General features: G+C 43.1%; 3 protein-coding genes across 5 annotated transcripts; 2 read left to right on the top strand and 1 right to left on the bottom strand.

Moving 5' to 3' along the window:
* Positions 1-13379: 13379 nt before the first annotated feature.
* Positions 13380-21950, top strand: LOC310783005 (nucleoporin Nup43-like). 2 transcript variants are annotated; one of them, XM_083643780.1, is made up of 9 exons: positions 13380-13485; positions 13527-13672; positions 15851-15973; positions 16597-16674; positions 18513-18675; positions 18799-18934; positions 20120-20271; positions 20845-20961; positions 21452-21950. In XM_083643780.1, exons 2-9 carry the CDS (start codon positions 13553-13555, stop codon positions 21676-21678), a joined length of 1116 nt encoding a protein of 371 aa, XP_083499906.1. In that variant the 5' UTR covers positions 13380-13485; positions 13527-13552; the 3' UTR covers positions 21679-21950. The 2 variants fall into 2 exon arrangements, with proteins under 2 accessions (XP_083499906.1, XP_083499905.1); XM_083643779.1 differs by having other exon boundaries at positions 13417-13672.
* A 1744-nt stretch (positions 21951-23694) lies between these two features.
* pcmt (protein-L-isoaspartate (D-aspartate) O-methyltransferase) lies at positions 23695-38227 on the top strand. 2 transcript variants are annotated; one of them, XM_083643603.1, is made up of 8 exons: positions 23695-23839; positions 26993-27097; positions 27199-27230; positions 28304-28408; positions 28526-28646; positions 30113-30198; positions 36141-36266; positions 37025-38227. In XM_083643603.1, exons 1-8 carry the CDS (start codon positions 23785-23787, stop codon positions 37028-37030), a joined length of 636 nt encoding a protein of 211 aa, XP_083499729.1. In that variant the 5' UTR covers positions 23695-23784; the 3' UTR covers positions 37031-38227. The 2 variants fall into 2 exon arrangements, with proteins under 2 accessions (XP_083499729.1, XP_083499728.1); XM_083643602.1 differs by having other exon boundaries at positions 36141-36310.
* A 5050-nt stretch (positions 38228-43277) lies between these two features.
* lrp11 (low density lipoprotein receptor-related protein 11) lies at positions 43278-70824 on the bottom strand (the record flags this gene model as incomplete). The annotated part of the gene is made up of 9 exons (XM_083642880.1): positions 43278-43432; positions 45081-45179; positions 46985-47041; positions 47152-47319; positions 50426-50656; positions 51445-51570; positions 61440-61581; positions 67216-67373; positions 70254-70824. The coding sequence occupies 9 exons, from the start codon at positions 70822-70824 to the stop codon at positions 43278-43280; spliced, it is 1707 nt and encodes a 568-aa protein (XP_083499006.1).
* Between the last annotated feature and the right edge of the window lie 1265 nt (positions 70825-72089).

The following is a 72089-nucleotide window of genomic DNA, read 5'->3' as shown; positions in this document are numbered from 1 at the left end:
GTACAGCATTTGAAACCTAGCACATAGGAGAGCACGTCTTGAGGAGGCATCACTACATCTTAGGCTTTGAGAACACTGCAGCAGATGGTCACATCAACAGAGCGTTCTGTAGAGACCAGTGTGATCTCAGAGAAGACGGAGACTATCAGGGTGCTCTCTTTGACAACTTATGGCAAAGCCCCCTTAAGCCTTTATTTATTGAAGAAAGTGTAACTGGTGATGCTAGTTTAGAGATGCTGTTTGAGTCTGGGGGGTTTTGTTGTTGGAATGTTGCTTTTATCTGAAATGGTTTTAATTTATATTTGAATACGTCTGTTGCAATGGGGATTTAGTGAGGCGACTTGTAGACTATTGCAGGGATAAATGACTCTTAATTATTCGTTGCTGTGCCTTTTGATCTTTTGCTGTCTTTCACCAAATATAAGAGGTTTAATAATAATCAGACTGGCATTACACAATGAGAATAGATGTAGTTGATTGGACTAGGTTTGTATTGTTTATTTTTCTAATTTATACCTAAAAATGTATTTATAAATCAAGTTGTACACAGCTGATGTAAATAGTTCTCTTCCCTGTCACTCAGCAGATGTCTCTCTCTCTCTTAGGGCAGGCTCTGTCCTCTCTCTGCTGCTTCTGCCATTCCTTCTCTGTAGATATTTCCATGGGTGATTTGTTGTGTGCTTTCTCTGACATCTAGCCAAGCCAGAAACCTACATCACGTCTTCACAGGGACTCTACAGATGGAGCTGGTGGCTTCTTCACAACTCTCCTTGTTTCATTGTCATCCCAACGTCATGCTCGCCTCTCAACCAAAGCACTATATAGTTGTGTTCCCACATGTGGCAGCCCTACAGCTCTACATGACACAAACACCCTGCGTTTAGGCTTCTAGTCCTGACCAGCCACGCTTACATTGCAATGACCCGCGGAGGCTTTAGCATGCTAGTGATTAGCTCAAACTCCTTTTCCTTCCCTTATTTTTGGACCCGTTCTTCTCTTCCTGCGGCTTCCATCTTTGAGAAACTGTGTTGTGTTGTGCCTCTGCACTGAGAAAAGAAAGACCGGAGTGATGCTCTGTCACATACATGATCATATCGCGTCTGCTTGTACCTTGTGTTTAGAAAGCTCTCTGAATGTAGTTGCGTAATACAGTGACCACTGGTGTGCACTGCTTTTGTGTCATGTAAAGGTGAGATCATTTGATTGTTGTGTACATGTTGTGCTCTGGGAGGATGGGTACAGGGAAGAGGGGGATCAATAAAGAATGTAAAGAACAACACCTGTTTTACATGCACACTAAGCGTGTTCTGAGTAGGTCTACCAGCTATGCATCACACCACTACATACAAGTCTTTGCTTATGGTTAGAGGAGCTGCAACGATTAATCAGTTGGCAACTATTAATTTGATTAATTAAAAAAGGGCAAAATTCTCTGACTCCAGATTCTTAAATGTGAATATTTTCCTTGTTTCTTTACTCCTCTGTGACAGTAAACTGAATATATTTGGTTTGTGGACAAAACAAGACTTGTGAGGCCGTCATCTTGGCCTTTGGGAAACACTGATCGACATTTGTCACAATTGCTTTGTTCAGCATGTGGTTATTATCTGACTGGAACGTGAGGAAAGAGTCACAGGGAGAGTGGCTGTTATACATTGTAGTACTCACTATGCCTAGTGTTTATAAATGACTAACATTTATATATAATGATTCCTATCAAAATATCAATCAGTATAAAACAGGCAAATCTTTTGACATGCAGCAAGTGTCGATCCATACATGTAGCTAACTGTCCTTAGATTTAGATTTGGGGTGTCAGATTTATTAAGTAGTGGGTCGGCTTTGTTCAACTGAGACCTCATGGGGGCTGGATTATTTTGTGCTAAAATCAATGTGACTATGTGGATATTTAGGCTACACCTGGATGTATTATTTGGAATCCTTCAAGAATGCCTGCTCTATAGATAGCCTACCAATCAATGAGAAATTGCATAAAGCAGAGAACTGCAACAAATGAAAGTCAAACAGCATTTTTCCTATCAATGCAACATTGACAATAATACATTTCAAGTATGAGATAATAGACAATAAGTGCCATAGAAATGTTTCCTCTTCATACACACATCCAATAATAATTGTGTTAAGTAGCCTGTTATTCAGAATCATTCATTATAGCTACATTTGAAAGAATGCAGGCTAATAGCTGTAGCCTACTCCAGTAATTGAGAAATTGCATACTAGGCTACATTGAAAACAAAAATTAGGCTACAAAACGTAGAAAATGACTCATATTATGCATCTGTATCTTGGTTGCAGTACATTTATTTATCCAGCAGATGTCATACACCCGAGGCTTCGAGTAGTGAAGCCATTTCCAACCAAATTAAATTAAACACATATTGACATCTTTCCAATCAAAACAAATCACCGATCAACAGTTTTAATGAATGCTACATATTATTATTATAATTATCATTATTTTTCGAAATGATATTGCCATTCGAGGCTCCTCGATTCGTCCAATCACAGTGGATCTGGTGGATGCGCGTCCAATCACATTGGCCGGATGATGCCGCAGCGGGTCATTTGAGTTTTGGACTCCTTCAGGTACAGTAGCTTACAGCAGCAGACAGCAGAAGCAAGACTCACTCAAAACGCCAAAAGCTAACGAACTACTCAACTATGGGGAAAGGAAAAGTAAGACATGTTTATTTACATTGCTTAACCCGTTAACCGTTATATTGTGCATCCCTTGCCATTGCCTGCCTGCCCTGCAGCCACCTGTTTTACCTCACTGCGGCCTGCGGGTGAAAAATTGACGTTAAGAGCAGAGCTGGAGCAGCACAGATGCATCGTTAACTTGTGAATTTGAGGGGGAAATCGAACGTTTTTCCAAACATGGGTCATTGAAAGTGCTGGAATGTAGGCTAGTTTACGGTTTGGCAAAGTCTTGAACGTGATTTTAACCGTCGTGTTTTCACGTTAGGATGGCTGCATTTGATATGCTCCGCCTCCTCGAAAAGTGCGTTGATTTTCAGCATAATCTGTTGTTTCCGGTTAAACAGTCAGCCACTCATGTCAACCAAACAACTTTTAATAACTGAATTGAGACGATGCCGTGGTCATTTCGGTTAAACAGTCAGCCACTCGTGTCAACCAAACAACTTTTAATAACTGAATTGAGATGATGCCGTCGTCATTTATATCGTTTCCTAGTGGCTCACGTAAAAACGCAGAGCCGTCAGCTCTGCGTAGGAGGCGGACCGGTGACTTCCATGCTAGTTGGGGCTCTCTTCTGGCTCATGGAAGCCGACTTTGGTGCTTAAAATCCGGGTACAGAGGACCTCGAGAGGGATCTCTCCTGGCTTTATGGAGGGGGGTGCACATCTCGGCGGTTTGTACCTGCCGAGATTTGCATCCCTGTTTTTAAGTTAAAACAGCCCCAAAATATGGTGGGGGTGCAATTCTCGGCGGGGGTGCAAAACTCGGCATGACACCGGGTCGGACTCGGAACGGAGCTGGCTTTAGTGACATCATCATCATGTCAATCATCCGGAGCCCATGATGTCAGTGTGTGACATGTAGCCTAGCTGCTAACCAGCCCCATTGAAGGCTTCACATGGAGTGCATGCAGGCGAAGTCAGTCAGTAGTTCTCAAAGTGGGGTCTGGGATCCTTGAGGCGGTTCCAGGGGGTCCCCAGCAAAAAGGGGGGCCATTTATTTTCACTAATTCCATCCATAAAAGCTGTAAGAACCCTGAATGTAGGCTATATTTGTGCAAGAATCAATTCATTTTTTATGAGGTGTAACAACACAGTTGAGAAGTCTGCACCCCTCTCTTTTTTATAGCCTATAGTCGTTGTCTGTGCTTCTGTAAAGCTGTTCTCATTTGTAACAGTAGGCTATAATGAACCTTGGTCCATGTCTCAAACTATGTCATGTCAGGTCCTTGAATTTGAGGGAATTGGGCCTGGAAAGTCCTTGAGAAGTCATTGAAGGTGTGGGAAGCCTGTATCAAGCAGTGACTGCTCAATGCATGACTTTAAGTGACTGCACTATATTTATGGATCTTATGTGCAGCAATGTCAGGAGGCGGCTTTTAGAATTGAATAGACATTTTCCAGCTGTATGAAGGAAATGAACCAGGGGATAATTCTCTAACCGTTGTTTTCCAGAAACCTCTCATCTTTGCATTGGGGGCCAGGTTGAAAGCCCATCGGCTGGCTGGAGGAGAAGACCTGCGCCCACGGTCCTGCCTTCTGGAAGACGATGTGGTGGTGATCCTAACAAAGGTAGGCACTGTTGTTGGATCTCAATATGAGCCTAGTAGGCCTATTAAAATGACTCATCACTTGCTGCTAGCTACTTTGAACTTTATCTCAGGTTTATATGATGTCTTATTTATCATCATATTTATTCATCTTATACTGTGCAATCTTTCATTTCATAATGTGAAACTTTAGTGGCCACAAGTTTAGTGTTCATATAGTATATAGTCTATATCTTGTTTATTTTTTCAACTTTAATTTTGTTGTCACTCTTTCACTCCTGTCTTGTAGGCCAATAATGTGTAATAACTAATTTTTAAATTGTATTTCACATATTCTGTAGTTCACACATTCTATAGGCTAATTTCACACAATCGGTGTCCCGACCCCCACTTTGGGAACCACTGTTGTAGGCTATACCTGTATATTGAGCTGCTGTAACAAGTGTGTGGGATTAATCAAGTCAATCTTATCTTATCTGATCATATCTTATCTTATCTGCTCGTATCTTATCTGATCGTATCTTATCTTATCTGATCATACCTTACCTTATCTGGTCATATGTTACCTTATCTGATCATATCTTATCTTATCTGATTATACCTTACCTTATCTGGTCATATGTTACCTGATCTGATCTGATCTTATCTGATCTTATCTTATCTTATCTTATCTGATCATACCTTACCTTATCTGGTCATATGTTACCTTATCTGATCTGATCTGATCTTATCTTATCTTATCTTATCTGATCATACCTTACCTTATCTGATCTAATCTGATCTTATCTTAGGTTCATTGGCCAACAGAGGCAGCTGCGTCCTGGCCCGGTGACAGAGCCAGTCAAGTGACAGGTGGGTAATACACATCAGTGGAGGATACCCCCCCCCCCCCTCTCTCTCTCTCTCTCTCACACACACACACACACACCTCAATTACACACTCCTTTTTCTTTTCTTTTTTTATTATGCTATTACAGATACAGGCTTCATGAACAACATTGAGAGAGTCTAGCATTGATCTGCAGCTACTCATAAATATATGTGAGGCTGATTTAAGTATGATTGAACAAACACCTCCTCAGCACCGGACCCTAAAACTCAAGGACTTCTATCCGTCTCTTCTTGAAGGCATGAACACTGCTTGATGTAATGTCTCCAACAGCCGCGGGGGGAAGAAGGCTGTTCCATGTTGCTCTGGCAGAGTGGAGAAAGCTCCTTGTAGGACAATTGTAAAGTCATGTCATGTTTAACCCCTAAGTGTTTTCTCTCTCTCTCTCTCTCCACATTCTCTGCTCAACAACCAGCAGGCTCCGCCCCCCAACGCACCCATGGCTCCTCCCCCTGGCACCCTCCTCCCGAGCAGCCCCGTCACCACCCGCTCCTCCAGATCCAACGGGCCAAACCAACCCTGGGTATGATGATTTAGATATTTCCAACATTTCCCATTCCCTCCCCACCTCATCACTTTCCTGCTCTCCCCTCTCTCACGTTCCCCCTGCTCTCCCTCCCTTCTCCTGCTCTCTCCGCCGCTCTCTCCTATATTTCTATATTTTCTATATTTCTCTATCAATTGTTCAATGTGTTATGGTTACTACTGTAATTTGCTACTGTTGTGTCAGCTAGAATTAGCTAGACATATTTTCTGTGAAGCCCTCTGGGACATGCTTGTGAATTAGGGCTCTACAAATAAACTTGACTTGACCTTTTAACTAGCTATGTATTAAACCAACCCTGGGTATGATGATAATAGATATTTGACATTTGACCTTTTAACTAGCTATGTATTAGAGCAGGGCTTCCCAAACTTTTCACACTAAGTAGCCACTATATGTACCAAACCACGTTTGCTGACGTTTCCCGTTTTCTCCCCGCCTCCTCCCTCCCTCACACTCCCCCTGCTTCTCTACCCTGGCTCTCCCTCCCCTGCACCCTCATCTCTCCTTCTCTGTTCTCTCCTCCTCCACATTTCCTATTTTCTCCCCACCTCCCCCCTCTCCTCCCTCGCATCCCCCCGCTCTCCCTCCCTCCTCCACTCTCCTGCTTTCTCCTCTTCCCGGTGTTTCTTCCTCTTTCCCCCTTCCCCCACTACTCTAAAGCATAGTACACATTCTACTCCAAAGCATGGCACCCACTCTATCCCCTCCAATATTTCGCCACTACTTAAAGCATGGCACCTCACATTCCCCCTGCTCTTCTCCCTTCTCCTGCTCTCTCCTCTGCTCTCCCTTCATTTCTATATTTTCTATATTATCAATTGTTCAAATGTTATCTTTATTCTGTATATTCTTGTTACTGTTGTGTCAGCTAGAATTAGCTAGACATACTTTCTGTGAAGCCCTCTGAGACATGCCTGTGAATTAGGGCTATATAAATAAACTTGACTTGACTTGACTTAACCAGGCAATAGCATCAGAAAGGCTAAATAACAACATACACACACAAACACACACACACACACACACACACACACACACACACACACACACACACACACACACACACACACAGACACACACACACCATGATATGTAAAGCAATTTGGGTGCCTTGAAAAGCGCTCTATTAATAATCCAATCAATTATTTTATTCTTATTACAGTGAATAAGCCCAAGAGGACGAAAATGACAAGCAGGCCGACATGGATGCGCAAGGCCTACAACGACGCCAAGAAGATTGGAGAGATGCGGGGAGTCTGGCAGAAGAAGCGATGAGAAGATATATTATATTGTATTGTATTTAGATGTTGTTGTGTTTTTATATTTTATAAAATAAATGTTTGCATGAATTTAAAGCATTGTGTCGGTGACTCAACCTTTAACTTCATTGGGTTCTATGGCAAAGCGGTGTTTATGATTCAAAGCCAGTAATATCCGGCGGTTCTGCAGTAAATGAAATGCCATTCTGTTACAATAAGTAACTAGAATTGATAAAGGAGTCATATTCATACAGAAATATTTATTTTACCTTTTCTTTTCTTCCTGGAACAGACTAAGCTAAAGTTAATTTGACATTTTCTGATAACAATCAAAAGCTGGCATTGAGTAACTTGTGAACAAACACACTTGCAAGCGCCCACAACATTATAGAGAACTTCAGTTTGAAATGTTTAACAACTTCCCAACAAATGCATAACCTCATTGGCATCCATACAATTAGGAAATTGATGAGGGATGTATTTTTCCTGGCAGTTCATTTGGGGACATAGAAGTTCCCTACTTTCTTTCTAATGAGAGATTACTGTCTCCTTTTTGTGTTCCTATGAGACGGTTCATTCTTATTGAAAGTGATCCCTACAGATCATAAAGGATCAGTTTAGGTCTACACCAGGGGTGGGCCACTTTTTCCCCCTGATGGCCAGACTGACTTACATCAAGTAAGCGAAGGGCCACACATTGGAGATTATACCTGCCAACACTCCTGATTTTCGCGGGAGTCTCCCTATTTTTAACCTTCTCTCCCGTTGTGATTGGTAATTTCTCGTTAAACTCTCGATATAATAGTGATGCAAATCCAATGGCTGTAGCAGATGAGACTTATTAACATAATTCTGCCTTTTATTGAGTTTTTCTTTGAGGACCTCGGGGGCTGGATTGAGATGGTCGGGGGGCCAGGTCCGGCCCTGGGGCTGCATTTTGCCCATGTGTGATCTACAGTGTTAACATCACTACTTCCTCTTCAAATGCACTTACCTTTCATGGATAAAGTTCAGAATGAGCTCCTGCAGCAACGGGCCAAATGTGACTTGGGTTTTAAATCCAAGCTATTGAAAAGCTGTCCTCATATTCCAGACTTTGAATGGTTTCTGTTAGAAATAGGAAGTAAATACCAGCCAAATAACCCGACTACATTACATTAGTGTCCAGAATCGTTCATTTCCATCCCTGTGTGTGCTGGGGTGTGTAACTCATTTTTGCATAATAACCTATCAATAACAACACCTACACATTTAGCTGTTTCTTTTAGTGTAAAGAATTACAGGTACATTATAAGAACATGTTTTCACACAGGGTTATCTCAGTTACCACAGGCCTATCAAACAAATGGTCAAATCTACTGTCTGTAACTGCATTAAATTGACTTCTGTGAAATCCTCTATAGTCAAGGGTAATGAAAATATTTGACCATTTAGTGATGAATACAGAAAACATGAATAGGCTACTTAATATTTAAGTTGCTCCTGAAACCTGCTACCTCTTAGCCTTCACAAGTGCATCAAATTGGAGAAGTAGAAGAATCATAAGAAGAAGAAGAAGAATTGCAAGATTATATGCTGTTCAACATGAACAAAGTGGACATTGTAAAGAAGTTTAAATAGAGATGTTTCAGAAAAAAAACATTATATGTCGTTCAATGTGAAGGAGGCTTTGAGTCAGGTATTGCAGTTATTTCCCAGAAAAGCATACATCAAATAGAGAGCCAAAGTGAACGTCACTTCCTGCTTCAGCATGCGTACCAAGGGATTTCCTCCGCCGTTTTATTTTCCATAGACATTTCATAAAATGCTTATAAAAATAGTTTTACTTGGTAAAACCAAACGGTTCAGCTATATTTAGAATCCGGAGAGACCATAGAACATTTCACTCGGATTAAAACAAACATTGAAAAGATATTTCCTTTAAATCTGCTATTTGTTTACGTTTTGGTCTTAGTGAAATATTCTGTGGTCTCTCCTGTTTCTAAATATAGCTGAACCGTTTGGTTTGAACAAGTAAAACTATTTTTATAAGCATTTTACGTAATGTCTATGGGAAAATAAATGTCGGATGAAAGTCTCTGGTACGCATGCTGAAGCAGCAAGTGACGTTCGCTTTGGCTCTCCACAGTGAGTGTGTGCACAGTAATTTAACACAGTAACAGTTAGTTATTCCACACTAAGCGTAAGCTAGGTGATCAAGTTGCTGGTTTAAGTGTTCATCAGAGTGATGGTTTGTGGGTAGAAGCTGTTTTTGTGTCTGGTGGTTTTGGCGTACACAGTGCTCTCTAGCGCCTGCCGGAGGAGAGGAGTTCAAACAGATCATGTCCATGGTGAGATGGGTCAGTGATGATCTTTCCTGCGCTTTTCTTGACTCTGGAGGAGTACAAGTCTGGGATGGAGGGCAGGTTGGCACCAATGATCTTCTCTGTGGTCCTGACTGTCCGTTGAAGTCTGCGCTTGTCCTGTTTGGTGGCAGAGCCAAACCAGACAGACTGGATGATGGCAGTGTAGAACTGTATCAGCAGCTCCTGAGCCAGTTTGTACTTCCTGAGCTGGCGTCGGAAGTGAGCCTTCCTGATGACGGTGTCTATGGTTGGCCTCCCACTTGAGGTCCTGGGAGATAGTGGTACCCATGAACTTATAGGATTCCACCATAGACAGTAGACATGGTGCTGTTGGATATGGTGAGGGGGGGGGGTGGGGGGGGGGGCAGTGCTGGAGAGCTCTTTCTGAAGTCCACTATCATCTCTACAGTTTTGAGCTTGTTCAGCTCCAGGTTGTTCTGACCGCACCAAAGGGCCAGCTGTTTAACCTCCCGAGATCTGTATGCAGACTTGTCGCCGTCTCAGATGAGGCTGATGACCGTTGTATCATCTGCAAACTTCAGGAGTTTGACAGACGGGTCCCCTGAGGTAAAGTCATTTGTGTTGAGGAGGAAGAACCAGGGTGAGAGCAGAGCATGCACCCCTGGGGAAGGACTTCTCAGTGCAATTTTTACACTTTGCAAAGTCATCCTGTGGGCCGGATTGGACCCTCTGGCGGGCCGGTTCTGTTCCCCGGCCGTATGTTTGACAGCCCTGACTGTATGGTAATAAACAGCTCAGTGTCTCTTCCTGCTGTTCTTCTCCCTGCTCTGTGTGACTGTCATCAGTAGGGGGCGCTCTGGGCGACTGGCCCTCTCCCCTCGGCTTGAAAAAGGACTCGTTCAGTCTCGTCTGGACCTGAAGTCAAAGAGAAATGCCAGATAAATACACTGCTGTAGTTCAGATAAATAGACTGCTGTAGTTCAGATAAATACACTGCTGTAGTTCAGATAAATACACTGCTGTAGTTCCTCAACAGGTACAATAGAATATAAGTGCAGTCAGATGTTTTGGAGCTTACGGTCGTTTATAGAGGGAACGGAAATTGACACTCCTTGCTTTCTCCTTGCGAGCTCTGAAGTTGTAAATGCTACCTTCAAGTGCTCCTCGCAGCACTTGAATTTTTCCCCAAGTGAGAAATGGTATGCACTGAAGAGCTTACCCAAACTAAAGATGTTCTCATGTGACCTATCTGTAATTAGAGGTCATGTGACCTGTGACTAGAGGTTACCAGTGACCCAGGACTTTATCATGTGACCTGTGACTAGAGGTTACCAGTGACCCAGGACTTTATCATGTGACCTGTGACTAGAGGTTACCAGTGACCCAGGACTTTATCATGTGGCCTGTGACTAGAGGTTACCAGTGACCCAGAACTTTATCATGTGACCTGTGACTAGAGGTTACCAGTGACCCAGGACTTTATCATGTGACCTGTGACTAGAGGTTACCAGTGACTCGGAACTTTATCCAGTGATATCTCTGTCAGTTGTACTGCTAATGAAAATGGAAAGCCATCTTGCTGTTCTATAGGACGAATCAGCGTGATGTCACTGCCACCCAAAAATACAAAGCCCTGCGGCAGTTAACTGGTGTGAGTTGTGCCAAACAAACGTTAATATCTCAAAAAAGTATACATCACATCGCTTATATTTTGACATTCTGAGTGAGAGCAGAATTAGCTCAAGAGTTTGATGTATAATGTTGTGTTAAAGTTGTGTGAACTGTCGCAGTTTTTAAATTGTAAACAACTCGTATACATGTGTAGAGCACGGCAGTAATGAGTCAGGAAGTAGCACTTGGGTTCGTCAGGGGAAAAGTCTATGGGGATTTAACATGGGGATTTCACTTAAATGCATCAAATAAGGTCTGTGGTTAACAAAAGTTTATGGGCGTGGTCATTTGTGTTCAGCAAGATCAACTTCACACACGTGGGCCACTTTTATGACTTGAAACTTTTACTGAAAAACACGTAAAAAAAACACATTTACGTTTCAAAACAAAAGTCATAGAGACAGTCTGCATGTCTGGGAACGCCCATACAGGCTCTAGGAACGCCCACGATAGACGCTGGGTTAGCTGGTTCAGCCTGGCTGGGGGCGTGGTCAGGGTGGGGTAAATCCCCCGTTCTATCCATTCAGCAAAGTTAGAATTTAGCTGATAGCCCAGTCCAGGCAGACATGATCGGGGATTTAACCACCGCACTAAACGCACATCTGAGCAGACGTCTTGTGTTCTGCTCTAGAACCCCCAAACCTGTAGTTTAGAGCCGCAGCACCGTCCTTTGGTGAGTCAGCCTATTGATATATGGGTGGTTTTACCCCACTCGCGCGCCAGCCATATAACATTTTGTGGGCGTTCCCAGACATGCCGACTGTCTCTATAAGTGGCCCACGCGTCATGTGAAGATTATCTTGCTGAACACAAATGACCACACCCATAAACTTTTGTTAACCACAGACGATGCATTTAAGCGACATCCCCATTCTAAAACCGCATAGCCTTTTCCCCCTTAGAAGCAACATGGCGGTGATTTCTGGTTAAGCCTACAAAAACACATCATCCCTGTGGGACTCTATTGCTTGTAATTCTAGCATGTGAAGTTTGACGCTAATGCCCGCTCCTTTTATTTGTGTTTTTGTCAGGTTAAAAGCTTTTAAAAAACACAACTTAGACCAAATAAAGACAGTGGGGAAACATGTCTGTGGTCTTCTGACATCTGATTTAATCAGCTTGAACACCACTTTGCAACCATCAAGAGTCATAAAGTCAGTTTTCTACAACATACAAGATGTATCTATCTGGTCAGCTCTTCTGGTATGATGAAGTCTTCCTTTTATCTAGAGAAAGCGTGCCCTCTGCTGGTCAAGTCTGAGAACAGATACTCTTGCTTCCCCCATCACTTACCTTGTAGCTGATCAGCATCAGTTAACTGGTGAAGTGGGAGTTTGACATATTGCTTTGTTGAGCAGTGGTTATCTGACTGGAAAGTGAGGAGACAGTCACAGGGAAAGTGGGTGATATACACTGTAGTAGGCTACTCACTACCACTGTTGGGCAAGTTACTTTCAAAATGTAATATCCTACATATTACTAGTTACTTTCATTTGAAAGTAATAAGTTACTTTACAATATTATTGTCTGTGTGTAGAGTAACTCGTTACTTATTACACTACTTTTGCATTACTTTCACCAAAACAACAGCAGCAACAGAATGACAATCGACGCCCCGGAACCATCCCGAAAAATAATTTCAACCATCTTGAAGTCAGTGTAAAGTTTAAACAATCCACAATTCTAAATGTTATTCTTTTTCTTTGTTATTGTCATCTATAGTGGTTATTTGCCTAAAAACACAGTTTGATTAGGAAATGATTGTATCTTTTTTTTATATATGCTTTGATAAAAAAATTGTAACTCAAAGTAACTGGTATATTACTGAAATCCTATAAGTAATAAGTTATATTACTGAGTTACTGCTAAAAGTAATATATTACATGTAATATGTTACTTTTGTAATGAGTTACCCCCAACACTGCTCACTATGCCTAGTGTTATATAAACTGAGGAGACAGTGTTAATACTGGATAAATATTATAAGTAGTAACTAATCTTTTACCAGAATCAACTTAGCCTCCTGAGGTTAGTTGCAGAGTAGAATGACTGATGAGTCTCGCGTTGAGGGGATGCAGAGTTGCCGACACACATTCTTGATACAACTTCCGGTCTGAACAAAATCAGTGCTGTCCGTTTAATATTATGCTCCCCCTTCGCCCGCCTGCCCAAAGGTTCCTACTTGAATATTTCTCGCTTCTTTGACCTTTCGAGCGCAAATTGCTGCCAATAATAACGTGGAAACACTTAGTAAGAAACATATCCACGCCGCCACTGGACAGGTTGTAACGTTAAATGTCATCAAAACAATTTGCTTCGAGAAGAAATGAAGTGATTTGCAAGGGTCAGTAAAACGTGTGTTTAGAAAAAGGTGGTGGTGGCCGCTAGGCGGAGTGGAGAGCTAATTTTCGCTGTGGGAAAAGTCCAGTGGTGTGGTGGTGATTTGACTTCACTGGGCTGCCGTACTTGTGTAGTGGCGGCGGGTTTAGTGCTACTAGTGATGCTCATGTATGCTAAGCTAATGCTAAAAACGCCTTCTTGAAGTGAGAGAAAGTGTGAAAAAACCAAACAGAAGAAGAAGAAGAAGAGAGAAAGTGTGTGTGTGTTTCCATGGAGGGCACAAATGCCAAATACGTGTCCCAGAAAATCAGCAAGACGAGATGGAGGCCAGTGTCGTCTGCCGCTCTGCAGCAAGCAGATGTCTTTGCTGCTGGTTCATGGGACAACGAGGTGAGCGAGTCAGGCTTGAGCCCAAAGAATCTGTCCAATTCTGACTCAATCTGCTGTTTGGCAAATGTAGCTACATGCTGTGTCAAAGTCTGAGACTGTGGGCCTCCCCCCCCCCCAGACAACGCTTGTAAAAAGGTGCCTCCCTCGCTCAATTCCTGGATGCCTATGGCATTACGATTGTGTTTATTTTGATCCCATTTAGCATGCAGGAAGTAACACAGGTGCAAGCAAAACAGTAACGAGGGCCCGCGACTGGGTCACCAAATGGATTGGAAGTTGGAAACCCTCATTCTGCTGCCTTGCACCTGTGTTACTTCCTGCCGTTCAGCTAATAAGCTAATTCAGACAGATAATAAGTTCTGTCTGAAGGCATGTATCCGACTCTGGGAAAAACTGTCAAATTCCCTAAAACTATCTATGGTCTCTTTTACCAAATGACACACAGTTAGGCTATGCTATGTGTTCTTCCTTTGATGACTACTTTTCACTTTCATTCACTGAGCCTCCCCTGAAACTGCTTGGAGGCTCGCCTCCCACTTTGAAACCCCTGGTGTAGAACATGTTGGATTGAGTAAAAGTTACACTTTTAAAATAGGCTCGCCTGTCATTCCAGAAGTGTTGCTTTGTGATTCGTGAATGCTGAATAAATATTATGTTAATGTTACCAGAAGATTCTAAATGTTTCATGAAATATCATAAACAGAGTCTTCTTATGAGGTGTATACACGTTACGTTTGCTGATACACAGTTAAGTTAGTTTTCATTGTCAGTTTGATGCAACCTCATGTAACAGTATAATGTTAGTGGAGTAGCACTGCTGGCTAAGTAAAATAGTCATCATCAACCACTTGACGTTTTCACTCAACGATAAGTCCCTGCATCTAATATTGTTTTACCATCAAAATCCCAAATCTGGTATAGCCACTACATTCCTGGTGACAAATTAGAGACTGACACAATAATATTTGGTCAATGTCATAAATCATTAGACCGAAGTAGGGCTGCACGATATAAGGAAAAGCTGCGATGTGCGATAACACTGTTCAATATTGCGATGACGATATGACCTGCGATAAATAAATAAAAGCTATAAACAAAAATATTAATGGGTAGGGGTGCTCCAGACCCGGCTAAGCCACGATCCGATCCGATTCCGATTCCTGGGGTCACGATCCGATTCCAGAATCGATTCTCGATTCCAACGATTCTAGAATTCCAGAATCTAGAATCGATTCTCAATTATGTAATTTTATATTGCAATAACACACAAAGGTAAATCTAAAACAAAAAATGACAAATGTATTAATGCTGAACTTCAAATTCAACTTCTGAAGTATTACAGTGAGGGCCTAAATTCATTTTGCAATATGAGTGTGTTAATTTAAGCATACGTATCAGTAAGTGGCACAGGATTCTCAAAGCCTGTGTTGAGCGTCATACGAACAAAAATGCACTCTTGAAACTAAAAAAAATCCAAAACCAACAAGTTAATTATTTACATTTTTACTTCAATGTAGAACAGTCATTTCTTACACATGAGATTACTTTTAGCCTTTTAGTCATAACGATTATTGAAAGATATTCCATATTCCAGACTGAAATGTTATAACAGAAGTGGAGTATTGGCCAGAATGACATGAACATTTGGACACTTATTCAGCCGGTATCTTGCATGTTGCGTTCAGGTGCACTGTAAAAAAAAAATATATATATTATTATTATTTTTTTGCGATAACACCTGACTTTTGCGATGTGTTCATCGCGCATTTTCATATCGCGATGACGATGAAAATACGATAAATCGTGCAGCCCTAGACCGAAGTCACCAAAAATATACATTTCTCCAATACCAATAGAATAACAAAGTCAGATTTGAGCTGACTTAAGTTCAGCTAAGGTTCACCCTCCATACCCAGCTAGCTGACGGACGCTGTTAATATCAAAGACGATGGGATTCAAGCAAGACGGCCCAACTTCAACTCACTTCCTGTCATTTTGTCAGGTGGGTTTTGCCAATGGTTTCCCACGGACACGCCCACTTAGGACCCTTTCGGCAGGTCTGAGTCAATGGTTGACCACGCCCATTCAGGAGACTTGCTGCTACCATTTGTTAGAATTGGCGGCGCTTGCGGTGACCCATCTATAGTAATATAATATCTATGTTAATATCTCTTGCAGGACAACAAGATTTCCATTTGGTCTATCGGGGATCATGGGCTCTCTGGCATGGACGATGAATTTGAAGGCGATCTTCAGCTATTATGTGAGCACAAGCACGACGGAGATGTGCTCGATCTTCAAGTAAGACACTTATTGGAGTTGATGAAGTAAGATACTTATTGGAGTTGATGGAGTCAGATACTTCTTGGAGTTGACGACATTATACTAAGTTTCTTTAACTGTGCTTGGTGGCATGAAATTAGCACCTACTGCATTTATTGGTGACCTTATTTTTATTTGGTGACAGAAAAAGAAGACTTTCTTTGATTTCTGAATTTGTCATGGTTGCATTGTTGCAGAGAAATAGTACGTGTTGTATATCGGTATCGGCCTTGTTGACTGTAGTCGGCTATCGGCAAAAAAAACGACTGTTCACCGATTGATATTTAGCCTATGAGTTGGGTCACACAATTTGTTGTTTGTTTCATAATTATATGACAGTATGACTGAATTTGTGCTCATTCAAAGATAGTGTGATGAAGGGATCACAAGACTTTAAAGCATGTCAGTTTATAATGAAGATTTCTTTGTTTCCCTGTCAAAAAAGGCGTAAAAAAACGTATCGGTATCGGCTATCGTTCAAATTGTTATTTTAAACATCGTTATGGGTATCAGCCCAGAATTTTGCATCACTAATAAGCGTCACTCACACATGTGTTCGGGTGAGGCTTGTGGCAAATTAAATGTCCTTCAATCTTTCCTAGTTTCTGGACCGAGACAGAATCGTCACCGCATCGTCAACTGGAGCAGTCACCATCTTCCACCATCACCAAAACAGTCAGGTACACTCATCTGCTTGCCTATAACCCTGCTCTCTCTCTCACACACACACTCTGTCTCTCTCACACACACGACACACACATTCTCTCTCTCTTTCTGTGTGTGTCTCTCTCTCTCACACACACACACACTAGTGCTGCACGGTTTGGGGGAAAGGTGCGATTAGCGAGTATGGTGGACAATATTGCGATTTGCGATTGTGATTGCGATATAATAAGAGGTATCTAGGGATGTGCCGGCATGAGTTTTTGACGGTATGATAACCTTGGACAAAAATACCACGGTTTCACGTATCGCAGACTAAAATACATGAAATATGTTACAATTTAAAATATATTAAAACGGAATAAATAAAAGAATTTGAAATAAAATTATCTTTACAAAAAAATAAAACATTTTGAGACATTTGCCTGTCCCAAACATGTAAAAAAGAAACACCAGAAAAATAGAAACTGCACTGTGTAACAGCACATAGAAGATGGCTCAGACTAATACAATGATACACCCCGTTTATTTATTTTGTAGCGACAGATGGCCTTAAACGCCACACTCACGTGACGCTTCTTGAGAGAGAGGCGAGGTAACGTGCATCTGCAGACTTTATCGAGGGACCATGAAGGCGTCATGTGACAGGCTAGTTGAAGCCTGGAGGTGCTGCTGATGGTAGCTGCGACAGTGTTTTGCTGCTATCAACCTTGTTAATCTCGCTATATTCTTCATCACAGCGGGTCATTACCCACTGTGCACTTAATCGTACACTAGTTCTGCATAAGCACCTGCAGCTCTCTCCTTATTTTACTGACGTTCTCACTAATCACACGGCTGTTTACATGCGTTTCTGAACGGCTAGCTAGTTATTAGCATAGCTCGCTGTTAGCGATCATGGATGTTCTCTCTCTCTCCCTCTCGGTAAGATGTAACCTTGCTGCGCATAACATTACTTATTTGCGGGAGTGCATGGGAGAAGTCTCCCGCTAGTGTTGATGCCCAGTGTGATGGCAGAGAAACGTGTGTTTGCTGCGTCGCGTGCAACGTTAGTTTAGAGGAGGCTCACACACACACACACACTCAAAAAGACGTGAAAAAATAATAATAATCGCACACTTTTGCCGTTATGTAATCGCACGTGCTGACATCGCGATTGCGATTAGATTAATCGTGCAGCACTAACACACACACACACATTCTAACTCTCCCTATCTCTGTCTCTCTTTCTCTCTCACACACACACACACACACACATACACACATTCTCTCTGTCTCTCTGTCTCTCTCACACACACATTATCTCTCTCTCTGTCTCTCTCACACACACAGACACACGCATTCTCTCTCTCTCTGTCTCTCTCTCTCACACACACACACACACACACACACACACACACACACACACACACACACGAGTTGGCAATATTACAGAATATGCTGATCTGGATACAGCCCATGTAAGCTCTATGCATACTGAGCCTCATACATGTGAATATCTCATGTTAGAACCATTCACACTGGATCATTTATTCATACATGTGAATATCTCATGTTAGATCCATTCACACTGGATCATGTATTCATACATGTGAATATCTCATGTTAGAACCATTCACACTGGATCATTTATTCCATCACCCTGATTTCCCAGCTTTCTAGTCAAGCGTGATAATAGGTATAACTGATCCCCAAACAATTGCAATTGTGCACGACGTCCACAAGGGAGACGTGGGAATCATTGAAAGAGAGTGAAGAAAACCCTCCTTGAATGGATATATATATTACATACTCTAATGTATCCCAGTGGATCAACTCATTTCCCGTGCAGTGACTTGTCTCTCTTCCACCGCAGACGCTCTCTGTGTCTCAGCACTGGGCGAGGGCACACTGCTACCCGTGTGACAACGCCCCCTGCACCGGCGTGGTCTGCAACAGTCCCGACATCGTCTCCGTGGGCGAAGACGGGAGGATCGTCCTCTTCAGAGCCGACCAGGAAGGAGTGAGTCCAATCATAGGTGAGCAAGAATTAGCGGCCATTAGTCGACCTGTACCGGCGCATGAAAGTTCCAGGCGTGTGACTGCTCTTCTGGAATGATTTGAAGAGTATCATTGCATGAACGTGTTTTTATCTTCGTTAGAGAACGCTGACAGCAGCACCATTCATGCCGTCACTTTCCTGCGGACGACGGAGATTCTGACGGTCAACTCCATCGGCCAACTCAAGCTGTGGGATTTCAGACAGCAGAGCAATTCAGCCTCACAGATCCTCTCCCTGTAAGATCATCTCACTTCTTACCAAATAAGTTGCATCCAAGTTTGTTTTTTGTTTTTTTAACGTACACCGAGTCAATGTTTGTTTTGCACACCGCACTTTGAAAACGGCACAGTAGCACTGGTACTGCTCGCTAACAGGTCCAGAATTACTTCCGCATTTAGGGCGCCCCAAACTGGTGGCTCGTTAGTGCAGTGGTCAATTAAATTACATTGCGCTCAATTGAATCAGACAGGAGTAGACGATCAAATTGTCCATCGTCACATTAGTTTAGAAATCTCTGTTTAATTTGACACTGCTGATAGCTAAATGGATGTATGTGATTGTGATCAGTGTTTCCCCTAGAACATTTTTCAGGCCTGGAGGGATTTCGTAAACGTACCCCGACCGCAACGGTGGGGGCCCTCGCTGGCAACGCTAAACTTTTAGCTAACCTGTTCGCATCTATGTTGGCAATGGCATCCCAAGTATCATCATACTATTATGGGATGCGATGCGAACAGTTGTATTATGGGATGTGCGTTTCCCAGGCAACGACACACGTTGACACGTTTTGGAACAGCGCTGCACGCTGGCACAATGCTCCTAAAAGCAAAATGCTTATTGTTTTGAATGATTTGGCATCTTCTATTACTGTCAACACCAGTATTGTTGTATTGTAATAATATGCCATAAAGGTTTATTGACATTTTGGGGAGAGCAGGATTTTTTTTCTCTTTTCTTTTCCTGTAGAATGTTAGGGGAAACACTGGTGATATTGCTGCTGCTAGCAGCTCTAGGCCATCTGGCAAAACAGAGAATCACCAAACTGAGCATCCCTGACTGCATCTGAACCAGCTGTTCAGTATGAAAGACAAGACAGAACTTTGGTAACACTGCAAATAATTAAAATGTAAAACATTTTTAAAGTAATGCAAATGTACTGTACTTTTATTTTAGTACTTTTAAATAGGCTACTTTTTTACTCTTGAGTAATTTCCTGGACTATTACTTTTACTTGAGTTATTTTTCACTAAAGTAACTAAACTTGGACATGAGTAGGATTCCACCTCTGGCTGTATTGAATCATGAGCCCCATATGGAATCGTATCGTGAAATAAGGCGATCGTCGATTGAGGCGATCGTCCCATCCCGAGTACATTTAGATGACAAGCGGTCCTAATAAGTGGTTCCTCTCTGCTTTCCAGGACGGGGGACAGAGTCCCTCTGCACTGTGTGGCCAGGCACCCCAACCAGCAGCACATTGTGGCCACAGGAGGGCAGGACGGCATGCTCTGCGTCTGGGACGTGAGACAGGGCAGCACGCCTTTCTCGCTTATAGAGGCGCACTCTGCTGAAAGTGAGATTTTTGGCCAGTAAAAATGATTCTTAGTGTAGCGGTAGATTCCCTGCCTATGAACATGAGGGTCGCAGGTTCGCGCACCCGTGTTACATTCGGCTCGGTTGGGCGTCCATACAGGCACGACTGGCTGTGTCTGCGGGTGGGAAGCCGGATTGAGGGTGTGTGTCCTTGTTGCTGCACTAGCGCCTCCTCTGGTCGGTCAGGGCGGAACGCGAACTGGTGGGAATAGTGTGATCCCCCCCCATGTGCTACGTCCTGCTGGTGAAGGTCCTCGCTGTCGGGTGAAAAGAAGCGGCTGGCCTGGCATGTGTCGGAGGAAGCATGGTGCTAGTCTACGGCTCTCCCCAGATCGGCAGAGGGTGGAGCAGCATGGGGGGAAAATTGGCCAACTACAATTGGGGAGGAAATGGGGGGGTTCAGAAAAAATAAAAAAATAAATCTTGGCAGGCAAATCTACCAAGTCTCCCAGTCGAGTTACTTTAGGACACTTATTTTGAAAAAAGCTTGGATATTTCCCTTGTATGTATCGATGTGGCTTTGTTTTCTAAGTTTGTCTTTGTTTTTCTGCAGTGTGGGAGGTGCACTTCCACCCCACCAACCCTGACCACCTGTTCTCATGCTCCGAGGACGGCTCGCTGCTGCACTGGGAGACGTCCTCGCACTCAGACATATCCTCCTTCTTACAAGGCAAGACTACATTTTAAGTGACCATAATTACGGTACATTTTAAGGGACCAAAAGTAATTGGACAAACTAACATCATCATAAATCAAATTGTCACTTTTAATACTTGGTTACAAATCCTTTGCAGTCACTGACAGCCTGAAGCACGGCTGACAAACTTGGAGTCTGCAGGTCAAGTTTGGCCCTCGCTCTGTTTGTTTTGGCCCGCCATGGATTTGACACACACACAAACACACGACTGTGCGAAAAATCGATATGGCGATATATCACGATATCTTTCTGAAATATCGATACAGTATTGAGGAAAATAATATTGTGATGTATTGCTGTATCGATTTTATTGCACAGCCCTAATATATAAAGTAGTAGTCAAGCACTATATTGGTGGGAAATGCCTGCTGCACCATGACACTACTATGGCAAATTAATTGATTACTAACTACTAATTAATGACTAAATGTTAATGGCGGCCGTTTTGTCGTTTGTTTACCAGGCGGCAGGAACAACAGCATGATCTCCCGCAGTGCCATGGCCCCCGCCGGTGGCACCCAGACGGTCAGCCCCTGGCTCAGCGGGGACTCCAGTAAAGGCCGCCTGGAGACCACTCACATGCTGCCCAGCCACACGCTGTCCGTCAACAGCCTGGACGTCCTGGGACAATGTCTCGTCTGCGGGACTGACGGAGAGGCTATTTTCGTCAACAAACAGGTCCCGGTTTAGCGCGCGCAGAGAAAGAACACGAATGGTTTGCTTTCTTATGTCTCCAGTGATGATAGGGGACACATAAGAATATTGAATACACTTTTATTTACACTTTTGTCGTGCCGTTCAAGGAAGTCGTGGATCACCGTGGCCTTGGGGTGAGACTTGGTTCAGTGTTGCTAATGTTTTTTGTAATCGTTGAACTCTACAGTACTTATTTTTTGTAAGGATATCATTTAAATGTTGTTTTGAAATTAAAAACAAAGCCTTTGCAGAAATGTCTGTGCATGAATATTCAAATATGTCCCCTGATTTTTTTTTTCTTTTTTTAACACACCACACACAATCTAAAACTACCAAAGAGGATTAACAATGTTTGAGTTCTGAGATCAGGTCAGGATTCTGAGTATATAGTCAGAATTGAAAATAAAGTTAGAATGCTGAGTTTAATGTCAGAATTCTGGATAAAAAAATGGAAAAAACTGAATTGAGGGGGGGGGGGCGGTCAGAAAACTTCTGAGATTAAAGTCAGAATTATGTGTTTAATGTTAGAATTTTAAGGGGGGGGAGAATCAGCATTCTGATTTTAATGTCAGAATTCTGAGATTAAAGTCAGAATTCTGAGGGAAAAAGTCAGTATACTTGATGATGTCATGATATTACTGATGTACCGGAATTTTTTATGACTGAGGTCCCTAATATATTTTCGTGACGTCAAAAGTGGGGTGGTGCAGCACGTCCCAAGCCAAAAATGGTTGGGAACCCCTGGCTAGTGTGGAAGAGACATTTCTCTATAGCTGAGGATCATAAGCAGGTAAATGTGTTTTCCATCCAGCCACACCACACGTTACTGTAACCGCTTGTCTGTTATTATGGTGCATTGATAAGAACAAATGAGCAAAGTTAAAATATAAAAAGGCGCATAAATCAAAACAAATTAGATATATCCTCACAAATCTTTCTTGCTACTAGAACACATTCTTTTAAGTGATGGGGGGGGGGGGATCATTTAAAATCAGGCTTGGGAAGTAAATGATTATATCTAATCAGGTTACTGTAATCAGGATCCAAGGAAACGTAACTGTAATCCATTACAGTTACAGAAAAAAGTAAATTAGTTAATTTAGTAAAAATTGGGATTACTAGCAGGATTACGATTTAAAGTACATTTATTGTATATTCTATTTATTGTATAGTGCCTAGAGTGAGTATTCATCCAAGTGGCTCTGCAGGGATGAACTCTTCTTATTACCTACTTTGTATTTGATGTCATAGATAGATATATACGTAGATAGCTTTATTTGTCCTGCAGGACATTTGTTTTCACACAGTACATATTTCAAGAACAGATGATCACATCATACAAAAACATAAAATACATACTATAACACAAACATAAGGTCTGGATCTATACAAGGTCAGTGGGGAAGTTTTTTCAGGGTGGCTGTTGCCGAGGGCAGGCTATCAGCTAAATTCTAACTTTGCTGAATGGATAGAATGGGGGAATTTACCCCACCCTGACCCCGCCCCCAGCAAGGCTGAGCCAGCTAACCCAGCGTCTATTGTGGGCGTTCCTAGAGCCTGTATGGGCGTTCCCAGACATGCGGACTGTCAGGAAATGTGTTCAAAAGTAACAGAAAGTAATCAGTTACTTATATTGTGATACTTGGATTACATTACCGATTACCATTTTTAACAGGTAATTGTAATGGCATCAGATTACATTTGTAAAGTAACCTTCCCCAACCCTGTTTAAAATTATTTCTAACCATAGGAGGGCTTGCTGCTGCTATTTCTCCATTTGCCACCTAGCGGCCACCATCAGACTGCGGCAAATCAAATCTGATTAAGCTCTTAGGTTAGGTGGCTTTTGAGTGTGCAAATTATCCATTGGTTTAAAGTTAAATGAGACTAGATTCCATGTTTGAGGGGGAAAAAGACGCTTGAGTAGATGTGTAGTGTGTATGTATTATACGCAGCTAAAGGGCGGTGTTTTGGAGATGAAGAAGCATGTCTGGTGACGTATCCGCTCCGGTGTCGGCGCTGGAGGTGGTGAGCTTCGTGGGGAAAACAGTCGGCGCAGGCGCGGCACTGACAGCTGCTGTCTACTTACTCCGCTTCATCATGGCCTGGAAGTCTGGAGGAGCCAGCCACGCAGAGCTGGTCAACAACCTCCGCAGTAAGTCAGCGAGCGGCATGTTCTGTCAGCTTTCTGCTGCAGGTGCGATGTTTTTTAAACCCGATCTGGACTGTGTGTGTGGAACCTTGCCACACTCCGCTAAAATACACCCGCGTTAGCGTGTTAGCTTGCGGGTTGCTAAGCTATGTCAGGTATGTTGTTGTTGACCTCGCGTTACCTCTCCACCCCCTTTCCCCACACAGCCTTGTGTGTGACAGTACCTGGTGCAGAGACCCCGCACAGGCTGCACAAAACAACCAGTGCGGGTTCACTGTGCGCTAGGCATGGACTGTATTATGTGCCAGGTTAGCTTAGCCTGCTAGCTATAGAGGGGCTATGTGCGTCATTGCGTCGTTGTAGCTAGCGATAGCAGCGTCGCTAACGTTAGCTGCCCTGCCCACATTCATTGATACTAGCCTCTGTGCCAGACATGCATGGCGCTGTCAGTGTCAGCTGGAGATGCGTGGTGGCCCGTCTGTTGATCAGACGTAACATACACAATGTGTTGCTATACTAGTGGTAGTTGTTGTTGTTTGTATGACTGGCTGAGTTCCACAATATAAAAAGCAAGCTGTGCTCTAACGTTAACCTCCGAGTCTTGGCTGAAATGTTTCTCCCTTGCATGTAGAATTTGTCTCATTGGTGCTTCTGCTAATGATGCTATTTTGCCCAACAAGGTTTCTGCAGGCTGGGGTGCGCTAGTCCGATTCCTGCAGCGAGTACCTAATACATAGGCCTATTAATATGCAGTGTGCACTGCAGACTAGTCCAGCGACGCATCGCAGCAGTTCAAGTTTGCAAGCATTTTGCCAAAAGCTTTTTGGGTTGTGGTCAGCAGTCAGCACTGACCCACTTGCTTTAAATGGAATACGAAAAAGAGCATGACTGGCATATGATCTGTATTGAATTCGCCTGATGAAATCTTGCAAGCATTTATTATTATTATTGTTATTACAACAAATATATAATTGATGTTGTGCATGAGGAGCGCTTGAGAACAGCTCTCAGACAGTATGCATAGCGCTGTACGTGCTGCAGGATCAAATATATGAAATGCCTAAAGATTCAAGAGAATATGATCATCATAATAATAACCCTTTTAAGAGCTCAATATTTCTGCCTGTTCTTGTTTATTCTTGTAAAGGTGGTTGGAGATAGGTTTGAATCGAGTTTGACATCCTATCTTATGTTTGTTAATGTAATAATATAATATATTTTAGAATTAAAACTTCTGTTATTTGGCTACCGCTACTTAAGATAAGTCCTAAACATCCACACTAGTTTGTGGTTTTGGGGGGGAAGTAATGGGTTGTATTGTTTGTATGCAGTGATGATCACGCTCCTCTTGATCGCCCACTCCTGCAAAATGAACACACAGGAAACACTGTGCTGGACACTCACTGACCCACTTACACTCTTAACAGAGCACAGCCTAAGTTAGCAGCATAAGCTGGTCTTAAGCAGGTCACACACCAGACGCATGCTAATTCTCCCTGACTTTCTTATGTTTCTTAGTCTTTCTCCAGCACTTCGTTTAGGACACTCAGTTGCTCAGCGGCCACCGATCAGTAGTGTTTTTTTTCCCTTAATTATGAACTATTAAAGTCCGGCCTGCACAGTCAGTTTTGACTTGTGAGAGAAATAGTGAATGGGCAGAAAGAGGTGTGGGTGATTATTATGTTGCAGACGTCTCTAGCGGGGTGTCCATGTGGAAGTGAGTGTTTTGTAATGGATCCTGAAGCAGCACATGAGGGTGAGGGGGTGCGGTAATGAGAGGAGCACCGGCTGTGAGGGTTAGGGGGGGGCGGTAATGAGAGTAGCACCGGCTGTCTTGTTGGCACCGCCTGCCAGTGGAACCTGTTACGAAGGATTAGCCGACACACCGAGGCTTCTGTCTGTGAGCGTTAGCTTCCTGCACGGCTTGACGGCTCTGGACATATGGGCAGCCAATGATCTCTTTGCACATCCTGTTTGCATTACGGACGGATGCAGCGATGTTATGCACAGTTTGGCCGATACTGATAATAAGAACCGATATTTTACCCATGTCGATATGATCTGTATAAAACAAATGTTTTAATACAATTTTGTACGCACTGAAAAATGCATGTAAAAACGAACGCATTTCTTTATTTCCAAAACATTTGGAAAAGCCCATGTATCATAGATTTACCGCATTGTTTCCTCTAGGGATGCACCGATATGAAAATTCTGGCCGATGCCGATAACCGATATTAACATTGCTGTTATGGCCGATAACCGATATTTACCGATGTCGATATGATCTGTATAAAAACACATTTCTATGATAATAAAATTTTGTACATACTGAAAAACACATGTAAACACTGAATTTGAAAAAGTAATGCATTTGTTTATTTCAAAAACATTTGTAAAAGCCCATAAATCATAGATTTACTGCATTATTTCATCTCAATGTGAAGAATTTGGCTGATACCGATAACCGATATTAACATTGCAACATCGGACCGATACCGATATGTTTAAAAATGACTAACATCGGCCGATACCGATATGATTGCCGATATATCGTGCATCCCTAGTTTCCTCTCAATGTGAAAATGTTGTCTGATAATGATTAAAAAATGAATAAAAAGCTCGCACACTGCAAGGGCTCCTAGTTTCAGTGTTTTTTATTTAAACACCCCAAAAAGTGACGTTTCGAGCAAAGCTCTAAATCAGACTGATAATGATTACCCATTGCTCGGACCGATGCCGACTGATGATGTCATCAGTGATGTCATCATCAATGATGTGAGGCCAGCTTGGCGAGCTGCAGGGCGGGCAGGCGCAGGAGGAATCAAGCGCCTAGTGTTAAAAAAGTGACAAACATTGGCTGGTACTTCACATAATTGACTTCTTGCTTTATATTATTTATTTTCATGCTGCATATATTTTAGTATGTTTCTGTTGTTTTACACACTTTGCTGTGCTGACTAGGGATGTAACAATATTCCGTTTTACCGTGATATTGAGCAACCACGATTATCGTCCCCTAAACTTTCCCTGTAATACCGTGCCGTGCATGTGGATGCACACACCACTCGGTTCAAAATGGAGGAGCCTTGTGTAAAAACGTATTCAGTCTATCAGCAAACACCATCCAACACCTTCTCTCTTGTGCCTCCTCAGAAAATGGGATCATCAAGTCCGACAAGGTCTACGAAGTCATGCTGGCCACAGACCGAGCCCACTTCTCCAGGTGTAATCCTTACATGGACTCGCCGCAGTCGATAGGTACGTGCGCCCGGGCCGTCCTCCTCGCACCACGCTGCGAATCAATCTCCGAAATCCCAGAGATGTCCTCACCTAACCTGTGCCTCTCTTTTCACCTAAAGGCTATCAAGCAACCATCAGCGCCCCGCACATGGTATGACTTCCAAACATCTTCTCCAGACATTCCTGCACCCTGTGAATCCCTACTCTCATCAGTCATGTTGTTAAGCCTGCTGCTCCCATTCCATCAGTCAGTGGATAAACAGACAGCAGCAGCACCAAGTAGGACAAACACACCTCATTCTCTCCCCCTAGGTCCTAAAGCCAACCGCTTATTCATTTAGATTTCCTACTCTATTTCAATTAGAGATGCACCGATTGGGAAATTCTGGGCCGATACAGATGTCTAAAATAACAATTTGGACAATAGCCGATGTCAATACCTGACCGGGAAACAGACATCTTCATTATAAAAATAAATAAATAACTGAACTTTTTTAAAGTCCTTCAGCCCTTCATCTCATTATCTTTGAATGAACATAAACCCTTTTCACTGGGGACATTTTGTGTTGAAAAGGCAGGGTAAACGCAGGTGCAAGTAAACCAGTAATGAGTTTCCAACTTCCAATCATAGAAGTTGGAAACCCTCATTACTGTTTTGCTTGCACCTGCGTTTACCCTGCCTTTTCAACACAAAATGGCCCCCGTGAAAAGGGCCTATTGGACATTTAGCCAGGGCAAAATTGATGCGACAGATAAACATCGGCCACTGCCATCGGTGAGTGTCATCTTATGTGCCGATCGGCAGACGGCTGTCGACAAGGCGAATATCGGCCAATACCGATGTACGGCCAATAAATCGCTGCATCCCTAATTGCAATTGCCAATTACCAGTGACCCAAATCAGCTTTTTTCCAGCCTTGAACCCAATGTACAGAGGATGCGGTGCGGATCTGGTACAACTGCCGGAACAGACTCTCGCCCATGTTAATAGATGGGCAATACGCAGTACGCGAAAAAATAGACACCTGTTTTATTTTTTGTTGGATCCCGCATGGGTGTGGGTCTGTGCAGGCAGCTTGAGGCGTAACGCAGCCGGTGGACATAGGCCTTTAGTCTTATTTGGCCGTCAGCACTGTGAACAGGGAGTCTAGTGTTGGCTGGAAGATGAATGATGCGACTGGCTGTAATGCAGGTGTCTTGTCGGTGTTCCCTCCTCCTCTCCAGCATGCCTACGCCCTGGAGCTCCTACACGACCAGCTGTACGAGGGGGCCAAGGCGCTGGACGTGGGCTCAGGCAGTGGGATCCTGTCCGCTTGCTTTGCACGAATGGTGAGCCACACATGACGGGTAAACAAACGCAATCGCTCCTCGGAGACGCGCCAGTTTGATCAGTTTGATTTGATGTGACTGATTGTCACCCCCCCCCCCCCCCCCCTCCTCCTACAGGTAGGCCCCAGAGGGAAAGTGATAGGAATCGATCACATCAAAGAGCTGGTAGATGACTCCATAAACAATGTGAAGAAAGACGACCCCAGTTTGATCACCTCAGGGCGAGTGAAGCTAATAGGTAAGGTGACATTGTTGACACTCTGAACGAGGCATGGCATGATGCTCGTTAGACGCTGCAGCTCTGAACGAGCCATGGCATGATGCTCGTTAGACGCTGCAGCTCTGAACGAGCCATGGCATGATGCTCGTTAGACGCTGCAGCTTTGAACGCAGCTCCGTCGGCCGGGCAGCGCAGTGCTGAATAATTCAGTGTTTCTAGCACCTGCTTTGGTCTGGCCTGCGTGGGGCAGCCCCCAGCAAGTGACGCCCTGTTTGTGTTTCAGTGGGAGACAAGTGACGCCCTGTTTGTGTTTCAGTGGGAGACAAGTGACGCCCTGTTTGTGTTTCAGTGGGAGACGGGAGACGAGTGACGCCCTGTTTGTGTTTCAGTTGGAGACAAGTGACGCCCTGTTTGTGTTTCAGTGGGAGACGGGTGACAAGTGACGCCCTGTTTGTGTTTCAGTGGGAGACAAGTGACGCCCTGTTTGTGTTTCAGTGGGAGACAAGTGACGCCCTGTTTGTGTTTCAGTGGGAGACAAGTGACGCCCTGTTTGTGTTTCAGTGGGAGACAAGTGACGCCCTGTTTGTGTTTCAGTGGGAGACGGGTAACAAGTGATGCCCTGTTTGTGTTTCAGTGGGAGACAAGTGACGCCCTGTTTGTGTTTCAGTGGGAGACAAGTGACGCCCTGTTTGTGTTTCAGTGGGAGACAAGTGACGCCCTGTTTGTGTTTCAGTGGGAGACAAGTGACGCCCTGTTTGTGTTTCAGTGGGAGACAAGTGACGCCCTGTTTGTGTTTCAGTGGGAGACGGGTAACAAGTGACGCCCTGTTTGTGTTTCAGTGGGAGACAAGTGACAAGTGACGCACTGTTTGTGTTTCAGTGGGAGACAAGTGACAAGTGACGCCCTGTTTGTGTTTCAGTAGGAGACAAGTGACGCCCTGTTTGTGTTTCAGTAGGAGACAAGTGACGCCCTGTTTGTGTTTCAGTAGGAGACAAGTGACGCCCTGTTTGTGTTTCAGTGGGAGACAAGTGACGCCCTGTTTGTGTTTCAGTGGGAGACGGGAGACGAGTGACGCCCTGTTTGTGTTTCAGTTGGAGACAAGTGATGCCCTGTTTGTGTTTCAGTGGGAGACGGGTGACAAGTGATGCCCTGTTTGTGTTTCAGTGGGAGACGGGCGACAACTGATGCCCTGTTTGTGTTTCAGTGGGAGACGGGCGACAACTGATGCCCTGTTTGTGTTTCAGTGGGAGACGGGTGACAAGTGATGCCCTGTTTGTGTTTCAGTGGGAGACGGGCGACAACTGATGCCCTGTTTGTGTTTCAGTGGGAGACGGGCGACAACTGATGACTTGTTTGTGTTTCAGTGGGAGACGGGCGACAACTGATGACTTGTTTGTGTTTCAGTGGGAGACCGGCGACAACTGATGACTTGTTTGTGTTTCAGTGGGAGACGGGCGACAACTGATGACTTGTTTGTGTTTCAGTGGGAGACGGGCGAATGGGCCACCTGGAAGAGGCGCCTTTCGATGCCATCCACGTCGGTGCGGCGGCACCCACCGTCCCCCAAGCAGTGAGTCTCACACCGCAGCGCTCTGTTTTGATTGATTGATTGAATTATTTATTGAACAGAAATAACAGCATACAAAATGCATACAGTTCCAACTCTGTCAATGGGACAGGCACAAGAAAGCTCAAGAGCTTGTTTCCATTGTGGTCCCAGGAGTGTGTGTGTATAGGTCAGTGCATGACAATGTGTGCAAATCTATGCCTGTGTGCAAAAACATAAAACATGAAGCACTGTGGAGAAGCCCTTGATCAAAGTCACGTTGTCCTAGTTCATGACCAACTTAGCACAGAACACTGGAGCTCAAAGGAAGCTATATAAACATGCACAGTCTAACCCTATTAAAGGTGGAAAATATTATTATGCAATTCTGAGAACATGAGTGGTACAAAACGGCGCTTGTTATATTAGGTTATAAGAATGTTTTGTCTAAACATGCCACCATGTTTACATACCATATGAACCTGATGAAGACAATAATGTGAATAAGACCCTGCCATGTAAACAGCATTTTCTGATGACCTTCACCGGCATGTAGACATGTGGAGTATTCTCGCGGGAGCTCGCTCATAGCGGATAACTGTTTCTAAACATGCAGGCCGACCGTGTAGCGTCTGGGAATGTTCAGGAATTCACTGCGTGTTTAGAAATGGCTTGAGAGTGTCGTGCTCTGAATAACCGAACGCTGTATTCCAACAGCGCTCCCAATTTACGAACAGTCCTGTTTGTGCCAGAGTGCGCTCTGAGTGAGATTTATGAACGCATAGTCAGTCAGCGTGTTCTCTCCATGTAAACATAGTCAGTTAGCGTGATCTCTCCATGTAAACATAGTCAGTTAGCATGTTCTCTCCATGTAAACATAGTCAGTTAGCATGTTCTCTCCATGTAAACATAGTCAGTTAGCATGATCTCTCCATGTAAACATAGTCAGTTAGCGTGTTCTCTCTCCATGTAAACAGTCAGTTAGCACGTTCTCTCCATGTAAACATAGTCAGTTAGCATGTTCTCTCCATGTAAACATAGTCAGTTAGCATGTTCTCTCCATGTAAATATAGTCAGCACATTCTCTCCATGTAAACATAGTCAGTTAGGGTGATCTCTCCATGTAAACAGTCAGTTAGGGTGATCTCTCCATGTGAACATAGTCAGTTAGCGTGATCTCTTCATGTAAACAGTAAGTATGTTCTCTACACATAGTCAGCGTGATTTCTCCATGTAAACATAGTCAGTTAGCACGTTCTCTGCATGTAAACATAGTCAGTTAGCACGTTCTCTCCATGTAAACATAGTCAGTTAGCGTGTTTTCTCCATGTAAACATAGTCAGTTAGCACGTTCTCTCCATGTAAACATAGTCAGTTAGCATGTTCTCTCCATGTAAACATAGTCAGTTAGCATGTTCTCTCCATGTAAACATAGTCAGTTAGCATGATCTCTCCATGTAAACATAGTCAGTTAGCGTGTTCTCTCTCCATGTAAACAGTCAGTTAGCACGTTCCCTCCATGTAAACATAGTCAGTTAGCATGTTCTCTCCATGTAAATATAGTCAGTTAGCATGTTCTCTCCATGTAAATATAGTCAGCACATTCTCTCCATGTAAACATAGTCAGTTAGGGTGATCTCTCCATGTAAACAGTCAGTTAGGGTGATCTCTCCATGTGAACATAGTCAGTTAGCGTGATCTCTTCATGTAAACAGTAAGTATGTTCTCTACACATAGTCAGCGTGATTTCTCCATGTAAACATAGTCAGTTAGCATGTTCTCTGCATGTAAACATAGTCAGTTAGCACGTTCTCTCCATGTAAACATAGTCAGTTAGCGTGTTTTCTCCATGTAAACATAGTCAGTTAGCACGTTCTCTCCATGTAAACATAGTCAGTTAGGGTGATCTCTCCATGCAAACAGTCAGTTAGCATGTTCTCTCCATGTGAACATAGTCAGTTAGCATGATCTCTTCATGTAAACAGTCAGTATGTTCTCTACATGTAAACATAGTCAGCGTGATTTCTCCATAGCGTGTTTTCTCCATGTAAACAGTCAGTTAGCACGTTCTTTCCATGTAAACATAGTCAGTTAGCGTGTTCTCTCCATGTAAACATAGTCAGTTAGCACATTCTCTCCATGTAAACATAGTCAGTTAGCACGTTCTCTTCATGTAAACATAGTCAGTTAGCATGTTTTCTCCATGTAAACATAGTCAGTTAGCACGTTCTCTCCATGTAAACAGTCAGTTAGCGTGTTCTCTCCATGTAAACATAGTCAGTTAGCACGTTCTCTCCATGTAAACATAGTCAGTTAGCATGTTCTCTCCATGTAAACATAGTCAGTTAGCATGTTCTCTCCATGTAAATATAGTCAGCACATTCTCTCCATGTAAACATAGTCAGTTAGGGTGATCTCTCCATGTAAACAGTCAGTTAGGGTGATCTCTCCATGTGAACATAGTCAGTTAGCGTGATCTCTTCATGTAAACAGTAAGTATGTTCTCTACACATAGTCAGCGTGATTTCTCCATGTAAACATAGTCAGTTAGCACGTTCTCTGCATGTAAACATAGTCAGTTAGCACGTTCTCTCCATGTAAACATAGTCAGTTAGCGTGTTTTCTCCATGTAAACATAGTCAGTTAGCACGTTCTCTCCATGTAAACATAGTCAGTTAGCATGTTCTCTCCATGTAAACATAGTCAGTTAGCATGTTCTCTCCATGTAAACATAGTCAGTTAGCATGATCTCTCCATGTAAACATAGTCAGTTAGCGTGTTCTCTCTCCATGTAAACAGTCAGTTAGCACGTTCCCTCCATGTAAACATAGTCAGTTAGCATGTTCTCTCCATGTAAATATAGTCAGTTAGCATGTTCTCTCCATGTAAATATAGTCAGCACATTCTCTCCATGTAAACATAGTCAGTTAGGGTGATCTCTCCATGTAAACAGTCAGTTAGGGTGATCTCTCCATGTGAACATAGTCAGTTAGCGTGATCTCTTCATGTAAACAGTAAGTATGTTCTCTACACATAGTCAGCGTGATTTCTCCATGTAAACATAGTCAGTTAGCATGTTCTCTGCATGTAAACATAGTCAGTTAGCACGTTCTCTCCATGTAAACATAGTCAGTTAGCGTGTTTTCTCCATGTAAACATAGTCAGTTAGCACGTTCTCTCCATGTAAACATAGTCAGTTAGGGTGATCTCTCCATGCAAACAGTCAGTTAGCATGTTCTCTCCATGTGAACATAGTCAGTTAGCATGATCTCTTCATGTAAACAGTCAGTATGTTCTCTACATGTAAACATAGTCAGCGTGATTTCTCCATGTAAACATAGTCAGTTAGCATGTTCTCTCCATGTAAACATAGTCAGTTAGCGTGTTTTCTCCATGTAAACAGTCAGTTAGCACGTTCTTTCCATGTAAACATAGTCAGTTAGCGTGTTCTCTCCATGTAAACATAGTCAGTTAGCACATTCTCTCCATGTAAACATAGTCAGTTAGCACGTTCTCTTCATGTAAACATAGTCAGTTAGCATGTTTTCTCCATGTAAACATAGTCAGTTAGCACGTTCTCTCCATGTAAACAGTCAGTTAGCGTGTTCTCTCCATGTAAACATAGTCAGTTAGCACGTTCTCTCCATGTAAACATAGTCAGTTAGCATGTTCTCTCCATGTAAACATAGTCAGTTAGCATGTTCTCTCCATGTAAATATAGTCAGCACATTCTCTCCATGTAAACATAGTCAGTTAGGGTGATCTCTCCATGTAAACAGTCAGTTAGGGTGATCTCTCCATGTGAACATAGTCAGTTAGCGTGATCTCTTCATGTAAACAGTAAGTATGTTCTCTACACATAGTCAGCGTGATTTCTCCATGTAAACATAGTCAGTTAGCACGTTCTCTGCATGTAAACATAGTCAGTTAGCACGTTCTCTCCATGTAAACATAGTCAGTTAGCGTGTTTTCTCCATGTAAACATAGTCAGTTAGCACGTTCTCTCCATGTAAACATAGTCAGTTAGCATGTTCTCTCCATGTAAACATAGTCAGTTAGCATGTTCTCTCCATGTAAACATAGTCAGTTAGCATGATCTCTCCATGTAAACATAGTCAGTTAGCGTGTTCTCTCTCCATGTAAACAGTCAGTTAGCACGTTCCCTCCATGTAAACATAGTCAGTTAGCATGTTCTCTCCATGTAAATATAGTCAGTTAGCATGTTCTCTCCATGTAAATATAGTCAGCACATTCTCTCCATGTAAACATAGTCAGTTAGGGTGATCTCTCCATGTAAACAGTCAGTTAGGGTGATCTCTCCATGTGAACATAGTCAGTTAGCGTGATCTCTTCATGTAAACAGTAAGTATGTTCTCTACACATAGTCAGCGTGATTTCTCCATGTAAACATAGTCAGTTAGCATGTTCTCTGCATGTAAACATAGTCAGTTAGCACGTTCTCTCCATGTAAACATAGTCAGTTAGCGTGTTTTCTCCATGTAAACATAGTCAGTTAGCACGTTCTCTCCATGTAAACATAGTCAGTTAGGGTGATCTCTCCATGCAAACAGTCAGTTAGCATGTTCTCTCCATGTGAACATAGTCAGTTAGCATGATCTCTTCATGTAAACAGTCAGTATGTTCTCTACATGTAAACATAGTCAGCGTGATTTCTCCATGTAAACATAGTCAGTTAGCATGTTCTCTCCATGTAAACATAGTCAGTTAGCGTGTTTTCTCCATGTAAACAGTCAGTTAGCACGTTCTTTCCATGTAAACATAGTCAGTTAGCGTGTTCTCTCCATGTAAACATAGTCAGTTAGCACATTCTCTCCATGTAAACATAGTCAGTTAGCACGTTCTCTTCATGTAAACATAGTCAGTTAGCATGTTTTCTCCATGTAAACATAGTCAGTTAGCACGTTCTCTCCATGTAAACAGTCAGTTAGCGTGTTCTCTCCATGTAAACATAGTCAGTTAGCACGTTCTCCATGTAAACATAGTCAGTTAGCGTGTTCTCTCCATGTAAACATAGTCAGTTAGCATGTTCTCTCCATGTGAACATAGTCAGTTAGCGCGTGATCTCTTCATGTAAACAGTCAGTATGTTCTCTACATGTAAACATAGTCAGCGTGATGTCTCCATGTAAACATAGTCAGTTGGCACGTTCTCTCCATGTAAACATAGTCAGTTAGCGTGTTCTCTCCATGTAAACATAGTCAGTTAGCACATTTTCTCCGTGTAAACATAGTCAGTTAGGGTGATCTCTCCATGCAAACAGTCAGTTAGCATGTTCTCTCCATGTGAACATAGTCAGTTAGCGTGATCTCGTCATGTAAACAGTCAGTATGTTCTCTACATGTAAACATAGTCAGCGTGATTTCTCCATGTAAACATAGTCAGTTAGCACGTTCTCTCCATGTAAACATAGTCAGTTAGCACGTTCTCTCCATGTAAACATAGTCAGTTAGCACGTTCTCTCCATGTAAACATAGTCAGTTAGCGTGTTCTCTCCATGTAAACATAGTCAGTTGGCACGTTTTCTCCATCTAAACATAGTCAGTTAGCATGTTCTCTCCATGTAAACATAGTCAGTTAGCGTGTTCTCTCCATGTAAACATAGTCAGTTAGCACGTTCTCTCCATGTAAACATAGTCAGTTAGCACGTTTTCTCCGTGTAAACATAGTTAGCCTGTTTTCTCCATGTAAACATAGTCAGTTAGCGTGTTCTCTCCATGTAAACATAGTCAGTTAGCATGTTCTCTTCATGTAAACATAGTCAGTTAGCTTGTTCTCTCCATGTAAACATAGTCAGTTAGCATGTTCTCTTCATGTAAACATAGTCAGTTAGCATGTTCTCTTCATGTAAACATAGTCAATTAGCATGTTCTCTCCATGTAAACATAGTCAGTTAGCACCTTCTCTCCATGTAAACATAGTCAGTTAGCGTGTTCTGTCTCTCCCAGCTCCTGGAGCAGCTGAAGCCGGGTGGCCGGCTGATCCTGCCCGTGGGCCCGGCAGGCGGCAACCAGATGCTGGAGCAGTACGACAAGATGGAGGACGGCAGCACCAAGATGAAGCCCCTGATGGGGGTGATTTATGTGCCTTTAACAGACAAAGACAAGCAGTGGTCCAGGTGGAAGTGACTTCCTTCTCCCTCTTCTCCCCCTCTCTCCTTCTCACAGTGGCAAAGGTGAAATGGTGTGGGTGTGGCTTGGAGCACGCGATGGATCACAAGGGCTCTGTTTTTGCTGCTTGTTGACATTTGTTGCTTCTTCCATACCACACCAACTGGCTGCACGTTTCTTTGATCCGTTTTTAACTCCCAAACGGGGTTAATATACTGTACCTACACGGGGTTAATATACCTACACGGGGTTAATATACCTGCACGGGGTTAATATACCTACACGGGGTTAATATACCTACACGGGGTTAATATACCAATATAGCAATTTGAAGTGCTATTGCTTTTGGAACGCCAACTCATTTAAAGTATTAATCAACTAAAATGGCAAGATGTGTTAAAGCATACGATACGTGGTTTGCTTTTGGCTGATACTTGAAATAAGAGCATGTCAGTTGCATCAATTTGGCAGTTAAACCGTTTTCCCCACTATTACAAAAAAGATATTCTACTGTGTGAGATGTGACATTAGTGATCCAAAGACTAATCATCTTTGGATTTTTGTAGTAAAGCTGTTTGCATGGGATTGTGCCTAAACTCCTGACTTTGTTTGCATGACAGGAGGGCAATTACACTAGATGACTTGCGCGTCACTTTTCTTTCTTTCTTTCTTTCTTTCTGTCTGTCTGTCTGCCTTGTCTAACGCTCTTCTCTTTCTCACAGGGATGAACTTTGAAGAGGAAGACGGCTCATGTTCCACCTTTCACGCTGAACTTGGAGGAAACTAGGACGGGGTTTCCAACAACCCTGACATTTTTATTTTTTTTCCCCAAAAGCATAACAAAACATGTTAATTTTGTTGCTTTCTTTTGTTTGATTTCTTTTGGTTTCACTCTGGACTCTGGGATGAGAGTATCGTGCTGATGGCACCGCCCCCGAGTGGCTGAAAGAAAAAAAAAAAAAAAGGACTGCTTGAAGTTGAGCACAAATATGCGGAGATTTTCTTTCCCTTTCTCTTCCAGGCTGCATCTTTTGGTTATGTATTTTTTTTAACTGCTGGATTTTAATTTTTTTTTTTTTTTTTGGTTTCATGAGTTGAATTGCAATCGACCATTTCTACAGTATTACTCCTCAGCGCCATCAAAGCTGAATGGAGGAAGAACGCCGGGGACGAGGAGGAGGAACGCGTGAGCCTTGTAGATAATTCACCTAACAACAGTGTGTGTGTGTGCGTGGATCTTCTCACTGTAGACTTATCTGCTTACATACAAGCCCCTCCGCCAGCAGTATTTAGGTACTGGCATACAGGCTGAGGTGACCCACTGGCTGATGTAACCCACGCACCCTGTTTGATATGCAGCACTTGCAGGCTATAGAGAGGGCAAAGTGACCGCCTACTTCCTGCTTCAGCACTGTACCAGAGATTTTCATCCGCCATTTATTTTCCCATAGACATTTCGTAAAATGCTTATAAAAATAGTTTGTACTTGTTCGAACCAAACGGTTCAGCTATATTTAGAATCGGGAGAGACCATAGAACATTTCACTCGGACCAAAACTAAAAAAAACAAACATTGAAAGAATATTTTCTTTAAATCTGCCATTTTTTAATGTTTGGTCCGAGTGAAATGTTATGTGGTCTCTCCTGTTTCTAAATATATCTGAACCGTTTGGTTTGACCAAGTACAACTATTTTTACAAGCATTTTACAAAATGTCGCTGGGAAAATAAATGGCGGATGAAAATCTCTGGTACAGTGCTGAAGCAGGAAGTGACGTTTCACTTTGGCTCTCTATACTACTACACATAGAATAAGCAATGCACTGATACTGGCACACGCCTCAGTGCACTAATAACACAGAGGGCCCTAGCTTACGCACGGTGCGGGGGCACGTGGCATCACTGCTAGTTTCTAGCCCTCAAAATCATTTTTTTCTTTTTCTTTTAATTACCACTGGGTCAACGGATGTGTTTCAGGCAAATGTCTTAACGTTAGTCAGGACCATTAGAAAGCTCAGCAATAGCTGCTGATCGACTGCCTACACAGCAGCCATGTCGTCGACATCCCAGAAATACAGTTTGTGGCAGAGCCGACAGCCTATTGGTGGGGTGGGGTGGGGGGTGAAGTCTGTGACGGAGAGGTTCTTGGCAAAAGACTGGAGGAAAAAGGCTTGGACCTATGTTGTCCTTGGGCAGTTTCTGGTCCTCAAGAAAGACGAGGAGCTTTTCCAGGACTGGCTGAAGGACACGCGCGGGGCGAATGTCAAACAGCAAGGTGACTCCTACGGCTGTCTCAGAGAATGGTGTGACTCCTTCCTATTCACCTTATGTAGAAGGGACCGTCTGGCTTGAGAGACTTGAAGTGTAAATACAACCGGAAGTTCGGATTGTACGTACACATCTGGTGACTCATAAACCTAGTCTGACTCATAATGTGAGTCAAACTAGGTCTGACCAGGTGAGTCAGACTAGTTTGAGCAGGTAAAACAGCTGGCGTTTTGAACAGGAAGTCGTGATACACTGGGTCAAGTGGGCGGGGCTACATAAGGTGAATAAAGCGCTGCAGTTTGTTCTTTTAGTTTTAGTTTTTTCTACTTTTGAAGTCACAAATGTACTGTAATGACCTCTTCTGCAATTAAACATTTTGGCTTTAGCCTCGAAAAGAAAAGAAAAAAAGACGTGTTTCAGTGACCCAGTCGTAATTAAAAGAAAAAATTGAGGTTTTGAGTGTTAGAAACAAGCGATGACACCGCGTGCCCCTGCACCGGGCGTAAGATAGGGCCCAGGGGCCGTTTGCACAAAGCACCTTAAGTTAAGATTTCCCTTAGAGTCTGAGTTAAGGTGTCCTGTCCATAAAATGGAATTGGCTGCACAAAACACCCTTAAATCTTGTGCTTATGTTTTCCTTAAAATGTTTAACCCTCGAGAAGATTTAAGGGTTTTTTGTGCAACCAATTAAATTTTATTGACACCTTAAATCGAACCCTAAGGAAAATCTTAACTTAAGGTGCTTTGTGCAACCGGCCCCAGATACACACAACAGGCCTGCGCTTCCCTAATGCTGATGTGTTGCTTTCTAGCGCTGGTTCTTTCCCGTTGACATCTTGTGCAGGCTCTTCTGGTGACTGGCACTAAATGAGATCGTCACTGCTTTGCCAAAATACAACTCCCAACAATATAAAGCAAATGAATGTCTGATGTTTTCAAACGGAACAAAACATGACATGGAATCAAGAAGCACATTTTATTTTGGGTGATCCATGTGTTGGATGATCTCTGGCTTTCACACTTTCTGGAATGGCTTCTGAAAATAAAGAGACACTTATGTTTTTTGTCTGCCTTTCTGTTGAGTCTTTAGTGTGCAGGCTGCCACCTAGAGGTCGGTTAGAGCAGAGGTTCTCAAATGTTTTTCAGCCAAGGACCCCTTACAAGATAGAAAATATACCGGGGACCCCCTCATTCTGATTTGTGATTTTGGGCTAAGCTTAATTGTTTCCACTGTAACGTGCTTGACTTTTAATTTGATAGGTTTGTTAATAGAATGTAATCCATGAACCATTTTAGATTTAAAGCATAAACTATTTTCGTTGAACTATGTAAATTTTGCAAAAAAAAATTTTTTTTTTTTTTTATTACATTTACATTACGTCATTTAGCAGACGCTTTTGTTTTGTCCAAAGCGACTTACAATATCACAATTTGTCAACAGTACAGAAAACCACTATGCAACACAATCAATGACAGCCAAGATATTTTGATAGACTAGCACCATGCAGGAAGTAGTTTGAGAAGGAATAAGTAACATGTAGCATTTTATTTTTAATTAAAAAAAAAAATTACCTGAAAACTTTTCGCGGACCCCCTGGCAAAGTGCCGCGGACCCCCATTTGAGAACCACTGGGTTAGAGAATGTCTTGTGGGACAGCCTCCAAACAGGGTTGGGACTGGGAGGCTTTAAAAATGTAATCCGATACAAATTATGTTACAAATTGTAATCAGTAACATAATCCAAGTAGTAGGATATACAAGTAACGTAACTGGTTACATGCAGTTACCTTTGAACAAATGTCCTGCATTTGGGGTCTGGGGGCTCATCAGATTTTTTTTCTCCAAAAAGCTCGGTAAGACTCATTTCAGAATGTGTGTTGGTTACAGCAGGCTTCAGCCAATCTATCTAGTGTCGCCTGTTTCTCAATATTTACATCTTCGGATTACAGTGATTGCACTGATATTATCTGGTTTATGGTAATTTATTTTTTTGGGTACACTCACTGGTCCTTTTTAAGAGCCAAGTCAGTGTTTTTCTTAAAGGTTTTAGGTTTTTTATTTATTTGCACCATATGATATCAAACAAAGTAGACAAGAGGAGTCAACAGCAACTTGGATAAATATACAATAAATATAATATACAATAAATGTATTTTAAATTGTAATCCTGCTAGTAATCACATTTTTTACTAAATTTAGCTGTAATCTTGATTGCATATTTTCTTTCTGTAACTAATGGATTACAGTTACCCTTTTTTGTATCCTGATTACAGTAACTAACCTACATGTATTCAGCTACTTCCCAAGCCTGAATCCATCGTAGCAACCATTTAGAGGTGACAAAGCAGGTGTAACCAATACCATTAATGATGGCCTTGGCACTGGAAGACCTAAATGGAATGGAACCATCATTAATGGTATTGGTTACACCTGCTTTACCACCTCACAACGGTTGCTGTGAAAAGGGTCTATTGAGTAGATACAAAAGTAGTAAGAGCCTGCACACTGGCAGATGCTGCTCCCAAGGTTACCACAAGGCGTGTGATGTTTCAGGGCAAAGCCCTTCCTCAGACATGAGACACACCCCTCAAATACCCTCGCAGGGGTCACCTGACCAACCATGTGATACATAGATACATAGAAAACAGGTAAGATACCGGCAATATCAAAACTTGAATATCACACATCCACGCACAGGAAAACCCTTTAACATCAAAGGTGTGATAACTTGTAAAAGTAATAATGTCATCTATATGCTCAAATGTCCGTGTGGCCTGGCCTCTATAGGCAAAACCACCAGACCACTCAAGACCAGAATCTCTGAACACAGATCCAACATTCGTAACAATGACATGAGAAGTCCAGTGGCTGTTTGCTTCACACAAGCTTCTCATGTTTCTTCTGTCAGATATTTGGGCATTGAACTTGTCAAACACCCTGTACGTGGAGGTGACATCAACTCTCTGTTACTTAAAAGAGAGGCCTTCTGGATTTTCACCCTGGACACTCTCGTTCCAAAAGGGCTGAACGAAGATTTTGATTTACGGCCATTTCTGTAGTCCATTTCCTTTTCCATCTACCGTGTGGGTGTGCTTATGTGTGTTCATCTTATTCTGCCTTCTGCTTCTAATGTTTACATGGAAAATTAGCTTCTGCTCCTGAGTCATATTTGTACTGTGTATTTATCCACTTATGTGCTATCTCTCCATTCATGTGTTTTACATTAGATAATACACTATACTGTGTGGTAGCTGTGGTATCTTTACTCTTTTTTTACCACACTACTACCACAATTTCAGAGTAGTAGAGACGCTTCTTAATAGGCAAATTATACTTCTTGATGTTGCATTTCATTATCACGGTTTACACCTGATGCTTGTTTTATGTGATATTCAAGTTGTGATATTTTTGGTATCTTACCCATTTATGTGATATTCAAGTTTTGATATAGAGAGCCGCAGGAAGTATACTTCCGGGTTCTTCAGTGGAAAAGTCTATGGGATTTAACATGGGGGTTTCGCTTAAATGCATAAAATAAGGTTGATCTGTGGTTAACAAAGGTTTATGGGAACGCGAATCTGGGTTCAGCATGATAATCTTCACAAATGTGAAAAACTTGTATGACGTTTAGAAGGTAAATGTGTTTTTTTAAACAGAATTTTTATAAAACGCTTAAAGGCATAAAAGTTGGTTTTAACTTTTTAGCGTTGGATGTGCGTGCCTTTTGTACCTTTTTGCTTAAGATAGTACCACATGTAAATCACTTTATTGACCCATAATAAACTTTAATATCTCACATAAATGACAGCAGGTGGAGGGAGGGATACATCTGCTCATATACATACACATAAAACTTCACATACTGCAGGCTTGCTTAAAAAATAAAAATAAGCGATAGAGAATTAGGCTTGAGGAGGGCTTGCTTGTTAATTTCATCTGGCTATATGGCTTGCTATGATCCTGACTGAACACAAAAAGAACCATTGATCCATTCCCTTAGTGACACTCGCATACATTATTGTTTTCCTCATTTCAGTGTTCGATCTATTAATAGCCTAGCAATGAGTGTTTGATCTATTAATAGCCTAGCAACATATAGCACACCAAAGCCACTCAGTGGCAGAATGACTGTGCAGCACTATTCATGGAAATACACCCACATGAGTAAGAATGAGAATCAAGATATTTGATATCGAAATAGCCAACATTTGAAAAAGGAAGGAAATTGATATATGATATGACACAGGAGAGCATTTGTTTATGGGGTATCCCATCAGTGAAGAGGGAACGCTGTTGGATACAAAATAATAAGTGAACTGGGAAGAGGGGTGGGACTGCTGCCATTTACCATGGACACAAAATCAGATTTTTCATCCAACATAATTATGTGATGTTGCAGATCTCTTCTGAATCTGTATCCTATGTGGCTATTTGGAGTCGGCTCTACCCACAGCAGCAGAGGGGGTCAGAGTGGAGGGGGGTACGGAAGTCTTCATGACAGTAGGGGGTTGGGAAGCTTCCAACCCGAGGACACGACAGTGTTGCACCACTCAAAGAGACTGTGGTTCTGGATCTGGTGACCCCCCCCCCCCCCCCCCCTTCAGAGGTCAGAGGCTTCCCACATCCCCCGGCTTCTTCTCGGGGACGCCGCGGTCGCCTCGGTGCCCCCCTGGCCCCGCCCGGCCATTACAGGTACATGTAACCATGGTTACAGGTACATGCCGTTGATGAGGTAATCGGACTCCTCCGTGGTGAGGGGGCGGGTCTTCTTCAGCTTGTGGCGAACGAGTCGGAGACGGCAGCTGATCATGAGCAGCAGCAGAGCGGTGATGATCAGGCCCAGAGCCAGCGGGAGGATGGCACCTGCCGGAGAGAACAGACGACACATTCACTAACTGCAAGTGCACTCAGAGAGCACAGACCCAGGCCAATACTCGGATCAGAACCCTGACCCACCCACATCTCCCGCGCCACTCCCCCTACCCACCATGGAGGTATTAAAATAACTGGATAGGGGACGAGTCACGCCCACCCATGCATTCGGACGGAGTCTGCTCACTGGTGCATGAAGTCATGGGGGGGTTTTCTTCCTGGTTTTACTTCCTGACCATGCGGCCTCAGGCGAAGTGCGCATGTGTGCCATGACATCTCCCACCCCTCCCACCCATGGATGTATTAAAAGAAGAAAATACACCCGTATACGGCTCTTAGTGGCTTCTGAAGAAAAAATGCCCCATAAAAAATTATTTGATAAATAAAAGAGTTGTTTTATACTTTGAGTGACACCCGGAAAAAATGCCCCTGGGTTTAACAGCTGCCGGGGGGTCCCCATGCAAGTGGATAGGAATTTTCCTTTCTGGGCTGCATGGTGTCACGTGACTTGCAATACAGAGCTTCGCCACCATGTTCAAATGGCTTCACAGCCCAGCGCTATTCCTGGGGGCTTGCTACCCACCCCTCGAATCCCGTCTCTCTATGACCTTCCTATCCCTATCTATGATCCCTTTTCCATGGCCCCGCCCCTTTCCTGACCACACCCCCTCCCACCACCCACATCTCCCTAGCCACTCCCCCTACCCACCCCTCAAATCCCAACTCTCTACGACCTTCCTATCCCTAGCTATGGCCCATTTTCCCTAGCCCCGCCCCCTTCCTTGACCCGGATCAGATCGGATCTGCGCCAAAGTGTAATGGGTTCTTCCTTGTCCCACCCAAGCGAGGCGGGCGAGGCCGCGCAGCGGCCAAGCTGCATGTGGCGAGCCTGCACAACGGGTGAGCCTAGTTAAATACATGCTCTCAAACTGACACGGCCAAGGATCCATTACCTCAGTGTTGCCAAAAGAGCTGCTCTACCATGTGATGTTTTCAAACAGATCTACCTGACCTTCATCCATCCAGTCCTTGAGTATGCCAGCCCAGTCTGTGCTGGGCTGAGAAAAGGCCTCTGAGGAGCTGAAGAAGGTACAGAAACCATGCTGCAGGATGCTTCTTCTCTTCCATCTTTGAGTGAAAGGCGTGATGAGGCCACCCTGCCTACCTGCTCACCAACATACTCAAGGATAGCTCCTCCCCCCTGCATGGTTTCCTGCATCTTGGTCAGCGTATAGGGAATAAGGACTACGTCCCCCACATAAGACGTGAACTCTCTTTTCTTAAACTGTTTTATAAATAAATTAGTGGCATTTTTAGCTTCTTTAAATTACCTATTTATTTGAGGGTTTATGTAGCTTCTGCTTATGATGCTGCTGCTGCTGCTGCTGCTGCTGCTGCAATGTTTGATGCATTTCAGGATTCACAATTTAAAAACTGTTTTTATTCTGTTGCATCCTGCCCAGTCAAACTTTTAAAAAATGAAATTTGAATCTTGGAATCAGAGCATACTGCAGTTTTGTGTATTACTCAAACCAATTATCAAATAGTTGGTGATTCATTTAATAATTGACAATTAATAGACTAATTGATTAATTGCTGTTCTAATAGTTAGTAGGCAAACTTCTGTGTTGAAGCACACCTGACTCGGGGACTGGGTGTCCTCCCTTTACTGGAAATGGTTTGGAGATGGGAAGGTGGTCCTCTGGCTGGCTCTGGGAGACGGGCTCTTTAGGGGCAGCTGCAACAAAACATGCAAACACAACTTAGTGATAATTATGTCTTTGAAACATTGTAGCTTCCATTTCTTCAATGTTACTGTCATGTATAGATAGACCTTATTCGATAACCCCGGACGCCGCCATATTGTTGACAATTGTTGACTTGTTGAATTGTTGTTGAATTGTTGACAATTGCCTCATTATCAGCAAGAGTGGAAAGGTGGAAGTTTGTGGATGATTTAAATCTATTAGAGGTTAGAAAGATAAAGGAACCCAGCATCATGCAAAATGATCTGGATGAGCTATCAGCCTGGACAGAGGCAAACAGGATGAAACTGAACCCCCTTAAGTGCAAAGTACTCAATGTCTGCTTTGCAAAGAAGCCACCCCCCCTGCCCGACTTGAGTATTGGTGGTGCTGTGTTAGCCAGCCACTAAGCTCCTTGGGTTGTGGGTGCAGGCAGACTTAAGATGGGACATGCAGGTGAATGCAACTACAAAAAAAGCAAATCAACGCATGTTCATCCTAAAGAGACTGCAAAAGTTTGGCATCCCAACAGATGATCTGAAGACACTGTATACAACGTACATCCGCCCAGTATTGGAGTATGCGGCGGTCGTGTGGCACTTCAGCATAACCAGCAAACAGAACCAGGCCCTAGAATGAGTCCAAACAAGGTCCAAACATACTGGGTTCTGACTACAGATCCTACTCTGAGGCCTGCCAGACCCTCAACATCCAACCTCTGCAGAAGAGACGAGAGGAGCTGTGCCTGAACTTTGCACTCAAACTCCAAAGTTCCACAGATTTCTCAAGCTGGCTCCCACCAACGTGCGCTGAGAGAGAAGGAGCAAGGACAAGACAAGGAGCACGGCTGAGAGACATCAAGTGTAAAACAGAACGCTACAAAAAGAGTCCTATACCGTCCATGGTCAGATTGCTGAATGGACACAAATAAGAGCAATCCTGTGTTACTGTGTTTCTGGCTTTACTGTGCTTTTGAGATATTTTTAGATATTGAACGAATTCTAATATTAATATATATTGTGCACTGCAATTCAGTTTGCTCATTTTAAACTGCCAGAGTGCATTTTAATGACACATGTATTTAAATGTGTAAATAAAGGACATATATACAAACCGCAGCCGTAACGTAGTGTGGCCGAGCGTATAGCAACAGTTATGGCTTCGTCAAAGAGAAGTGATGAAAAAATAAGTTTGGTTGGAGGTGTGGACCCCTAGAATAAATATAACTCATTATATTGCCAGGTATAACGTACCGGACATTGTGAATACAGTATTGGCATAGGCTACACGTCTCAGGAGCTGAAGGCTTTCAAATCCCTTGAGTCCTATAACTATTTCATCTGTGGCAATTGGTCTGACATTTTTACTTTTGTGCCACCAACAACATCATCATCATCATCATCAAACGTTGTCGTGACAGCAAAGGTAAATAACCTTAACGTTAAATGTTTGTTTGATATGATCTGACGCTTGCTTGCATGAGCCCAATGTTTGCTACTAACGTTAGCCTCTAGTCTCTTTCCCTTCACGTTTGTGGACAGTAGCTAACACCCGGGCTTTTATTGCTGCTGTTACTACAGCCGTGTATTATTACACAGCACACTATCGCTGTTGTGAAATAGCTCCTGACGCAGTAAAAACTGCATTAAATAGGCTAGTAAGTAACGTTGGCTAGCGTCCCTTAGGACAGCTGTCAGTCACTTTTAAACAGCGTGCTGCGGAATGTCAACAAAATGGCGGCGGTGGGCGTGCTCGTATGTGAGTTACGTCAGTCGAATAAGCTCTATTATAGCTTTACCTATCTCTGTCTGTTTGGTGATGGGAGGAGCCACGGTTGCTGGTTTGAAAGCAGGACCTAAACAAACAACATTGTTGTCATGAATTAATAGCAGAATTTGTAATAGTGTTATAATTACATACGATACAATGGCGTTGAAATGGAATGAATAGGAAGCAGAAACATACTTTTTTGGATACATTCACCGACACAGTCCGCCTCCTGGAGGAAGTTGTTATGGTTGCCCTGGCAGCCGCCGTACAGGAAGTGTTTGCATTGTCCCGCCTCTCGGTCGTAGTACCAACGTGCGAAGGTCCCTTTACAGGGTCCCACGACTGGAGCTGCAGCACACGGGTCTACAGCCGCAGAGAGAGAGGAGAGACACCGTCAACAACTGTTTACTGACAACCAATACGACGGGGAGGGGGGGGGCAAAGGTCAAAGTGGTACTGTAGCGCCTGGACAACAGATGCAACAAAGATTCCAGTGTGTGTGTGTGTGTGTGTGTGTGACAAAAATACACCTTTCTCACATGGCATTTCTTGCAATTCCTTTTTGAACCTCTGCCCCTCTTCCTCTGACACCGTATGACGGTGTTGCACTGATCTGATTTCCCCGTGCATTTGGGACATGGGGGACGTGAAGAAAAGACTCCTGAGAATGCGCCTCAGCCAGACCAGGCCCTGTGCTAAAGTGGCGGTCCCGGGTCCGTCTCAGCCTAATTCAGGGATCGGATGGCGCGGGGACAGAGGCTCTTTGTTCGGGCGCTCCCCGAGTGCGCAGGGAGAGTGCCGCATTCCCATCGCACCCTGTAGGGGCAGAGTGGGGCCCTGCGGCTGCGCCAACGTTTTCGCTTTTTTGGCTCTGTGACTCAGCGGCCGCCTGCGGGGGCTCCATCTGCCCCAGTCCTGTCCAGAGACCAGCAGCAACACTCCTCTTACATAAGCTTAATGCACCCATGATGCTGACGCACGGCCATTTTGCATTATAAGCAGGTACGTCTCTGGGCTACTGGGGAACTGAATCTTGCTGCAGCAACACAGCTCTGATAGAGGCAAACACAAGAAGGGGAAGGAATGGAAGAAACGCCTGTAGATTTCCGTACAAACCACTTCTTTTTAGATTGTCCTTGAACCCACCACTCTGGCTTGGCAGGATAGTTTACTTTTATGCATTTTCATATTTGGCTCGTTAATGTTCACACTTAACCAATTATTATTGACAAAATTGATGAACTATAGAAAATCACACTTAGTGAAGGTGTTGATTTCTTTTTAAAATTTTGTTGTTTTGCTTTTTTTCCTCTTTATTTTTTCCTCCTCTTTTTGGGGGTTGTAAGAGATTTTTATTTTAATGTTATGTGATTGTAAGGAAGGCGCAGGACTACATTTTTATATATTTTTTTACATTATATTTTATATATTATATATTTATATATTCTTTTTAATATATTTTACTCAGTATGAGTTGTTTGTGTTGACTGTGTTTCTTTTTTTTATACTAGTCTTGCTGAAAGCCTCTTGGCCAGGTCATCATTGTAAAAGAGAACTGATTCTCATCTTTTTTTTACCTGCTTAAATCAAGGTCAAATAATAAAAAAACAAAATAGATCAGCTTTTTGCTTCCTTCTGCCCCTTCTCAAATTCATCCTCGTTAGTATTTTGATGAAGACTGTTTGATTTAATTGTTTATGGTTATATTTTTGTCTTTATTATGATTTTATGTGTCGATTTGTTTGAGAAAAATAAAGATCAAATCAAATCAATTACACAAGTGAACCAGAGTTTGTCAGCAAAAGGCACCTGTCATTCCACCAGGTAACTAACAGACAAAACTAAGCATGCTGGACTTGTGCTCTTCTCTGTTCTTCATAGTGTTAAGGTTCATGTTGTCATGCTCGGCTTTACAAGCTATCAGATGTTCAACATCCGTCTGCTAGTTTTGAACCTGTAGCTGGTTCAGATTACCTTCCCGCTCACAACAAACCGCACCAGTTACCTTGTTCCAAGAGGACTGAGACTTGCATCTTGTATGCCCGCTTCACCAGCCACCAGCCAGACATTAGCCTATACATTCAACCCCCCCCCTCCCCTCCCTATGCATCCTTTATTATAAAAGGGAGCATGTGGGCAATCTCTGTTCTCCGTCTGTTTCATCTTTTCATTTTTTGTGCCGGCCACAGCTAGGCCGTTTTACGTGCGATCGGGCTGAAACTTTCAGGGGGTGTAAAGAGCACCTGTGTGGGTGACCTGACGGAGCCAGATTTTTTAATTAGGTGATTGCCCTAATTACCGATGTCCTCAGTGATGTCATCAGTGATGATGTCATCAGTGATGTCATACATAGGCATTGTGACATCATTGTGACATCACTGATGACATCAATGACACACACACACACACACACACACACACATGAGAGAGATACTGAGGGAGAGGGAGAGAGAGAGGGGGAGGGAGAGAGACTGAGGGAGCGGGAGAGAGAGAGACTGAGGGAGCGGGAGAGAGAGAGAGACTGAGGGAGCGGGAGAGAGACTGAAGGAGAGGGAGAGAGGAGAGGGAGAGAGAGAGGGGGGAGAGAGAGAGGGGGCAGAGACTGAGGGAGGGAGAGAGGGAGACTGAGGGAGGGAGAGAGAGAGAGACTGGGGGAGAGAGAGAGGGAGACATTGCGCGCAGGCCAATAGGGCAGGCGAGTCAATCAAACTGCATTATGTACCTTGACTGACTGGTATGGATGTTGAAATGCCATGTGGGTGTCAGTGGGGTACCTTGTTGACATACCATGTGGTGTCAGTGGGGCCATGTGGGTGTCAGTGGGGTACCTTGACTGAAGCCATGTGGGTGTCAGTGGGGTACCTTGACTGAAGCCTTGTGGGTTTCAGTGGGGTACCTTGACTGAAGCCATGTGGGTGTCAGTGGGGTACCTTGACTGAAGCCTTGTGGGTGTCAGTGGGGTACCTTGACTGAAGCCATGTGGGTGTCAGTGGGGTACCTTGTTGAAATGCCATGTGGTGTCAGTGGGGTACCTTGTTGAAATGCCATGTGGTGTCAGTGGGGTACCTTGTTGAAATGCCATGTGGTGTCAGTGGGGTACCTTGTTGAAATGCCATGTGGTGTCAGTGGGGTACCTTGTTGAAATGCCATGTGGGTGTCAGTGGGGTACCTTGACTGAAGCCATGTGGTGTCAGTGGGGTACCTTGACTGAAGCCATGTGGGTGTCAGTGGGGTACCTTGACTGAAGCCATGTGGTGTCAGTGGGGTACCTTGACTGAAGCCATGTGGTGTCAGTGGGGTACCTTGTTGAAATGCCATGTGGTGTCAGTGGGGTACCTTGACTGAAGCCATGTGGTGTCAGTGGGGTACCTTGACTGAAGCCATGTGGTGTCAGTGGGGTACCTTGACTGAAGCCATGTGGTGTCAGTGGGGTACCTTGACTGAAGCCATGTGGGTGTCAGTGAGGTACCTTGACTGAATGGGCTCTCCTGCTGGCTGGGACTGAGTGGATGAGCAGGCGGTGGAGGAGGCAGCTTGGTGCTGAGGGGAGGCAGAGCAGGCGGGGGGATGATGCTCTCCAGGCTCTTCCTGGGTCCAGCCTGGAGCAGGGAGCCGTCCTCGGCCTCCTCTGCCTGGACAACCAGCCTGTGAGGGCCGGGCACGCCGGCAGGGTGGGTCACCGTCTTCCTGCTGCTATCGACTACAGAGCACGCACACAAAAACACGCACACAAAAACACGCACACAAAAACACGCACACAGTTATGTGTTACTTTTTTTTTCCTTCGCCCGGATTTCTCTCCCATTTTCTCCCAATTATACTATTGGCCAATTCCCCCTGCTCTCCCGGTCGTTGCTCCACCCCCTCTGCCGAACCGGGGAGAGTTGTAGACTAGCACATGCTTCCTCCGATACATGTGCAGTCACCAGCCTTCTTTTCACCTGACAGCTAGGAGCAGTCCACCCCCTCCCCCCTTCTCCCCCAAAACAGGCTCCCCGACTGACCAGAGGAGGCGCTAGTGGAGGACTCGTACACCACCGGCTTCCTGCCCCGCAGGGATGTCTGACCAAATCGCAAGTACCGCTGCCGGTGGTGGGCGAGTGCTTTTACCTCTCTACACTACCCAGACGCCCCCTGGTGGTAGGTGAGTGCTTTTACCTCTCTACACTACCCAGACGCCCCCTAGTGGTAGGTGAGTGCTTTTACCTCTCTACACTACCCAGACGCCCCCTGGTGGTAGGTGAGTGCTTTTACCTCTCTACACTACCCAGACGCCCCCTGGTGGTAGGTGAGTGCTTTTACCTCTCTACACTACCCAGACGCCCCCTGGTGGTAGGTGAGTGCTTTTACCTCTCTACACTACCCAGACGCTACTACGACATTTCTTCTTCACATTCCGGTGTCTTAGACTTGGAATAGTTCTGTGCACTTCACACTGCTCCCAAAACACATGCGGTTACATTTGGAAAACAACAGAAGGTTTCTCACAGTTTTGGCAGAAGGCCTCGTCCGAGCGGTCTGGACATTGCTGCTTCCCGTCGCAGGCGTAGCTGATGTCGATGCAGCAGCCGTCGTCGCACATGAACTGGTAGCGCGAGCAGCGACCTGTACACACTGTGAACACACACAGACACACCTGTACACACCTGTACACACTGTGAACACAGAGACACACCTGTACACACTGTGAACACACACAGACACACCTGTACACACCTGTACACACTGTGGACACAGAGACACACCTGTACACACTGTGGGCACAGAGACACACCTGTACACACTGTGGACACAGAGACACACCTGTACACACTGTGGACACAGAGACACACCTGTACACACTGTGGACACAGAGACACACCTGTACACACTGTGCAGAGACACACCTGTACACACTGTGGACACACAGAGACACACCTGTACACACTGTGGACACAGAGACACACCTGTACACACTGTGGACACACAGAGACACACCTGTACACACTGTGGACACAGAGACACACCTGTTCACACTGTGCAGAGACAGAGACACACCTGTACACACTGTGGACACACCTGCACACACTGTGGACACAGAGACACACCTGTACACACTGTTGACACAGAGACACACCTGTACACACTGTGGGCACAGAGACACACCTGTACACACTGTGGACACAGAGATACACCTGTACACACTGTGGGCACAGAGACACACCTGTACACACAGAGACACACCTGTACACACAGAGACACACCTGTACACACTGTGGGCACAGAGACACACCTGTACACACAGAGACACACCTGTACACACTGTGGGCACATAGACACACCTGTACACACTGTGGACACAGAGACACACCTGTTCACACTGTGGACACAGAGACACACCTGTACACACTGTGGGCACATAGACACACCTGTACACACTGTGGGCACAGAGACACACCTGTACACACTGTGGACACAGAGACACACCTGTTCACACTGTGGGTCCAGAGACACACCTGTTCACACTGTGGACACAGAGACACACCTGTACACACTGTGGACACAGAGACACACCTGTACACACTGTGGGCACAGAGACACACCTGTTCACACTGTGGGTACAGAGACACACCTGTTCACACTGTGGACACAGAGACACACCTGTACACACTGTGGACACAGAGACACACCTGTACACACTGTGGACACAGAGACACACCTGTACACACTGTGGACACAGAGACACACCTGTACACACTGTGGACACAGAGACACACCTGTTCACACTGTGGACACAGAGACACACCTGTACACACTGTGGACACAGAGACACACCTGTACACACTGTGGACACAGAGACACACCTGTACACACTGTGGACACAGAGACACACCTGTACACACTGTGGACACAGAGACACACCTGTACACACTGTGGACACAGAGACACACCTGTACACACTGTGGACACAGAGACACACCTGTTCACACTGTGGACACAGAGACACACCTGTACACACTGTGGACACAGAGACACACCTGTTCACACTGTGGACACAGAGACACACCTGTACACACTGTGGACACAGAGACACACCTGTACACACTGTGGGTACAGTGATCCAATGTGCTGCTTCAAGGCTTGCATTGTTTCTGGATACAGAATCCTCTGTCTTTCTCTGACCGTGTTTGTGTCCGGCCAAATGTGTGTGCCTCCAAAAACACAACTTTGAAGAATATCATACTGAAACATTGAATTCTAGAAATGAATCTGGGGAATGAATGAATTCAACACCCCGCATTCTCCCTGAGACATTGGGGTCCCTGGGTGTGGACTGGGGGGGGGGGGGGGGGGGGGTCGGCCTCCTCCTCCAGGGGGCAGCAGTGGGCTCACACTCCTCACTTAACTAACAAGAAGCCATGTGACACTGTGCCTTCTTCATCTCCTATGACTGAACCTTATTCTTCCACGTTCATAGCTAAAAGGTACATTTAATAATATAGTCATCGTCAAGCCTCAATCAATTTAATTTCAAATGTGTTTACAAATTCAGTTTTTGAATACGGTAAATGTATTCAACAAATGATTTCTCTTTTGAATTCAGTGGTTCAATATGAGCCATTTATGCAGTTAAGGTACTACAGTCTCTACTGGCACTACTCTCTTAGCCTGCTAAACCATCCTGATCACATGACCTGTGGTGAGATATTTCGTTTTAACCTTTAAATAAGTCCATTTACTAGAGAGTAAATTGTAACATAGTTTATTTACAAGACAAAAGTCCACACACGGATCCGGATCACTGCCTGCTCTCACTACTTCCTTAAGATGGCAAATGACCCCGAACAAAGGAGGTCTTACTTCTTTATAACCTTTGGTCTAGGCTCCGCCCAGACACTGTGTCTGCAGTTCACAGCGCCCTCTATCTTCCTGGAGTAGTAATGAACAGGATTATTTATCTACAGTTCCCTCCTTTTTTTCCTTATAAGGAAAAACTTAACTGAGGGATTTATTATAAAGTTGCTTTTTGGTTTTGCAACTTTTGTCTATCAGCATACATCATCAGCATTTTGACATCTCACCCCATCCAGAGATGCGCACAAGCAGGTCCACAACGCAGCCTTTCCCAGATCACATAATCCACAAAGTCCAAACCACTTCTATGAATCAAATGACCCGGGAACCATGTTATGAACCACCCTGCACACAGCTCTGCACTGAGTGCGGTGACTTTTAACAGCTTATTCACATGCAGAGGTAAACCTACTTTTTCCATTTGCTTTCCTTCGAAGTAGGGAAAGGCCTCTGCGAGCTTCTACTGTTATAGAACCACTCACTTAAAAAGCCTGTGCATAACCCAGCCTACCAGCGATACCAAAAGTCTATGATGATGCTTATTATATAATGATAATGTTTATACTATATTATAATAGGCCTTTTATACAATACTTCTAGAATTAATTAGTTACATACTCTAGTACTAGACACAACATACATTCAATTCAATCATTTACAGTACATATTATTACACTTAACAGCTTTCAAGGTTTATAGTTCACTATCAATTATTTGGCATATGTTTCTGAATTCAATTAGGGAGTGCAGGATTCTTGTGGCAGTTTTATTTCTTCTTCGTCCTCGCGTTGGGTCGTCTTCATTGGCTCCACCTACTTGCTATTCACACACACTCCATCCATTCCACTTCATTCATTAAATCAATATCCTTTCTCACTGCTAAACTGTCTGTTTTATTGAAATGTTCCTTTGTCTTGAACTCGATGTCTCCCTCGATGTTCCTGGTTTTCCTGAAACAGAAAATCTAATCTTAGTTCTCTTTTATATAAATCAGTTTATCTCAACAGTCATAAGTATCTTCTATTCCGAATTAACTGCTCCCTCCTTTGTTGATCTAACCCTAGGGGATAAGAGTGTTAATCATATTCATTATAACCAGCGTTCATGCAGACATTACAAAATGAAATTCAAGGATTTTCCAGTACTTTCCATAATACTATGTTCATTGTCAAGGATTTCACATAACCAAGACTTCATGGCAGCTGTAAGTTTGGCTCAAAAGCCATCAATTTTACAATTTATTTTATTGGGTATTTGATAATTTATTGGTCTAACAACACAAAAGCTTAACTTCTGTGTGATCAGATCAAACCCCCTCTTTCCTCACGTTCCACATTATTTGTTTCTGTTTTGCATACGCTGTTTCTACTTGGCTTAGACAACCTGTATGATGATAGGGTTAGCATTAGGTGAGGGAAAATTGCAAAGTAAACTGGCTTATTAATCAATGTGAGGCCACATTTAGTATATTTTGAAAGACAAACCAAGGACCACTCAAAATCTGTCCACAAACCTCATTTGGCCGCAGGGCCGTGCTTTAGAAACCTGTATTGAATTTTCAACTTGCCAATTCATCTCAAAATACTGCACAATCCAGATTGCACATTTACGCTTAAAATCACACAGTATCTCAGCATTAAACTAAAACAATAACACTACTACAATTGCAAATAGCTGAAGATTATTCAACAAGAACCATTATACAAATGTGCCACTTTGTACTCAACTTATCATTGGCGACTCTTTCTGCAACACTGGACAATTTCCCTCATTATTTCAACATTTAAATTTGTACTGCCTGCATTTTCATACTCACCAAACTATTTTCCTATATTTTCATATTATTAATTGCTATATTCATTGATTGTATCACACATTTTCAAATATTAATTGTCCAGTGTCCCATCAATGAGTCATTTCCTATCTGTTGCCTCGAACCCTCCTCTTTGGCTCTTTGTATCCTCCGTCTCCACTTCCTTCTCTGTAAAGACACAAACATAACTTAAATTATTTACATGGCACCACACAAACATGGATCTTCAGGATTCTCATTTCAGTTCAATTGACATTAACAGCATAATTTGTATAAAGAATGATTCATCTCACCTCTTAAATTGATTCCTCTTCAATATTACCTGCCATGGATTCGGTCCCCTCCACGACTATTTGTCCAATAACTTTGGTTATAACAATCAACTTTTCATAGTTAGTTATGAATTAGTTAGTTTGGTTAGTGTATTAATTCATGCAGTATTTCAGCTGTTCCCATATTTCCACGTCATACTTACCTTACTTTCTGATCCTGTAAACAATTAATCACACAACAAATAACTCAAATAACCATTCTCTATCTACAGTATTGAGCTCACTTAGATTCTATAACAAATAAAATTCTCTCCTAGTCAGTCCGAAAATGTCAAGTCCGTCCCTTTCCCTCTCATACACACAGTCACAAGTCTGAACTCCGAACTCTTCATTATTCTCATTACTCTCCGCTTCCTTCCCCCCTCTGAAAATCGCTTCCAGATTTTCACTCCATTGTCCATCTCTGTATAACAGACAAGCATACAGATTAATGACAATTTACACTTTTAAAAAGCAAGATTATTTTCTCCATCTGCAAACCTCCAGACTTCCTTATAACGAAATAAAATTAGACTGAATATTACTTAACCAATACACTTTAGTTTAGTTGGAGTTTACCCAATGTGGAGTTCACATTCAAATTTTGTTCTTCAAACCCTGTTTACAATGACAGACAGACGGCTCTTCTCGGTCTTCAAATTAGCATTTCAATCACTTTTACTGCAATAAAAGCCTTTGATCAGCATTACTTCCAATTCTTTTATCAACTGTTTGCTGTGAAAGGAAAATAGTAGTACCAAACTCTGTTGGTTTGAATGATTACCCGCTGTCCACGCTTTATTATGCTGAAGCACTGACTAAAAGCTCTCCACATGCGTCATCCCCTGTAAGAAAATTAGCATTTAGATTAGATTATTATTAAGTTCCCCCCCCACTGCCCTGTTAAGTCTCAGAAATTCACATGACATGACAACATTGTGTAATTGTCTACATTTGCTTGAAACTTATCAGTTCTTCATACTGTGTTTTTTTTTTTTTTAATTCCAGCACCTCCATCTCATCTCGGCCTGTTTCTGAAATGTTAAAACCAACATTAATACCCTTCATAATGTACAATTTTCCTGCACACAACAACTGCCTCCTCTCTTCCTCCCATTCCAGAACAACTTGATTCCCTTCCTGCAGCCCATGGTTCCGTTTCTGAAACACACACAAAATATGTTAACCCCTAGCATAGATATCCCATTTTCATTTATTACTTAATTTTCTGTGCTCTCATTTTCTCCAGTTCAGCTGGACTCCGTCTGAAATAAAAGAACATAGTGCTTTATTTACTTGTGACTTAATCGCGGTAGACACTTCATTTTCTCTTCTTCTCAACTTTCAGCAAAGTTAAATATGGATCTTCATAAAGCAGTGTAACACAATAAAATACTAACAAAGGAATTCTAACCCACAATGACTTCATCTGAAATGAGGTTCATCGTGTTGTTTATATTTATAGCCTTCACCTTGTCTCTAATTCTAATTGGCAACATAAATTGGAAGAATCCGAAATTCAACTCAAAATATGGATATTGATATTACCATAATTAGACAATTCTGTGTTATTTATTCCCAACCAAATTTTCATTTTGCTCTCCACCTGAAATCTTACCATCTCAAAGTCTCACTCAATGTGATTGTTCTCTACCCCCTCACCCCTACTTCAACTCTTCTTATCTCTGTTTAGGAAGAAGGGATGAGATGCATTGTCACTATGTTAAATAACTAAGTCCCTTTACCCAACTGGAGTCATTCTGTACTCTTATTCTTCAAGGAGCCTGCACATTGTAAGGATTATCTGGACAATTTCGGGCCCAGTGTGTAGGATTCCCACAAACAAAACATCTATTTTGCTTTCTGCATACTCCCCTATTCGGACTCTGAATATAAAGGCCGGCACATTCACTGCCTCCTCCTATCTCATGTTGGCCCTGTTGCCCACCCCTCCCCCCTCTATTTACCTGAAGGGAGCGGGGGTGAGGTGGCTTCCTGTGAAATCCTTCTCTCCTCCCTTTTGTTGCAATTTCTGTTTGCTTTGTATTCACAAATGCCTCAGTTATACTTATTTTCTCCTCTCCTGTCAATAATTCTACACTCTCATGTTTAACTATCTGTAATTGACGCATAGCTTGTACTAAGAATTCCTCTGCTTGTCTTTTGGCGATCTGAGCAGCCCATAAATTGTATACTATTTCATGTTCCCTTCGGGCCTGGTCATCCAATTGTTTAAGAGATAATTGTTCTAACACTGCATTTAATTTCGCTTTCTCAAAAGTGCCCATAGCTGGCCATGAACCCTGTGTCCAATAAGACCACTCAGTTGTCTTTTCTGCTGCCATGAGCCCATGCAGATTCATCATTTCTTGGATAGGCAGGATTTTCTTATCTTGATTTCTCAACTCCATTTCTGAAAATTACACAAATAGGTTATTACACAGCAAAGTTTCCCCTAATTCTACTTTATTTTACCAAGTTGCTTATTTACTATACAATCATGTGCTTTACTTCTAATCACGTTTGAGTAAAATATTTGTAGTTTTACACATGCAGTACATTCATTCACACAAAGACTACAAGTCCCATTGTCCTTGTGAACAACACTCAAAATGGCCGACAGCCATGTGCTCCCCAACTCACACAATAAACAACCGGCGTAAAGCAGCTGCTGGCTTATAAATTAATTCCCTAATTATTAAGCCCCAGCTGAGGATAGAAACTATTGATGTGATAGTCAATGATTTTCTTTCATACAAGCCGATTTAACAAACAACCGCGGTATACAACACAGCCACATGCAACAAATTCTGCTACCATTGTTCATCCCAGCAACTGAATAGCATTCACACTTAGAAGCATCGTCTTATTAAATTTGTGCAACCACAACTGGTACTGCGTCTCTTTTCATTTCAGTAATATGCAACATCTCCTGAGTGCCACTATCTCAGAGCGGCCAGCTTTTAAGCTTACCGTTTCTCACATAAAACTCCATTCAACATTCCTTACCATACACTTTTTATTTGCTAGCTAATTCAGTCACTGGATGACTAACGTACGTTTTATTACTTATTTATTTATATAGCGCTAATTATCTCCCAACCGGGGGAAATCCGGCGACTTCAAAGCATTTACTCCGCTTCCTCTAAGGATTTACTGTGGTCTCATGGGTCGCCAATGCGACTTCCGATTCCTTGTTAGCACATTAGCCACTGCTAACTATTGTACTAAACAGTCTCCCAGAACAGACAAGTTGGGTCTCTATCTAGAGCATATACTTTACAGGCCTCTAAGGTCTCATTCCCACTCCTTGTGAACGATTCTGCTCCTAATAAAAAAACCCTCTAACGGTCAAATGCTTCCACCATATGTGTATAGCTGCATTCACCAGAAGTAGATGAAACAGTCTGTTTTAAGAGACTACTGAACAAAGGATCGTCCCCCCTCCCGCACAGCCTCTAAGGATTTTATTTATTTACCTAGGTTCTTAATTCTCTCTCACTGGTAGGCCTACACAATCAGCAGCAGAATATCTGTTACATCAATAATATGATTAGTTACCGAACTCAGTTACCTTATAATGTTTTCATGATTTCCACCTAGTGGATCCTTGAGGCTCCAACTTGCCTCTTAATCAAATTTCCCAATAGCAACATAGCGATCTTTCTTCCACGCTATTCTTTATGCTCTTTTAATCATTCGGTAACCAATCATCTATTGGGCACATTTAACACACAACACACTTAGACTTTTGTATTTCCAAATAATCAAATTACAACTCACCTTGGCTTCCCATTTGCTTCTCGCCGGCCTGCTCTGCCTGTGTTGTTGTTGATTTGCGCGCTCCACAGGAATTCAGGTCCGACGTGAAACAATGGCCCCAAACCTGCCCAACTATATCACTATACTTCCCCCCTCGACACGGGTTTCGGCAACCAAACTGTGGTGAGATATTTCGTTTTAACCTTTAAATAAGTCCATTTACTAGAGAGTAAATTGTAACATAGTTTATTTACAAGACAAAAGTCCACACACGGATCCGGATCACTGCCTGCTCTCACTACTTCCTTAAGATGGCAAATGACCCCGAACAAAGGAGGTCTTACTTCTTTATAACCTTTGGTCTAGGCTCCGCCCAGACACTGTGTCTGCAGTTCACAGCGCCCTCTATCTTCCTGGAGTAGTAATGAACAGGATTATTTATCTACAGACCTCACATCCTGTTTGGCTTTACGTATGTCTGGACTTCCAGCTGCTCACATCGATTTCAGTGGGCGGGAGTACTTGCCTTGACAGACAACCTCTTCAGCCAATCAGTGTCAGATTCAGTCAAATCCAAATCCACTCGGAAGAAGGGGCGAAAATGTATTTTCCGCTGAGCAACTCTGCTTGTGCATACTCTATATAGAGAGCCAAAGTCGACGTCACTTCCAGCGTCAGCATGCGTACCAGAGATTTTCATCCACCATTTATTTTCCCATAGACATTTCGTAAAATGCTTATAAAAATAGTTTTACTTGTTCAAACCAAACGGTTCAGCTATATTTAGAATCAGGAGAGACCACAGAACATTTCACTTGGACCAAAACTAAAAAAAAAAGAATGCAGATTTAAATAAACTATTTTTTCAATGTTTGTTTGTTTTAGTTTTAATCCGAGTGAAATGTTCTATGGTCTCTCCTGAATCTAAATATAGCTGAATCGCTTGGTTTGACCAAGTAAAACTATTTTTTATAAGCATTTTACGAAATGTCTATGGAAAATAAAATGGATGAAATCCGTTGGCATGCATGCTGAAGCAGGAAGTTACGTCAACTTTGGCTCTCTATTTAGACTATTTCTGCAATAACTGCCCTCATGGCTATGTGTTAACTGACGTTAACGTTACCGCTCGTTGCTTCGGGAGATGCCATGTCTGTTTCGCCCTGATTGGCCAGTTATCCCATTGATACCTGATGCCGCATTTGTGTGTATCCCTTTAAGACCGCGAACCACGTATGATGCGGTTCGCGGCCTTAAAGGGATACACACACAAATTAGGGATATACACGCAAATGCTGCATTAGGTATCAATGGGTTATATTGTCAACTATGGTGCCCATGCAGTCCCAATGTTATTTCTGGAAATCACTGTGCTGGGGGTGGAAGTCCAGTCCAAGTTGTGGACGAGTGATGTCATTAAGTGTATGAATGACATCACTGGTCCACAACTTAACGGAAATCAACTCTCAATAACTGTCAAAGTAAATGAATGCCTGCAAAACTGTTTACAGTTTTCAGATATGTGTGAGATCATGTGCAAAATAAATCAGCATTATTTTTCGGCGGAGTGTCCCTTTAAGTACAGCAAATATCAGACACTTTAACACTTTTACTCAAGTAACATTCTAATAGGCGACTTTGACTTTTACCAAAGTCTTTTTCTGGCAAGATATCTGTATGTATGTATCAAGTATGGCTTGGGAGTACTTTATACAGCACTGACCTTCTGCCTGGTGCTTGGGAGTACTTTATACAGCACTGACCTTCTGCCTGGTGCTCGGGTGCCAGCACAGTGACAGACACGTTGTCAGAGCTCTGCTGTCCGGCCGTGTCGGTGACGGTCATCTGGAAGGTGTAGACGCCATGCTGGAGGCCACTCACCTTCAGCAGCCCTGCATGGGTCACCTGACACATGACCAGGAACATTCAACACTGTGATACAGCATCCTCAGGCTATGTGAACGGGACATTTTGCCTGCAAAAAACCCTTCACATGGTGAAAACTTGACTTTTTAATTTTTTTTATATTTCCATAAATTGTAAACTCCCCCCTATATATAACTTTTTGAATGACTGAGACAGCTGTCTCACATCCAAAGTTATGAGTATTTTAATCTGGTATGTGTCTAAAAGTAGAAAGTGATCAAAATGGCTTTAAACATAATAAACATAAATTAACATAATATTTTCTACATTGACAGATGAAAGTAACCAAATTTGTTTAACCGATGGGTTCCCAGATTGTTCCGAACCTGGCCCATGAAGGTACTGCAAGTGGGTCACAAAATCAATTGCAAAACATTCCGATCCTCATGAAAAAAAGAATGGTAATTATTATTAGTATGTATGAGAATACATTTCTCCATTGTTGAATGATAAGTGTTATTTAATTTGTGATCAATTACTTGTTAATTAGCTGTGAGTCTGAAAAGGTTGGAATGAGAACATCTGCTCTAGAATATGTCAAATAAATACAAAACCTTGTTCAGAATTATGTGTAGCATAGTGGTACAACATTGACAGCACTATTAGTCCCAGTTTATCATGTCTCTCCACTCTAAGATAACAGCATTTCTTTAATGATACAGATAAAACACAGTGTGAACATTTACCCTCTACATTCATTTTTTTTTATGGTGAACCTTAAATAACTAGCATTGAGTCTCTAAAGAGTTGAATTAGTCATGAATTACCAAGTCAAACACAGATACACATAGTTCATTCTTATATCGCATGTTGGTTTGTTTGTTTTTTCTTTTGTCTTTTGGCATCGTCAGTTTGGTCAAGTAAGTTGAATTTAATTAGGTGGAGAATTTCTTAATGACCACAGAGTTTAGTGGGTGAAGGTGAGAGGATTCTGTTTTCTACTGTTGTAAAACAGTGGAATAAGTTTCAACCGTTTCAACTTGAAAACATAAACATTCTACATTGCCCTTAGCTAACTTCCTGTTGCAGTGTGATGCTAATACAAGAATAGCTGACAGGAAATAAGCTCATTTTAAAACTGTTGCCTAGCAACACAATCCTGTGAAAACTATCTATACATGACATGTCCCATGTGCCGTCTGAAGTGGTGACTAGAGGACAGGACCTTGGGGCAGGTTCGGTCATAATAAACTCTTATCTCTATTTGAACAGCGAGACATAGTGGAGCTCTGCGCACCATGTTGACTTAACTCCTGCAAACACACTCAAGCTGCTCAACACTGCTGTCTGTAACACCTCATACTGCAACATGCCTCATCTCAACAACACTGCTGTCTGTAACACCTCATACTGCAACAGGCCTCATCTCAACACTGCTGTCTGTAACACCTCATACTGCAACATGCCTCATCTCAACACTTCTGTCTGTAACACCTCATACTGCAACATGCCTCATCTCAACACTGCTGTCTGTAACACCTCATACTGCAACAGGCCTCATCTCAACACTGCTGTCTGTAACACCTCATACTGCAACATGCCTCATCTCAACACTGCTGTCTGTAACACCTCATACTGCAACAGGCCTCATCTCAACACTGCTGTCTGTAACACCTCATACTGCAACATGCCTCATCTCAACACTTCTGTCTGTAACACCTCATACTGCAACATGCCTCATCTCAACACTGCTGTCTGTAACACATCATACTGCAACAGGCCTCATCTCAACACTGCTGTCTGTAACACCTCATACTGCAACATGCCTCATCTCAACACTGCTGTCTGTAACACATCATACTGCAACATGCCTCATCTCAACACTGCTGTCTGTAACACATCATACTGCAACAGGCCTCATCTCAACACTGCTGTCTGTAACACCTCATACTGCAACATGCCTCATCTCAACACTGCTGTCTGTAACACCTCATACTGCAACATGCCTCATCTCAACACTGCTGTCTGTAACACCTCATACTGCAACAGGCCTCATCTCAACACTGCTGTCTGTAACACCTCATACTGCAACATGCCTCATCTCAACACTGCTGTCTGTAACACCTCATACTGCAACATGCCTCATCTCAACACTGCTGTCTGTAACACCTCATACTGCAACATGCCTCATCTCAACAACACTGCTGTCTGTAACACCTCATACTGCAACAGGCCTCATCTCAACACTGCTGTCTGTAACACCTCATACTGCAACAGGCCTCATCTCAACACTGCTGTCTGTAACACCTCATACTGCAACATGCCTCATCTCAACACTGCTGTCTGTAACACCTCATACTGCAACATGCCTCATCTCAACACTGCTGTCTGTAACACCTCACACTGCAACATGCCTCATCTCAACACTTCTGTCTGTAACACCTCATACTGCAACATGCCTCATCTCAACACTGCTGTCTGTAACACCTCATACTGCAACAGGCCTCATCTCAACACTGCTGTCTGTAACACATCATACTGCAACAGGCCTCATCTCAACACTGCTGTCTGTAACACATCATACTGCAACAGGCCTCATCTCAACACTGCTGTCTGTAACACATCATACTGCAACAGGCCTCATCTCAACACTGCTGTCTGTAACGCCTCATACTGCAACATGCCTCATCTCAACACTGCTGTCTGTAACACCTCATACTGCAACAGGCCTCATCTCAACACTGCTGTCTGTAACACATCATACTGCAACAGGCCTCATCTCAACACTGTCTGTAACACCTCATACTGCAACATGCCTCATCTCAACACTGCTGTCTGTAACACCTCATACTGCAACAGGCCTCATCTCAACACTGCTGTCTGTAACACATCATACTGCAACATGCCTCATCTCAACACTGCTGTCTGTAACACCTCATACTGCAACATGCCTCATCTCAACACTGCTGTCTGTAACACCTCATACTGCAACAGGCCTCATCTCAACACTGCTGTCTGTAACACCTCATACTGCAACATGCCTCATCTCAACACTGCTGTCTGTAACACCTCATACTGCAACAGGCCTCATCTCAACACTGCTGTCTGTAACACATCATACTGCAACAGGCCTCATCTCAACACTGTTGTCTGTAACACCTCATACTGCAACAGGCCTCATCTCAACACTGCTGTCTGTAACACCTCATACTGCAACATGCCTCATCTCAACACTGCTGTCTGTAACGCCTCATACTGCAACATGCCTCATCTCAACACTGCTGTCTGTAACACCTCATACTGCAACAGGCCTCATCTCAACACTGCTGTCTGTAACACCTCATACTGCAACATGCCTCATCTCAACACTGCTGTCTGTAACGCCTCATACTGCAACATGCCTCATCTCAACACTGTTGTCTGTAACACCTCATACTGCAACAGGCCTCATCTCAACACTGCTGTCTGTAACACCTCATACTGCAACATGCCTCATCTCAACACTGCTGTCTGTAACACCTCATACTGCAACATGTCTCATCTCAACACTGCTGTCTGTAACACCTCATACTGCAACATGCCTCATCTCAACAACACTGCTGTCTGTAACACCTCATACTGCAACATGTCTCATCTCAACACTGCTGTCTGTAACACCTCATACTGCAACATGTCTCATCTCAACACTGCTGTCTGTAACACCTCATACTGCAACATGTCTCATCTCAACACTGCTGTCTGTAACACCTCATACTGCAACATGTCTCATCTCAACACTGCTGTCTGTAACACCTCATACTGCAACATGCCTCATCTCAACACTGCTGTCTGTAACACCTCATACTGCAACATGCCTCATCTCAACACTGCTGTCTGTAACACTTCATACTGCAACAGGCCTCATCTCAACACTGCTGTCTGTAACACCTCATACTGCAACATGCCTCATCTCAACACTGCTGTCTGTAACACTTCATACTGCAACAGGCCTCATCTCAACACTGCTGTCTGTAACACTTCATACTGCAACATGTCTCATCTCAACACTGCTGTCTGTAACACCTCATACTGCAACATGCCTCATCTCAACACTGCTGTCTGTAACACTTCATACTGCAACAGGCCTCATCTTAACACTGCTGTCTGTAACACCTCATACTGCAACATGCCTCATCTCAACACTGCTGTCTGTAACACCTCATACTGCAACATGCCTCATCTCAACACTGCTGTCTGTAACACCTCATACTGCAACATGCCTCATCTCAACACTACTGTCTGTAACACCTCATACTGCAACGATAAAACGATAAAAGGAGCTGTCCATCAGCACCACACAGAAATCAGAAACTAAAAGTGAGGGGCTGCCTGCAATAGCCTAATTAAATAACAAATAATTCCACATGTCGAAGCTGTGCCTTTCTGGTGAGATTATTTTGAGATTATAAATGTTTGAGATTACAATTGAAACTGCCCTTATATTGCAATTTTTCTGTGGCACTCAAGATTCTAACATATTTACCTCTAAACAGCTACATGTAGACACTTTAGCTTCCACGTGTTTATTAGCACGGCCCCGTCTTCTACTCCAGTGGAAATTTAAGCGAGCCCCATCCATCTCTCAAAGGCTTCAGGATGTCACGCTTTTTCTGAAACTAGAAAGGATCAGGTCTGACCTGAGGACTGATACCTCATTCATGACAACTCGGACCGCCGGAGGTTTCATCTCGGAACCTCTGTCCCTGGCATATCTGCGTTCACGCTGCACTTCCCTGTCGGAGGGAAAACACTGGGAAAAACCAAGGAGGGTTCTGTGAAGTGGAGGCAGTAATGCAACATTTTGGACGAGATGTGTGGATATGACGTCAACTCGGACGAAGCGGAGCTCTGAATGATACCCGAATTTCCGAGCTGTAATTCCGGCCTGGACGACCGTTCAATTCACTTTTTACAGGTTGGAGCCCATTTTTTCTGGTGGTCCAAGTTGTCTTGAATGGGGTGTTATTCTGAGTTCTATGGAAAATGGTACCTTTTTATAATGTACTTCAACTGACTGAAGATCTTACCGAAAAAAGACTCTCTTTTTCTCTCATTTATTTATGTATTTATTTATGTATTTATTTATTTATTATTTCTCCTCTTCATACTGCTTTATTTCATTGATAGATTGATTCCAATAAGGAGGATTTGATATGACGTCTAAGAGATACAACTGTGTGTAATTCTTCAGTTTTGGAAATGGTGGGGGGAGGGAACGGTGGGAATATTAAAATTGTATTCTCCCTGTATTGTGTTGATGAATAGGCACTCAATAAATAAATGAATACAAATAATTGACGAATGATTGATTACAAATTAAACAGTATCATTCAACAATGGAGAAATGCATTTGCATACATACTACTGTAATACAAAAAGAAGAAAAAACTATCATATTTTGCAAATGATTTGAAAAGCATTGGCCCACAGGTTGGAATGGCTGCCCTAGAGCAAGGCACTATCACTGCCAGAGTTAGGGATTCCGTTCCTTAGAGCAAGACATTAACACTACCATGGTTGGGGGTTCCATTCCCACTAGGAGTGGCCAAACTCAAGCTGTATACAGTGACAGTTACTGTAAGGTGGTTTGGATATGAGCATGCATTAAACAGAAGCTACAGTGGTGTGATTGACCTTCATGTTGATGTTGGAGTCTCCCTTGACGAGAGCCCAGTCGTAGCGGCTGATCCTGTGGTCGTCCAGGCTGTCGCGGCCGTCTAACACCGCCCAGTCTGTGGGCAGCTGGATCACCACGTCCTGTCCAGCGTCACCACGGGGGGGCTCGTCCAGCTCTGCAATGCCACACACCAGAGATGCTCACAAGTCATTTTGTGCAAGTCCAAGTCAAGTCTCAAGTCTTTAAGCTCGAGTCCAAGTCAAGTCTCAAGTCTTTAAGCTCGAGTCCAAGTCAAGTCTCAAGTCTTTAAGCTCGAGTCCAAGTCAAGTCTCAAGTCTTTAAGCTCGAGTCCAAGTCAAGTCTCAAGTCTTTAAGCTTAAGTTCAAGTCAAGTCTCAAGTCTTTAAGCTCGAGTCCAAGTCAAGTCTCAAGTCTTTAAGCTCGAGTCCAAGTCAAGTCTCAAGTCTTTAAGCTTGAGTCCAAGTCAAGTCTCAAGTCTTTAAGCTTAAGTTCAAGTCAAGTCTCAAGTCTTTAAGCTCGAGTCCAAGTCAAGTCTCAAGTCTTTAAGCTCGAGTCCAAGTCAAGTCTCAAGTCTTTGAGGACAAGTCTCAAGTCGAAGTCCTCATCAAATGCACTTCAATCCAGCCCACCAAACCAGTTACTACTCTATTTTTTAGTTTATTTCTTGTCACTGTGGTAGTTATGGGGTCAATTTGATTAGGGCTGCAACTAACAATTATTTTCATTATACTTTAATCTGTTGATTATTTTCTCGACTAATCGTTTAGTCGACTCTTTTGGTCTGTAAAATGTCACAAAATGGTGAAAAACATTGATCATTTTTCCCCAAAGCCCAAGATGACGTCCTCGATGTCTTCTCTTGTCCTGACCAACAGTCCACAAGCCAAAGAGAATCAGTTCACTGTCATAGACGACTAAAGAAACCAGAACATAATCACATTTAAGATGCTGCAACGAGATCATTTTATGTATTTATTTATTTTCATTTTCTTAAAAAATGTCTCAACGATTTGTCAGCTATAAAAAATAGTTGGCCATTATTTTCTGTCGAATATAAATATTTTTGAGGTATATTTGAATAAAAGATTAGACTGTAGTTATTATTTCACCTTTCCCATAGCAGCCCCCTAATGGCACTGTCCTTGGTAAATGATAAATGGTAAATGACAGTCATCAGTGGTGAATAACTACAGGGGAAAACAGTATGTGTTCCTGCTTGCCATACAACAGTAGTCAGTTGGCAGCACAGTTCCCTAGCCAAACAGTTTAGGGGCTAGAGGACTGTGTTCTCCCTCGGCCCCTAAACAAACAGTTTAGGGGCCGAGTTAAAACACACCTGCTGCTACTCTCAATGGGCTAATCTAATTATGGAAGGCCAGGACCTAGAGGGCGAATCATTAACCCGCTCCCTACCAGCTTCACCAGCCTCATCAGCACTGGAGGCTACTGGCAGAGCAAAGAGCTGTGCACAATGGAACACAGCTCCACAGCAGGTACACAATCTCAGACAGCAGCAGCAGAATTGGGGGGGGGGGTCCTACACAGTCCTACAAAATCAACTTAATCAAAGCAGGGAGGGAGTTTATGTTCTGAGTGAATCTGGTTGTATATGTGTGTAGTTTATTTTTTTTTGTCTTTTTCTTTCATGTAAAAAAAAATATGTAATCAATAAAACATTTATTAAAAAAAATCAAAGCATTGACAATTTCCAATAGATTAATCCTCCATGCAGAGTCTCAACAACTGCTCCAAACGCACTAAGAATCACCAGCTCCAAAGTTGCAGCTTTTTCTAAGCCTAGTATATACTAGGGTGGGGGGGGGGATATCGATACAGCATATTGTATCGCAATATTTTGTGGGAAATATATCGTATCATATCGAATGCAAAGTATTGTGATATTTTATTATACAAAATGTCAAGTGCATGCAACATTTATCAGAGGTTTTTATGACAGTGTTGGTATTGTACGTATCGTGACTTAAGTAAGTATGTGTATTGTATTGTGGGGCATCTGGTGATTCCCACCCCTACAGACAGATAATAAAGGTTTCTCCCCAAACCTTTGCCTGGCTTAGGGAGAGGCCACATTGCCACATTCAGCTCAATTCATAAAAGTGACTCAAAAACAAACTCAGACCCATAAATGTTTTCATGCCCATTTGAGACTCTTAACTTACTTATAACCTAGGCCAGGGGTTCTCAATATGGGGTCCGGGGACCACCAGGTGTTCTTAAGGGTGTTCCAAGGGGTCCCAATTAAATTGATGAAATGTTAATTCACCATTATTACCATTAGGCTAGAGAAGATTAACACAATTAGAGAATGTAGAAGAATGACGTATGTTTTGACCATAGTTTCTCTGTTACCTCTCTTCCTACAATACAGATAGTGACGGAATTCTGGAAAATCATATCTAACAATAAAATATTTGCTGATTATTTTGTTTGGAAAGACCAAATCTCATCAAATGGGGGTCCTTAGCCCTAATATGGACTGAATTAGGGGTCATTGATATGAAAATAACTGACCTAGGCTACTAGTAGGCTAACTAATCAGAATGTGTTAATCATTAATAATCTTTGTTGACAATGACTGTAGCATAATCTAACAGATGGTGAATTAATTTGGCTTAATCACTAGCGTTGATTAAGCAATAATTAATAACTAATGATAATAAGAAATACCTAATAAGCATTCATTAGTGAATCATGGAGGGGGACCAATGACCTTGCAGTTTGTTCATATAGAAAATAGTTTATTATTATTAATAATAATAATAATAATAATAATAATAATAATAATAATAATAATAATAATAATAATAATAATATTAATAATCATCATCATCATCATCATCATCATAATGATAACAATCATAATAATAATAATAATAATAATAATAATAATAATAATAATAATAATAATAATAATAATAATAATAATAATAGGCTACTAATAGTAATAATAATAATAATATGGTCTTGTTGTCAGCGGTATTAGCCTGATGATGTCTGAGCAGAAGACCTCTCACCTTGGGTCTCATCATCTGCCAGGTTCGCAGCAGGTCTCCTGGCCGGGCTGAGCAGCTGGTTCCTGGAGGAGACAGGGAGGTGGCCCCCCGTGCCGTTTGCCCGGCTGTGGGTGCTGAAGCCCGGCTGCGGGGCGAACGAGCACACGTTCTTCTCCCTGTAGGTGCAGTTGAAGAGGTAGCAGTTGAGACTCTCCTCCTGGACCACGGCCACGGTGCAGCGGGGCTCTGCGCAGCAGGCGTGCAGGCAGTCCTTCCAGCTCTCCGCCCTGCCGGGCGCCAGGAGGAAGGTGGCCCCCTGCTCGATGGAGTCCTTGGCGCGGATGATGTGCTCGTCCAGGCCGGTGAAGTCGCCCAGGCAGCCGTCCATCACGCCGCCTCCCCGGCTCGGATACCCAGCCTGGTCCTGCTGCTGGAGCTGCTTGCGGAAGTCCTCCAGGAGCTCCTCCACCCCGGACAGTTTGGATTTTAAGTCGGATATCTGCGAGGCGCGGCCGTGAGTGTGTACCGCGCACAGCAGCAGCAACAACACACAAGACAGCAGCAGCCTGTGATGATGCGGAGGCACAACCATGTTGTTTAGAGACGGCATCGATCTCATCTGCCTCCCTCTGGGAGCTCCTCACAGCGGCCCGAAAGAGAAGACAGTCTCCCTACATCAAATACAGCGCATAACTGATGCTATGTCAAACACCATCCATGATAGATAGTGGCTCAATAATCATGTTGTCCTCTGTCGAAGCTAAAAACCCGCTTTTGTTGTCATGGTGAGGATGAGACGGCCGGTGTCATGCCGAGATTCGCCTCCTGTCGCTCAGAAGCTACTGACGTCACCACTATGAACACAGCAGCCAGCTGCACCTGCAAGCAGCTCTCCCCTCCCTCTCTCTCTCTCTCTCTCATTCTCTCTCTCTCTCTCTCTCTCTCTCTCTCTCTCTCTCTCTCTCTCTCTCTCCTGCCTCTCTCTCTCTCCCTCCCTCCCTCTCTCTCTCTCTCTCCCTCTCTCTCTCTCTCTCTCTCTCTCTCTCTCCCCATGTCCGTTTCTCTCACTTCCCGTCCGTCCGTCTCTCTCTCTCCCCCTCTGAATTAAATTAGCCTAAATTAAATTAAAATTGCTTTATTGGCATGACGCAACACTGTAGGCCTAGTATATTGCTAAAGCAGACGGTTAGACTGTGACATGAAGAACTAAACATTAATTAGAAAATGTACTATATCATACTACAAGACAAATGAATGATCTATTGTCATATCAGTTGTCCTCTCTCTCTCTCTCTCTCTCTCTCTCTCTCTCTCTCTCTCTCTCTCTCTCTCACCCTCGTCACCGAAAAACTAATAAAAACATGACCTGGCAGTATAACAGTTGTGTCATATGAAGGACATGGGCTGAACATTTGGATTGAAATGATCTTGTCAATCAGTTCACTTGTCAAACCTGAAACTAACATTTTGTAACAGTATTTATTATTATTATTATTATTATTATTATTAATATTATTGTTATTATTATTATTATTATTAGTATTAGTATTAGTATTACTATTAGTATTATTCGTATTATTAGTATTATTAGTATTATTATTATGAACTAGTACATTTCCCCACATGTCTCCAAAAACCCTTCTCCGCCCTCGTTTGTGTGTAAAGGACGCCCTCTGCTGTTGATTTAGCATAATTGTATAGCTAATCAAGGATTCATGGGGGCTGGTTACTCATCAAGCATCGTCATCAATTCTGTCCACACACAAAATGAACGAGCCTATTTCATAAGCAAATGTCTTAAGATGACGCTGAACTCTATAAGACAACTGCATTTTGAGCAAGTATGCAAATAAGGAA

This window comes from Poromitra crassiceps (genome assembly GCF_964638095.1).
Source record: "Poromitra crassiceps genome assembly, chromosome: 9".
In the NCBI taxonomy this organism is placed as follows: Eukaryota; Metazoa; Chordata; class Actinopteri; order Beryciformes; family Melamphaidae; genus Poromitra; species Poromitra crassiceps.
This window is presented reverse-complemented; position numbering and strand designations above follow the sequence as displayed.

Bases quoted from the DNA above. Each gene is read 5' to 3' on its own strand.
- LOC310783005 (XM_083643780.1), top strand. From the start codon at position 13,553: ATGGAGGGCACAAATGCCAAATACGTGTCCCAGAAAATCAGCAAGACG. The intron at 15,974-16,596 runs GTAAGACACTTA...AATCTTTCCTAG, and splicing joins GAGATGTGCTCGATCTTCAA to TTTCTGGACCGAGACAGAAT. The intron at 20,962-21,451 runs GCAAGACTACAT...TTTGTTTACCAG, and splicing joins CATATCCTCCTTCTTACAAG to GCGGCAGGAACAACAGCATG.
- pcmt (XM_083643602.1), top strand. From the start codon at position 23,785: ATGGCCTGGAAGTCTGGAGGAGCCAGCCACGCAGAGCTGGTCAACAAC. The intron at 28,409-28,525 runs GTGAGCCACACA...CTCCTCCTACAG, and splicing joins CCGCTTGCTTTGCACGAATG to GTAGGCCCCAGAGGGAAAGT. The intron at 30,199-36,140 runs GTGAGTCTCACA...TGTCTCTCCCAG, and splicing joins CACCCACCGTCCCCCAAGCA to CTCCTGGAGCAGCTGAAGCC.